This window comes from Pangasianodon hypophthalmus, chromosome 6 (assembly GCF_027358585.1).
Source record: "Pangasianodon hypophthalmus isolate fPanHyp1 chromosome 6, fPanHyp1.pri, whole genome shotgun sequence".
Lineage (NCBI taxonomy): Eukaryota > Metazoa > Chordata > Actinopteri > Siluriformes > Pangasiidae > Pangasianodon > Pangasianodon hypophthalmus.
Window position 1 is genome coordinate 4367292 of NC_069715.1, and position 72089 is coordinate 4439380.

The 72089-nt window shown below is 40.6% G+C and overlaps 3 protein-coding genes across 3 annotated transcripts; all 3 read right to left on the minus strand.

Annotated features, from left to right (window-relative positions):
• Positions 1–758: 758 nt before the first annotated feature.
• Positions 759–6042, minus strand: LOC113534733 (extracellular calcium-sensing receptor-like). Its single transcript, XM_053235015.1, has 6 exons — positions 5828–6042; positions 5431–5719; positions 4526–5317; positions 4128–4355; positions 3820–3943; positions 759–2693 (listed from the first exon to the last, which is right to left on the minus strand). The coding sequence occupies exons 1-6, from the start codon at positions 6040–6042 to the stop codon at positions 1786–1788; spliced, it is 2556 nt and encodes an 851-aa protein (XP_053090990.1). The 3' UTR covers positions 759–1785.
• An 8790-nt stretch (positions 6043–14832) lies between these two features.
• LOC117597527 (extracellular calcium-sensing receptor-like) lies at positions 14833–19031 on the minus strand. The gene is made up of 6 exons (XM_034305024.2): positions 18817–19031; positions 18390–18681; positions 17430–18221; positions 16991–17218; positions 16736–16859; positions 14833–16217 (listed from the first exon to the last, which is right to left on the minus strand). Exons 1-6 carry the CDS (start codon positions 19029–19031, stop codon positions 15310–15312), a joined length of 2559 nt encoding a protein of 852 aa, XP_034160915.1. The 3' UTR covers positions 14833–15309.
• A 20333-nt stretch (positions 19032–39364) lies between these two features.
• On the minus strand, positions 39365–43081 carry LOC117597581 (extracellular calcium-sensing receptor-like). The gene is made up of 6 exons (XM_034305425.2): positions 42867–43081; positions 42440–42731; positions 41483–42274; positions 41044–41271; positions 40789–40912; positions 39365–40272 (listed from the first exon to the last, which is right to left on the minus strand). The coding sequence occupies exons 1-6, from the start codon at positions 43079–43081 to the stop codon at positions 39365–39367; spliced, it is 2559 nt and encodes an 852-aa protein (XP_034161316.2).
• Between the last annotated feature and the right edge of the window lie 29008 nt (positions 43082–72089).

Below are 72089 nucleotides of genomic sequence, written 5' to 3' on the forward strand. Positions count from 1 at the left end.
GAGGTCAGGCACTGATGTTGGGCGAGAAGGCCTGGGAAGAGAGAAGGCATACTTTCTCTCTCACCAGTTATGGCACTCACTGAAAGCACAAAGAAACACAAATAAGTAGACTGTCAGTAATAAGACAGAGGTGAGAATCATCACGCATTACCTGCTGGTTCAACCGACCTCCTCTCTGCAGCTGATGCTCGATCACACCCCCTCTGCCACGAACATAACTTGCGGGGTTGGAGGAGATGAGGGAGGACACAGGTGCATAAGATCAAAGTCAAGTTTATTAGAGCGAATCCAAGAATCATAGACTAAATCCATAGCATGGGTCATATCACAGGCAGATAGGCTCAACAGGGGTACATCAATAATCATAAACATAAGCACAGGCTCAAATCAAAACCAGGAATTCTAGACATGAATGTAAACATAAATGTAAATGGGGAGAACTGGGCAAGAAACAAGGCTTTGAAATGGACCATAACTGAATGAGACTTTGCCCCAAAACCCTGAAACATTAGGGCTTATATAGACAAACTAATCAAGAACAAATACAAAACAAGTAAGATCAATCATGACATATTAGGAAGCTAAACCAATAACAAGACAAGGATGGAAACAAGACATGTAAAACGAAACACACATGGCTATATAAACAATAACATAAAACACGAAAGCCACTCAGCTCACTCTAGAAACCATGACTTGTGCCAAGTGCCGCAGCATCCACTTAGCCCTGTAGCACATGCTGAGAAGGGGTATTTGTAACAAGTGTTTGTTACTGACAGTCTGTGTTTTGCACATAAGTCCAATAATATTTCACTAATCAGGTTCAGACCCAGGAGTCCATTTCTTCCACCCACTCCAAGAAGGCTGGATCGTCCATATGGCTATTTGGTGCATATGCAACAGTTTTATTCTATGAGACTCAATTTTATAGAGGCATCCCTCTTGTCCATGTGGAGCTTGGGACTGGTGAGTGTCCCCACACCCACCTGAGGGCTATCTCCTGTTGGAACTCTGGAACAGGGAAAGACGACTCCTGATGGAGGAGTTTGGTCCTGGAGCCCAGTATTTGAATGTAAAGCTGACTATATACCTATACCTGACTATACCTGCTCCATGGTAAACACAAAAATAAACAAACAAACAAATGTTTTAAAAATCATGGGCCCCAGCTGAAGGTGTATGTATTATTATTATTATTGGTAAACTTTTATTGGTAGCTTGATCATAAAAATTTATCACAGTTCCATTCTGAATTTATGTCCAATTTCTTCATTTCTAAAAGAGATGCCAGCAAACATAATGTAGTGATCAATTAATCAACTGTCCAATTATTCAAAGGTTTGTCTACATATTAAACAATAAAACAACAAAACTGTTTAATTTAAAAATAAATTAGCAATGAAGCATTGCTTGTCTGGGCTGTCAGAAAAGGGTGGAATTTAAAAAGTATTTAGAATTTTTTGCTTAAAATAGCATACATTTGACACATCCTGGTCAGCTTACACATTGTATTTATTTATTTATTTATTTATTTCACATCAGAAACACAAAAAAATATGTTTTTATAATGGATAAGGCAACAATGTTGTTTTAAAATACTAACCACCAGTCACATCAATAGTGTTCTTTTAATAAGAATAATATGTTGTGACAAGCTAAGTGGAAAAAATACCGAATAATCAATTTATGCTGGAAAACATCTATAAAGGGTACCTTAGTATAGGGAAAAACCGAAACAGAAGAGCAAAATGGTCAAAAGGGCCAATGTCTCCAGATACTTTTGAGTTACTTACCTGGGACTTTTACCATAATTTCCTTTTTAGTGTTCTTCTCTGGCTTCAATATGATTATGTAACACTTTGGAAAAAAGATGCAAGATAGCAAACCAAAGCTTGATGCTAAAATGGCAAATATCTCCACAGCTACAGTGAACTTTCCAGGTGAACTGACATAAGCTGGAATAAAAGTGATCCACACTGCACAGAATATGAGCATGCTGAATGTGATGAATTTTGCTTCGTTAAAGTTATCAGGCAATTTTCTAGCCAGGAAAGCCAAAACAAAACATAAAAATGCTAAAATTCCAATATAACCCAGCACAGCCCAGAAACCTATGTTTGAACCCAAATGACATTCCAGAATTACCTTTTCCTTGTAGAGCTTTAGATTTTTGAAGGGGATAGGAGGAGATGTTGTTAACCAAAGGACACAAATAAGGACCTGTATGACAGTAAAGACAAGAACACTGAGCCTTTGTTGTGGCGGCCCAAACCATTTCATGACATTAGTCCCTGGCAGTGTAGCCCTGAAAGCCATTAACACCACTACTGTTTTCCCCAGAACACAGGAGATGCCAAGGACGAAGGTGATCCCAAACGCTGTGTGGCGCAGCATACAGGACCACTCAGAGGGCTGACCAATAAAAGTAAGTGAACAAAGGAAACACAGAGTCAGAGAGAAGAGCAGCAGGAAGCTCAGTTCAGAGTTGTTGGCTTTGACTATTGGGGTATTTTTATATCTAAAGAAAATTATAGTTATTACCATTGTTATAAATGCACCAATAATAGAAACAGCTGTTAGCAAAATTCCCATAGTATCTCCATACGATAGATATTCAATTTCCTTTTGTACACATTTGTCCCTGTGTACATTTGGCCAGTAGTCTTGATAGCAGTTTTCACATGTAATAGCATCTATAGAGTAGGAAAGAAAATAAACAGAAGGAAGGGATGTTAGATACACAGTGGAAATAAAAAAGCACAATACAATACAATATAGAATAATACATTGTGGGGCAGGCCTCCAGCCATACCACATAAAACTCACACTCCTCACACAACTGCCGCCCTGGTGCCAAAAAGACAGTGCCACTTCAGCACCAATGTTTTGGAAGGCAAGATAGCGCATGGCTGCAAGGTGGGGTGGTGAAATAAAGCACGGCTGGTGACTACTGATTACAGCAGCAGCTCTTCACCCTCCGGGAGAAGCCGAAAGAGTATAAAAGGGTGCCGCGAGCGCAGAAAGGTGCACAATTTTTCTCTCCTTAAAAATCCTGACCCATCTCTCTCTCTCCACCTGAGACTGACAACAGAATGGAAGAAACCGCCCTTTATGCACCTCATTGTGAGCCCACAGGGCCGCTACTTCTGGAAAGCCTCCGGCCTCCGCGATGCCGACACATGCCACTGACCCCTCATCTGCCCTTCACCACTCCAAACCCACAGCCCAGAGAAGACCACCAGCCTCACTCCACCTACACCTCCACACCCCCTCACACCACTCTTAGTTAATAAAGAGCCTTTATTTGTTGCACTAATCCTGCCTCTCCTGTGTCTCTGTTCTGCCTGCCTCAGCTGCAAGTTGCTACAACATCCTTTTCAATAAATCTCAGAGTAGAGAAAGGGAATCAAACATCTGTTCCCATATTTAGCAAGTTCTCAGAGGACAAAATCATACATAACTGCTCCAAAATATGGGACCAGATGTTTGATTCCCTGTCTCTAACAGAGACACAAGACAGGCAGGATTAGTGCAACGAATAATTCAATTAATATTGACATGACACTCTATGATGATACTGTCATAAAATGAATATCATTCATAAATGTTGATCCTACCCATCACTGAATGTGGTCTGATAATGCAACTCCCACGTCCTAATATGAGTAATTTTAATCAAAATAACACTTTTCACATGAATATAGGCCATGGAATTTATACTTAAATATCTTAAGCCTTCTAAAATTATTTATTTTGCCAACAGGTAAAAAAAACACTGGATTATGTTTGTTTGTTTATATTGATGGTTTGTGTTTCTACCGGTCATGTTACTGATCTGTCCATCAGCACACTGTATGCAGTCAAAGCAGCAGACAGGCTTTCCTTTCTGTACAGCCTTCCTTGTGCCAGGAGGACAACTCTCACTGCATACAGATACTGGCACCTATGTTCAGGGAAAATGCAATAACAAAACAATAATGATAAAAATAACAGAACAAATGGTCAATAATAATAATAATAATAATAATAATAATAATAATTTTGTTAGCATAAAACATTCAGCAACACATTGTATGTGAAATGCATTTACTGAGACCACAGTGCAATTTATTTTGTCTTTTACTGACCTGTGTGGCATTATTTGCCCACACAATATTGGCCATGTTTATTATTAGATTGTCCTGATCAGGGGAAGAGGAGTCATAAAGTCCGACGGTGATGAATTCAGTTTTCGATTCTGTATTTGCTTGCCAGTTTATAATCTCATATTTTGCAACTGTGTTACCATTTTCATCAAAATAAACTTCTTCACCTTCTTTGGTTTTGAATCGAACCCTTTTGAGGTGTTCTAAAAACTTTAAAACAAAGCAAAATAAAGCAAAGTTTGTAATTCCCTAAAAGGTAAAGTTTTTCCAAATGTTCTGAACAGTTCCTATAACTGGAGGACATTCTAGCTGCTGTTGAATTTGTGCATTATACATGTGCCAAAGCTATGTGAAAATGTTTTTTAAAGGCTGTTACTCACTGTGAGAGGATTAGGCTGCTGCTTTGTAGGACAGGTTTGTTTGCAGCCAAGAAGATTATGTAATGTATGTGCAATGGCATAAACTCCTTTATATACATTGCTGAAAATAGGCATCAGGGACATGTCAGTGAAAATGTTTTCCACCTCAGATAATTTCTCTTCTCCTGTGCACACTGGTACGTCATCTGAATCATTTTGAACTGTATATTTACACTTAAAAAGAGTTTCCCATAACTGAATAAAAATGGCATTGCCTGAAGATTTCAGTGACTTTATATCTAGAATGAAGTCCTTTAGACCTGCTACTGTTGTTTTGGGGATGGCTAGCCCAATAGCTCCTTGCAGCATGTTATACTTATCTAATGTGACGAGTTCTGAATCAAAGATCCAGGCCTCTGTTCCCACCCACTGGTATCCAGTAATATTGTGTTCAAAAAATACATGCAGCAAAATTTCCAGATCCCAGGTGTCAAGGAATCCCACTATCACTCTTGAAGTGGATCTTTTAATTTGCTCAGCAATTCTTATCACTTTTTCTTGTGAGTATGTTCTAAAAAATGGAAGAGAATATTCTATGCATACACCCAACTGTTGTGCCGATTCAGTAAATGCAGCCATCCCGCTGTTACCATAGTCATCATCTCTTCGTATTGCTCCCACCCATGTCCAGCCAAAGTGCTTGACCATCTCTGCAAGTGCTTTGCTCTGATAGTAATCACTGGGAATAGTGCGCAGAAATGAGGGATATTTCCTTTTGTCACTAAGACACTCACAGGTGGCATAGTGACTGATCTAAAAGAAATAACATGGAACAGTACGTAACATTATATGTGACTAATCCAGTGACACTTCTAGAATCTTTTATTTCTAATTGACCCCACTTAAAAATTTGCATAAATTCTTACTAAGGGAATGCTGAAAGGTCCTATAATTTTTGCTATAGCCATAGACACTGATGAGAAGGCTTCTCCTATTATGGCTTGCACCTGGGCTGGCTTTGTGCAGGGCTCATCTGAGGCTGTTACATTTCCATTCATAAGTGCCATGGCCATTCTAATGCCCATTGCTTCAGAACTACATGTGTCATAGATCTTGTACCCCAATGACACTCCAGGCAGTAAAGATGTATTGTTGTTGATTTCCTCTATTGCAAAGATCAAGGACTGTGCAGACTGCAAAGCTGTGAAATCAAGACTTTCAAAAAATTCAGAGAGATAGGCTCTCTTATGTTAATCATGTAACATATGTATTACATAAAACAGTTTAAACAATGTCTTAAATGCTCCTTTTTATGCTGCTTACCTCATGCACTTCAGTGGAGGTGGCATGACCAAATAGGATAAATCTGTGATCTCCCATTTGCTGTGTAATGGGAGAATGCCTCCAATTATGATATCACCATCCTTCAAAAGTTGTGGGTTTGCAGTGGGTCTTCTTAAGGTACAAGCTGTTCCATTAGCTCTTGAAAAATTAACAATAGTCATTACAACATGCAAAAGGGTGAAAATGGACCCCATCTACCTAACCAGCTAAAGAATAGATATAACAGAGTACAGCATTTGTGGCTAGTCTGGATTAACTGACTGAATAATAAGGATTTGTCATATTTATAGAGACAGAAAGACCAATCCACAATGGTTATGCATATGGATTGCAGTCATAGGAGGTGTAACTTTCACATATGATCAGCACTAATTTTCAGAATGGAGTATTTTTCTCTAGCTTTTTATTTCTGTATCATGGTGGCTTTCTAGTTCCTTTTGTGGTTTATGCATATCACATTATAATATTATATAAAACATTTAATAGAAAACATATCTTGGGCATATGTGCACATAGTTTTAATCAAAATGCCAACCAATCAGTCTCATAGAGGACAACACTCAAATGTAGCTAATCTTTTTTTTTTCTTTTCTTTTTACAAGTGGAAATTACTGCGTAATGCCAAAACAAAGACCTTTGTTTGGTCACTGCATATTAATGTCTGTATACATTTGAACCTCTATTCTGCAATGGCCTGGACATGTATTTTCTATCCCCTGGCCCACCCATTTTAGTCTTGCAGGCATCATTTGAACTTGCCAGGCCTAATACTAACCTGAGTCAAACATTTATAAAGTTATTAAGGGAGCATTCTATAGTAGCACCTGATGTCACATTTGGCATTCGCTAGCTAACAGTCAGGTTTTCTTTGGTGGCTGTGATTTGGTCACCATGAATCAGTGGCCACAATGGAGTCTGATGGTGCTAATAGTGTGTGTAAAGTCCAAGTCCTTTATATGCAATATTTTGTGATCAAAAACATTATATATTGTTCAAAGAAGAAACACTTCATTGATGACAAGTGTATGAAATTACTTTTGAATATGCCGGACCTTTCATAATCCAGAGAGGGGCTGGGAAGCAGTACCTTGACTGCTTCACATCTAACAGGGGGGCAGGTCAGTGGCCGATTATATTTTTGGTGCACCCTGGCCGCAAAAAGGGGCTGATACTCAGAGGTGTTCATAGAAATGTTCGAGCAGGGTCTCAGTGAACAATGACCTCGCTACCCAAGACCCGCCAACCACCCTAGAGGCCCTCTACAAATTGGACTTCTGGGTTGGTAACCACCTCACAGAAAGAGAGTGGACCCAGAACCTGGGCTCTTGGAACATTCCACAATCCCAACCCCCTGTCCGTCCGTCATCATAACACCCAGCCACTCGCACTGCGAGTTTGTGAGTCATGTGGAGATGGTTGTGTTGTATCTCACCCAAACCTCCCAATTACGATTGATATTTGGATTTCCCTGGGTGGCACAGCACAACCCTCAAATTGATTGGTCCATCTGCTCCATGGTTGCTTGGGGCCCACAGTGTGGAGGTATTATTAAGCAGGCAGTACTCTGTATCACACGAAGGGTCGCTTGGACCCCCATCTGATCAAGATCTCTCAGGGGTCCCGAGGGAATATTGGGGCCTTCAGGAGGTCTTCAAAAGGCCCAGGTCCTGCCCCTACATAGGGCATATGATTGCACCACCAATCTCCTCCTCGCTGTTTGCCCTGTCTCCTCCTGCTGTGGAGGTTGCTATGGAGGAGTACATTCAAGGCATCTTAGCCATGGGTTTCATCTGCCCATCCACCTCCCCACTGGGGATAGGGTTCTGCTTTGTGGGGAAGAAAGAGGGGAAGCTCTGCCCCCGCATAGACTATTTGAGTCTCAATGCCATAACTATTAAGGACTGCCACCCCCTGCCATAAGACCACTGCATTTGAGGTGCTGCAACAGGTGTTAATTTTGACCAAGCTGGACTTGCACAGTGCCTACAATCTGATACTGCTAAGGTAGGATTCTGCCTTTTGTGTACCATCTACTTGACTCCACTAGATCTAGATTCAGAATCAGCTTTATTGGCCAAGTATGCCTGAGCATACACAGAATTTGTTACCAGTATTAGTGATCCTACAGTGCACACTTATACACTTATACAAACAAAAACCAGACATAGAGTAATACTAAAACCTAGTGACAGCTACCATATGACAGTTTACAGTGCATAAATAAAATAATCAAATGACCACTGACACAGAACACAGTGCAAACATAAGATATTCTTAAAAACCACTCACAAAGAGCAGTTAACACACTGGCACATGACAGTAAAGTGATATTACACTGCAGTGATTGTCCAGTTTTGTTAGAAAACAGTATATATATTGCACAGTAACTAAATATATTGCACATGATATTGGTATTGCACATGGTTAAAAAGGGAATGAATTGACATTTATGGGAGGGTGCTTATAATCTGTGTAGCTGCCGGGAAAAACAATCCTGGTACCTGGACGTCCTTGTGCTGATTAGTCTGTAGCGCCTGCCAGAGGGTAGGAGTTTGAACAGGCTATGTGCAAGGTGTGAGGGGTCCTTTATAATTCTCTCAGCCCATTTCCTGACACAGGAAGTGTACAGTCATGAAGGGAGGGCAGGTTGGTCCTGATGATGTGCTCTGCTGACATTACTACCCTTTGAAGTCTGTGTTTCTACTGTTGGGTAGCAGAGCTGAACCAGACAGTGACTGATGAGCACAGTATGGACTAAATGGTAGCTTTGTAACAATTGGCACAACAACTGCTTGGGCAGGTAAAGCTTTCTCAGCTGGTGGAGAAAGTATATCCTCTGCTGTTATTTCTTGGTGATGGTGGTAATGTTCCTCTCCCACTTCAAGTCACTGCAGATGGCAGTGCCAAGGAACTTGAAGGAATTTGAAGGAATCATCTCCACTGTCTTGACAATGTTTAGCTCCAGGGTATTTCAGTCTCCCTTAAGGTGTGAATTGTGGGCAGGGCTTACTAAGATATATGGAAGGGGTATCCAGTTCATTATTCAGTGTTCTTTAAGTCTTTAATTTTAATTTATTCTTAAATTCTTTATAAATTAATCTTTAATTTATTCTTTACTGGTAAGGTCAGATTCTGACTTTTATGTACTATCTACTTGACTCTGTTTGATCTAGATTCATGCCACTACTATTGTTGATTCTGTAGTCTTGCTTGGAAATGTCTGTTGGTCTATGCTAATTATTATTAACTGAAACTACTCTTGAGAGATCTCTCAAGAGAACTACTCTTAAGAGCTCTCTCAGGAGTAGTTTCAGTCTTCCTTATTGTGTGAGTTGTGGGTAGGGCTTACTAAGATATATTGAAAGTGTATCCACTATGAGTCTGTAGTTGTCAGAAGCACATTCTGCAGTTAGAACAGTTAGAAGCATAAATTTAGTTAGAAAGTGTTAAGTTTGATAGCTTTTGTTACCTCTTCTTGTTCAGTTAGATAGTGTTACCAGTTCCCTCTCAGCCCTACTTAAATTCACTGACCTCACTCCAGCCTGGGCTGTAGACATGTGCCTCAAACTATCTCTGTTGTCACACCTCACAGACGCAGAAGCTCTCATCCACAAACCAGAGAATTTCACAATGAGAAGTCACTACCAAACACTTGAATGTGCTCAAGTAAATATTTTATTCAATCAGTTGCTCACAAGCCTGGGTAGCCACTATTACCTTACCAACCATACCTTACCTCAGAGTGCTACGATGGTTGAGACAGAAGATTGGAGTATATATGGTTATGAATGAATAATTCACAAATTATTCATTTGATATTCATTATTCATTTCAGTTATTTTATTCATTTAGTAAAGAACAAGGAAATCAACATCCTATTGGATGACAGAGCACACTGATTATCATATTGTCCTATTATCATATTTTAACCTTCTGTCTGCCACACCATCATCTTCTTCACATCACCTATCCCCATCTTACCTCATCCATTTCAGTTATCTATTTCAGTTATCTTTTTCTTGCCCTTGCCTGACTGGGCCTGTCTGGGCCTGTCTGGGTTATTTATCCATACAGAGAAGTACTGTCTTGATGGACAACTCCCTAAGATCATAAATTTCTTTTCCCCTTTTTCTTAAGACAGTCTGTTCTATCTCAGATCTGAACTGCTCTGTTCATAGATAGTATATTAGTAATCTTAATCTTGTCTATACCCTCCACACACAAGGGAGGAAATGTCCTGGACTTCAGTCCCCCCTCTCCAGGTACAGACATCAATGCTACTCCATTCCACATATCCAATCATCACTATTTTCCTTCACCATCACCCTCCCTATCCTGCCTTAAATAACCTATCAATATCTCTCTTCCACTTGCCAAAACCTCCACTCTATCTCCCCTTCTCTATAGCTTCCTGCACTCTATCATCCCTTCCAGACCCTGATATTTTTCCTCCCTACCATTGTGGTTAGCCACAGATAATTTCCTCTCCTCACTTTCCTTATCCATGGCTGCCTTCTGCCTTCTATCTTTTAAACCCAGGAAGATTTCTTGCCCTATTTCTTGGCTATTGGATGTGTTGCGCAGCAATCAGAGAGAATTAAGAACAGCTGAGAGAAAGTGGAAGAAATCACAACTCCCTCAGATCTTGTCGCTTACCACACTCTCCTGCCCAAATTCTCATCTGAAGTGTTCTGCTAAGACTGCCTTCTATGAGGAAAACCTGGAAACCTCTGCACAGGATCCTCTCAAGCTCCACAACATCTTTTCTTCATTTCATAACCTGCCAGCCCCTCCTGCTCCATCCTCACATTTTATGATCGGAAGATTGAAAAAATCTGCCAGAACTTCACTCCTATCCCAACTCCTACACTACACATTCAGGATTCTTCTTCTCTTTCGCTGACACACTTTTCCTTACCTAGCAACAGAAGAGATCCTACAATTTATGTTGCCTTGCAATCCTATCATCTGGTGACTGGATCCAATCCCTTCCACAATGTTCCAGACCATCTCACAAGACCTCCTCACCTTCATCAGTACTATCATTAATGGCTCTATAACATCTGGTCATGTACCAACTGCATTCAAGAAAGCAAGGGTTATTCCCATCCTGAAGAAACCCACTCTGGTTCCCTCAGACATCAGCAAATACCAACCAATATCACTTCTCTCTTTTCTTTGTGAAATTCACGAACACACCGTCTATAATCCATTGTAGACCATCTCTCACAGAATGACCTCCAAGATCCTAACCAGTCTGGCTTCAAAGCAGCACATTCCACAGAAACTGCCCTTGTGGAAACCACTGAGAAGCTCCATGCCACTAGATCAGCCTAAGTCCTCTCTACCTTTCACCATCATTTAACAGTCAAGCACAAGACTCTCTTGTCCATTCTCATGAGTCTTGAAATTCATGGCACAGCATGGCAATGGTTTGCTTCCTACCTGGAGTGTTGGTCATGTAAGGTGACATGGAGTGGATCCATATCTGCTCCACACAGACTCTCCACTGGTGTTCCACAAGGCTCAGTACTTGGTACTTGTCTGTTCTCCCTCTATACTCTATCTCTTGGTGAGGCCATATCCTCACATGGGGTTTTCATACCACTGCTGTGCAGATGACACTCAACTCATCCCCTTTTTCCTTCACTCAGACACTCATGTTTCGGCTCAGATCTCAGCATGTCTGGCAGACATCTCTTCATGGATGGCAGCTCATCAGCTGAAACTTAATCCCAGGAAAACTCAACTACTGTTCATGCCAGCTGATTCATGCCAGCTGATGGAAAAACACATAGACCACCAGATGAATTCTCCAATTGTTGTTGGAGAATCACCTGTATGTCTGAGTTCTAAGTCTGAGTTCTATGTCTCTTGTTCCATGCCCTTCTTGGGATTCATCATCTCCAAGGGGACACTGACACAAGATCAAAACAGTCCAGGACTGGCCCTGCCCCACCTCATTCAGACTGGTCCAGCACTTCCTGGAGTTTGCCAACTTCTTCCGGAGGTTTGTCTGAAAATTCAGTGCAGTTGTGGCCCCTCTAATCACACTGACCTGGAAGACTCCAGGATGTTTTCATTGGACCTCTGAGGCTCAGGAGGTATTTGAGGAGCTCAAGAGGAGGCTAACAACGTTCCCAGTCCTCCAATTGCCCGATCCCAAGGAACCATTTGTCATAGAACTTGATGCCTCTGACGTAGGTGTGGGAGCACTACTCTCGCAGCCATCGGGTCCTTATCGCAAGCTCCACCCCTGTGCATTCTATTCACACAGGCTTACCCTGGCGGAACAAAATTATGATATTGAAGCTGGCCATGGTAAAAGGTAGGCATTGGCTAGAGGGGTCTAAGCACCCATTCATACAGACCAGGTTCAAAGTAAGTCTGATGCCCTGTCCTGCCAATGGGTTCTCTCAGATTCAGATCTGGAGCCTAGCCTATAATCCCAGCTCCACTCCACTAGGTTCTAGAGACTGCCATCAGAGAAGCCTTACAGCAGGAGCATGAACCAGAAGGCGGTCTCCTGGGAAAACTATATGCTCCCATCACACCACGCCATCATGTCTTGGAGTGGTGGCATGCATCCCCATTCTCCAGACACCCAGGAGTTACCAGGACCCTTGAGTTTCTTATTTGGCACTTTTGGTGGCTGAATAATGAGGAGGACATCCAGGTTTTTATTGCGGCTTGTCAGGTGTGCACCCAGAATAAGCGTGCCTGCACTAAACCTGTGGGCCTTCTCCATCCCCTCCCTATCCCCAACCTGCCATGGTCCTGCATGTCCCTGGACTTTGTTACAAGTCTTCCTGGGTCCTGGGGCAATACGGTCACTCTTGTTCTTGTCAACAAATTCTCTAAGGCCTGCAAATTTGCAGCCCTATCCAACATCCTTTCTGCCAAGGAGATGACAGAGCTATTAATGCAACATGCTGTCCATGTGCACAGGATGCCTGGCAATCTAGTGTCTGACCAGGTGCCCCAATTCACTAGCCATTATAGGAAGGCCTTCTGCCAGCTCATGGTGGCCCCTGTAAGCTTTTCCTCTGGCTTCCACCACCAATAAAGTGGTCAGACAAAGAGGGTCAATCAAAACCTAGGCCATACTTTTTACTGCCTTGCTTCCAGCAATCCATCCTCATGGGCGAAGCCCCTGGCATGGGTGGAATATGCCCATAACATCCTCTGGCATTCATCATTGGACATGTTGCCATTTGAGTGCCATTTCGGGTTCCCTCCACCCATATTTCTCAAACAAGTGCATGAAGTTGGGATGCTGGCAGCTGAGCAGATCTTCCTATATTGCCAGAGATTATGGCAGAAGGCCTGTGCATCCATAAGGGCTACATCTCTGGAATGTAATAGAGTTGCTGACCTTAATAAGTGGGGAAGTCCCACCTTCTGCCAAGGTCACTGAGTCTGGTTGTCCACCAAAGACTTCCTGCTACACATGGAATTGTGTAAACTGCTTCCGCACTATGTGGGGCCATTTAAGATCCACCGGCACATAAATCTGGTCACTTATATGCTGTGCTTGCTCCATCTATGTGCATCCACCACATATTCCATGTGTCACACTTTAAACTGTTTCTGTGCAGCCAGATGGCACCCCATCCCAATCACCCCCTCCACATCTTATCGAGCCATGGCCTATACAGTCTGGTGACTCCTCAACTCCTGATAGGTCAGAGGTAGGTCCCAGTACTATCCATTAGCACCCAGATGAGGATGGGTTCCCTTTTGAGTCTGGGGGGCTGTCCCTAGCAGGGGGCACTGTAAGAGGCTGTGCTACACCACAAGCAGCCAGCAAAGGGCAGCAGCAGCACACAGTGGGAGTGGCTGTTCTGGAAAACTCAGTTGCCCAGAATCCTCCAGGCTGATTAACCTGGATTTCCTGCACCTACCAGGCAGGATATTTAAGGCCAGCCTATGATGCTGTTCTTCATCAGACCTTTGTAGAGGGATGACCAGTATGGTATGTCAGGTTTTTTTTTAGATTAAACTAAGAAGAAAAAGAAATATAAGAATCAAAAAGAGAAATAGGAGAAACTGAAAAGAAAAAAAAGAAAGAAAGAAGAAGAAAGAACGAATGTTAGAATTAAAGATGTAAGACAGAATTGGAAAGAAGAGAAAACTAAAAGATTTAAAAAATATATGTTTTGGAAGTCTATTCCCTGTTTTAATAAAGAAGAGTTCTTTGTGTGAATACACAATTTTGGTGTCTCCTTTGTTTGTTTTTTCCTCCTATTCCACCCAATGATAAGGGATAGAGCACACTCCTCAAAACATGGAGCTCCCCAGTTTAAGCCCTGTTTGAGGCAGCATAGTCAGTGTGAACTTATCAAACTCATACTCTTCCTGTAACCTTATTATTCACTTCTATAAATTCTGTTTGCCCATTCACTTATCGGCAAGAAGGGGTTTTTATTCTGTGATTGGGTCCACAACTAATTGTCCCATTACACAGGAATGCTGGACTCAGCCACAACATCACTCTGGAATCATCCAGTCAACAGGGCATGCAAGGCAAGGTTAACACTAAGTCATGCACTTCTCCCACCCGTTTGCTGAGGTGATCATCAGGCTATCTTCAATGATGCCCATTTAAGAATAGCATCCTTTATGGGTTAATATGGAGAGGTCTACTTTAAGTATTCCAATACGTTCTTGTAGGCAAGTTAAGAAAAAGGGAAAGAAGTGACGTGGCATTAAGTTATTTATAGCAAATACTATGACACTGTCACTTTGTGACTTTGTTTAAGGCCTCTGCATGTATCTGCATACACATAAGAGGATAACAAAGTGTTAAATACTGCCCCTGATGGTTAGAAGGGGTGAAACAGAACAGAAGAATGTCAACACATATTAAGCAAGAGAAAAGTTGCCACCCCCATATTTAGAAATACGTTTTGCTTAATGTATAATATATTTTGAAATCTAAAATAAGCTACAGTTAGTAGTTTTTTTTTTCTTGCCCTCTTATTTGGTACTGTCTATATCTCCCTCCATGGTCTTTGATTTCCAAATCAGCTTGTGTTACTAGCTGTAGATTTTACACTTGGCCATAATTCAGTGCTGATACAAGAGATATGGGTTTTTATATACATTTGTTTTGTACCCTGGGATTCTGCATATATTCATAATTCACAAGTTTAAATGTATTAAAAATTCATTCATTCATTCATTCATTCATTTATTCATTCAATCAATCTTTTTATGTTAATGGTGCTTGTGCTACATACTTCACAGTATGGGAATTTGTTGGAAAATGATACAAAAGAAACATTTTAAAATGGAATATTATCATTATTAAGGTGGATGCCCTATATCAATGAGCCATTATTACGTGAATAAAAGGTACAGAACAGATCTTAATGTTAAAATATCCAGTGTGTTCAGTTATAGTTACCTAGTTATATGCTTTACATGCCATATTAATGAATAACATTTGGACTGTTAGCTTACTTAACTGGTATTTTCCCCATAATTTGCTTTTTAGTGTTTTTCTCTGGCTTCAGTATAATTATGTAACATTTTGGAAGAAAGATACAGAATAACAAACCAAAGCTTGATGCCAAAATGGCAAATATTTCCACAGCTACAGTAAATTTCCCAGGTGAACTGACATAAGCTGGAATAAAAGTGATCCAAACTGCACAGAATATGAGCATGCTAAACGTAATGAATTTAGCTTCATTAAAATTATCAGGCAACTTCCGAGCCAGAAAAGCCAAAACAAAACATAAAAGAGCCAAAAGTCCTATATAACCCAGCACAGCCCAGAATCCTATGGTTGAGCCCAAATGACATTCCAGAATTATCTTTTCCTTGTAGTGATTTAGGTTTTTGAAGGGGAAAGGAGGAGATATTGTGAGCCAAAGGACACAAATTAGCACCTGTATGAGAGTGAAGGCAAGTACACTAAGTCTCTGTTGTGGAGGCCCAAACCATTTCATGGCATTACTGCCTGGAAGTGTAGCTCTGAAGGCCATTAACACCACTATTGTTTTTCCCAGAACACAGGAAATGCAGAGGACAAAAGTGATCCCAAATGCTGTGTGGCGCAGCATACAAGACCACTCAGAGGGACGTCCAATGAAAGTAAGTGAACAAAGGAAACATAGAGCCAGTGCAAAGAGCAGCAGGAAGCTGAGCTCAGAGTTGTTGGCTTTGACTATTGGAGTGTTTTTATATTTAAGAAATATGATTGCTATTACCATTGTCATAAATGCACCGACAACAGAAATAACTGTGAGCAATATTCCCATAGTTTCCTCATATGATAGATATTCAATTTCTTTCTTGACACATTCGTCCTTCTGTGGATTTGACCAGTAATCTTGCTGACATTGTATACATTCAATAGAATCTGTAATAGAGAAATAAAAAAGAGTAACACAAAGCAAGATTAGATATGCTTGGGGAATAATAAGTAGAATTCAATACTTGTGACAGGTTAATAAAGCTGTGTTGCTGTCTTAAGATTAATCTCTAGTTAATCATCTCTTTAAACCTCTAGATATTAAATAGTGTAGGCTTAGTGTACTTTAAATAGTGTCCACTCCCATTCAAATCACTGTTTCTCTCACCTGTCATTATTTACTAAGCACTCTTTTTTTTTTCAATAAAATTCACCATGTTCATTTAAATGACATAAAACTAAAATTTAAAAGGTATTTTAAATTTTGTTTGCTATTTTAAGTGTTTTGGAAAGAACAAGAATTTGTTAATTTGTATATATTCCAATTCATAAAAGAAATTTGCATAGCTCAAGCATCCTACTAAAAGAATTTTATGTGCATACGCACAAAAAAATTAATTTATTAATTAAATTGACTGCTGCAAGCTTTGTAATGTAACTGTCCCAACATGTAGGTATTTTTGTACCTGTCATATTACTAATCTCTCCTGCAGCACATGGTATGCAGTCAAAGCAGCAGATAGGCTTTCCTTTTTGCACAGCTTTCCTTGTTCTAGGTGGGCAGCTCTCGCTGCATACAGATTGTGGTACCTAGGACCAAGGCAAAAATGTATTTTTTTATTATATAATATTGTATAAATATTAAAAGAATGATAGAAAATAAAAATAAAATACATCTCCCCTCCCCCATAACATGTTCACACATTTTCCCGTATACTCACTTTATCAGTATTTTTTGCCCAAACAATAGAGGTCACGTTTACAGATAAACGACTCTGACCAGGAAAAGAGGAGTCATAAAATCCAACAGTAACAAATTTATGCAGGTGTTCTTTATTTGTTTGCCAGTTTATTATTTCATATTTTCCTGCAGGGTCACCATTTTTATCAAAATAAACACTTTCACCATCTTTGGTCTTGAAATGCACCTTTTTGATATGCTCAAGAAACTAAAAAAATAACAATAATTTAAATAAAACAAAGTTCATGTGTTAATAAAAATTATATACATTTATATGTATTATATATATTTAAAAGTTCTCTACAGTAAAGAATACTGCACTCTCCATAAAGTGCATTATGACCTCTTTCAATTCAGCATGTGTGTGCCAGAGCTAGCGTAAGTGCAAAAACAGTGCCTTAGCACCACTTTTAACTCACAGTGAGAGGATCAGCTTGCTTCTTTGTAGGACAAGTTTGTTTGCAGCCAAGAAGGTCATGTAGGGTATGGCCAATGGCATAAACACCTTTATACACGTTACTGATAATGGGCATCATGGACATATCAGTGAAGGTGTTTTCCACTTCGGACAGATTTTCTTCTCCAGTGCACATTGGTAAGTCCCCCGAATCATTCTGCATTGTATATTTACAATTAAACAGAGCTTCCCAAAATTTTTTAAAAATACCACTGCCTACAGATTTCAGTGGTTTTATATCTAGAATGAAGTCCTCTAGACCAGTTACTGTTGTTTTGGAAATAGCAAGCCCTATGGCTCCTTGCAGTATATTTTGCTTATCCAGTGTGGCCACTACTGGATCACCGATCCAACTTTCAGTTCCCACCCATTGGTATCCAGTGATGTTGTGTTCAGTAAATACATGTACCAAAATCTCCCAATCCCAGTGAGCAAGAAATCCTACTATCACTCGAGAAGTGGAGCTTTTGATTTGCTCTATGATTCTCAGCACTCTTTCTTGTGAGTAGGTTCTAAAAAATGGAAGGGAATATTCTAAGCATATGCCCAACTGTTCTGCAACTTTAGTAAATGTAGCCATCCCATTGTTACCATAGTCATCATCTCTTCTTATTGCTCCCACCCAGGTCCAGCCAAAGTGTTTGACCATCTCTGCCAGGGCCCGGGATTGGTGGTAATCACTGGGAACAGTGCGCAGAAATGAGGGATATTTCTTTTTGTCACTGAGACACTCACAGGTGGCAGAGTGACTGATCTAAAATTATAATATCACAGGCCACTCAGACATTATGTTCATTAATTTTGCACAATACAATGCGCCAAATGTGAGCTGTAACAATGCCCTATCTGCTGTAACTTTTCTTTAATTTCTAAAGTCGTGTTGTAATATTCATATTATTGATAAAATGGCATATATTCTTACTATGGGCATGTTGAAAGGTCCAATACTCTTTGCTATAACTGTGGACACCGATGAGTATGCCTCGCCTATTATGGCTTGCACCTGGGCTGGCTTTGTGCAGACCTGATGTGCAACCGAGTTCTCGTTTCCATTAATAAGTGTCATTGCCATTTTAACTCCCATTGCTGAAGAACTACAGGTGTCATAGATCTTGTAGCCCAGTGAGACTCCAGGAAGTAAAGAGGAACTGTTGTTAATCTCTTCTACTGCAAAGATCAAGGACTGTGTGTATTGAAAGGCTCTGAAATCTAAGCTGATAAAAAAATCAGACAGAGCAGCAAATCTATTATTTTAGTATAAAATAACAGCATCATAATCATTTATCATAATTTATCATAGTAAATATTCAATAAAATGACATAAATGATCCTTTATCAATAATGCTTACCTTGAGCACTTTATTGGAGGTGGCATGACAGAATAGGATGAGTCTGTGAACTCCCAACTACTATAAAATGGAAAAATTCCTCCAACTATGATATCACCATTTTTCCAAAAATGTGGGTATGAAAGCTCTCCTCTCAGGCTACAAGTAGTTTCATTAGCTCTCGAAAAATTGATGATGGCTATTAGCATATGCAAGACAGTAAATATTGACTCCATCTACCTATACTGCTCTAGAGTACAGATGATTAATAAGAGCACATATGTGTGGTCTAACCTGTTAGATAGTTGAACAGGAATGATTTAATGGTATTTATACAAATGGATTGCAAATCCTCTATGGTATAGTTACACACATGAGCCACAATCAAAGGAGGTGTGATGTTTTCTAAAATACATTCCCCCTGCACAACTTACATACCATGAATATCATGTTTTTACCATTTTCTAATACAAATTTCTTAAAAAGAAAAAAAAACAGTACTGAAATCTGGTGATTGTGTTCTTAGTAATGCTCAATCTTTCCATATCCTTTGTTAACCATAATATATTTGCTTTACAAATATAGTACAGTCTCACCGCATGCATTTGCTTTTGACACTGGTATTCTACATACATTGGCTAATTCAGATGTTTAAAGTTTTTAAAAATCTATTAATTAATTCATTCATTCATTCAATCTTTTTTATGTTAATGGTGCTTTTGCTATACCCAACACTCCACAAAAAGATACCAGAGACACATTTTAAAATGGAATATTATCATTATTAAGGTGAATGTCCTATTTCAAAATGTCCTATTTCTTAAGTGTGGGAGAAAACAAAGTACTAAATACATTATTAGGTGAGTAAATGTATAGAACAGATCATAATGTTAAAATGGCCAGTGTGTTAAGTTCTGGTTACATTGTTATTTGCTTTATACAGAGACATATTAATTAATAATATTTGAACTGTTATCTTACTTAATCTGTATTTTTCCCCACAATTTACTGATTAGTGTTCTTTAAAGTAGCTTCATTAAAATAAAAAATACCTAGGGATTTCATATGTCAGTTAAATATATATATATATATATATATATATATATATATATATATATATATATATATATATATATATATATATATATATACTTTAAAAGTTCTCTACAGTAAAGAATACTGCACCTTCTATGAAGTGCATTATGTCTAGTTCTTTCAGTATAGCTTGTGTGTGCCAAGACCAGCCTATGTGCAAAAATGGTCCCTTAGCACCACTTTTAACTTGAAGTGAGAGGATCAGTTTGCTTCTTCTTAGGACAAGTTTGTTTGCAGCCAAAAAGGTCATGTAGTGTATGGCCAATGGCATAAACACCTTTATACACGTTACTGATAATGGGCATCATGGACATATCAGTGAAGGTGTTTTCCACTTCAGACAGATTTTCTTCTCCAAAGTCCCCTGAATCATTCTGAATTGTATATTTACAATTAAACAGAGCTTCCCAAATTTTTAGATCTTGTGTTAGTAAATACATGCACCAAAATCACCTAATCCCAGTGAGCAAGAAATTCCCCTATCTCTTGAGAAGTGGATCTTCTCTTAGGCTTCTACAGATATAACATTTATACCTCTTATTATACTGTGAATAATTGGTTTGAGCCACTTATCCCAATTCCGACCATCCTCAAATATGAACTAATAAGTCATAACTTTAGGAGTTTGATTAAACTGTTGGACCAGCCCATCCTTTGGAGATGGAAAATGCTTGTATGAATCGATTTAATCCAGAATCCTACATACAACAGACAAAGGCAACACTGATATCTGGACGCAGACAATGACAACCATTATTGTCAGCTATGCATGTGAGAATTTGGCCATGTTGAAAGAGGAAACACCTAGAAAGCTTACACGATAAATGGCAGTGCCACCAAAATACATCAGCTGCAACAGGAGCTATGGGCCCTAAAGCAGCAGTACATGCCAGCAAGTGAGGAAGAACGAAGCCACTAGCAAAGCTGTGGAACATCCTAAGGAGGAAGCTCATGAGCAGAGAGGCACAGGAGACAAGGGAAGGCAAGAGATAAGAAGCGGGTATCATTCATTGCCAACCCAGTGTAGGGAAAATTTAGCTCATTTAAATTAAGCTGACGTATTAGCTCATTAGATGTTGACTTAGTTGGGTCTTATAATTATTATGACGTAAAGATTATTAATGTAATCAGTAATATTGATTATATTAGGGAATTTTGTCAAAATAAGTTTGACGAGGTTTCTTATCCACTCTGGCAAGTCATTACAAGTCCCTTGAGGACAACCTTTATAGAGCACGGTACTACAGATCGGGCACACTAGGAACTCAGATGGTGAGCAGGAAATCACAGCACAACATCACCTTGAACATAGACGAGACTTTATTATACTAAGCTACTACAGACACAGGCTAAACTACTACACAAATATCCTAACTACTACACACATATCCTAACTACTACACATGACCAACACACACATATCCTAACTACTACACACATATCCTAACTACTACACATGACCAACACACACACATCCTCAACTACTACACACAACCAACACACACACACATCCTAACTTACCACACACAATCAACACGCACACAGACATACACATTCATACACATTCATACATGTGGGTATGTGACATGAGAAGAACCAGTGATAATAACCAGAGAGTTGAGTTCTGAAGCATATGCATGACCATTTTACTAGACCCTGACCTGAGTGAGCCATCATTCTGTATCAGCATTAGTCGATGAAAAAGGGTTTTAGGTTTACTGCACCAGCTTGAATGAAGTTGGGAGGTATCAATACTTGCTTTGCTTGGGTGATGAGTGGAAGGAGTTGGTGTTGGTCAGCAGGTTCTAGTCAGATCGGAGTTGGAGGATGTTAGAGGAGTTATGGATCGTCGCCGGAGAGGGAGGCTGGAGTCTGAACGGCTGGGAGAAAAGTTGACTCAGCCGAAATTCGAGGTTGCCAGTCTTGGGATCTTCTGAGGCAGGTTCTCTTGCTGTTCCAGCTCTGTTCGGGTTCCAGCTGTTTTCTTGCTTGGGCATGTGGTTTTTATGTTAGTTTAGATGAGCCGGCCTCTTGAGGTCTTCAACCAACCGCAGGCCGGTTTGGAGATGATTGGAGAGTGGCTTGGCTGGCCCTCCAGCTAATTTGCAAGCGACCCCTCCCGGGCTGCCTCCTTTTTAATGTCCATGTAATGTGGTCTTATTTACCTTTAATGTTTATAATACATGTATGATATGAGGTACTGAGAATTGCAAATCATCAACAGCTTCAGCACATGAAGACAAGCATGCAGATACCACACATGACATACATTAGCCATGGCCATTAGCTACTGGGTATAATGGCGTGTTTACAGAAAGAAACAGACTTAATATTATACAATTCCATTAATAGTGGGGTTGTAATATAATGCTGGTTAGAGTACATGATTTGGAGGTAACACTGGACTTCCCACCATGTGAGAAGTCGCCGTGGCTGAAGTGTAAGTTAACTCTTGCCCTCTGGTTTAATACAGGTTGTGGGAATGCATATTCCCCATACAGATTTAACACAAACTGAGCGATTATATTGAAATAAAATAAGGCAGATGCAGAGAAAGAAAAAGACATTCCAAGAAGTGGAGGAGTCTCAGGTCTGGGGCCCTTTTGCTGATTCAGTTGGGAACAAAAAGGTCACTTGAAGCTGAGTAGGGTTTAGTGTAATAAATCTCAACCAGTTCCCTAATCCAAACAAAAGGCATCTGTTAAGGGTGGTCAATCCAAGGTTAGTCCCACGGAGGAGTAATTTACACCATCTTTTCGGGGTTTCTTGCATTCCGATGACCGTTATCATCCCTTAATGTTTAATGACCTGTCGTTTAATCTAGACAGGCCGGAGCCATCTTAGGTCCGTTGGGTGTGAAGGAATGTCTTTGTCCTCTGTGTGGTTGTAGAGACAGTTAGTTTCCTTAATTTGATAGTCTCGATTCCTACACCAGCAAGAGAGCAGGATCTTGGCCATAATAAAGACCTTATAATCCTTCACAAACCTCCAGTTTGCCATGAAGGAACCCAGCTGGAAAGGGGTCCAGGAAGTTGTAAAGGCAAGATTTGCCTCAGCCCCAGGTCCCAGTGCAGTACCATACATTGTGTACAAACAATGCCTGGAACTCCTTCTGCAACTATGGAAGATTTTGAGAATGATTTGGTGGAGGGGGAGAGTTGCCGACCAGTGGAAGTGTGCTGAGGGTGTTTGGATCCCCAAGAAAGAGAACTCTAAGAACAGTGATCAGTTTAGGAACATCTTGCTGCTCAGCAAAGAAGGCAAGATATTTTTCAGCATCTTGTCCCAGTGTCTGACAGAGTTCTAAAGAACAAATACATTGACACCTCAGTGCAGAAGGGCAGGATCTCTGGGACATCTGGTTGCTCACATACAGGGGTAGTCACACAGAGAGAAGGTACGAGAAGGCAGATTGGACCAGGTTGTGTTGTTCCTGGACCTCACCAATGCCTATGGATAAATGCCACACAAACTGGTCGAAGTAGCTCTCCAAAGATACCATGTGCCCAGTAAGATCAAGGACTTCATCATCTCAGTCATCCCTTTTGCTGCATCGTCTCAGTCATCCCTTTTGTCCTCACCATGAATATCTATATGGGAATAGCATGGGACATATCAGTGAAATATAGAAAATATAAAAATATCCCCTGATGAAGATCTGTGTGTGTCAGCCACCAATAACAGCATTTATGGACAACCTGACTGTCACCACAACATCACTCCCTGGCAGTAGGTGGATCTTTCATTGCTTCGAGAAGTTCATCTCCTGGGCAAGTTTTAAACCAACAGAGTCAAGGTTCCTCATGCTGAAAAAAAGGTAAAGTAGTTCCAATTCACTTTGTCTGCAACCACCATCCCGATGCTGAAAGAACTGCCAGTCAAAAGCCGGGAGAATCTCTTTGACTGTAGCCTGAAAAATGCTGCTGCCACACACAAAACCAGGAGATCAGGAACCAGGAGTTTTGTGGCCCCATCAATGCTATGAATATGGCATCAAGCTTCAACAGATTCATTGACTTTTTATCGCTTTTGGATGATGGTACAGTGAGGAAGAGTTCACCTTTTCCTCAGAAGAAGAGCGCCGATGATGACTGGTTGCATTTTGAAGAGCGACTTGATCCAGCGGATCATAATCTCTGATAAGTAAGTAATTTAGTCTTACTCAAAATAGTTGGAGTGTTATTTTTAGATATGTACATATTTTCTTAGGTGGGCTATTTTCCAACTATATTGCCAGACTGAAATCATCCAGTATTTCGAGTGTAATATGTTGTGAAGTATATATGCATGTATTGCACTACAAAAATCATGTTGTTTTTTGTTATATTGCAATATTAGTGCTAATATATATATATATATATATATATATATATATATATATATATATATATATATATATATATATATATTAGTTAACCAGGAACTATTTCCAGGAATGGCACAAAGGTGTGTGACCGTGTGCACAAAAATGTGCCTTTGACTCTCTTTTTTATATTTATATCTCTTTATTTATAATTTGATTATATTGTGCATTATGTTATAAATAAACTACAAACAAAAACATTCTTTCTTTTATTCTCCTCAAATTCTTTCTTTTAGTTTCCACAGTGGCATTCCACCTTAATAGACTCATTAAGGGGTGGGTCAATATCTCCCTAGGTATGACAGACATCAATATTCATGGCCATTGACAATCCCTCGCATACAGCCTTTCTAAAACAAAAATTGTCACACAAAAGTTAAATCAATGCATTGTTTTATGTGAATGAATGAATAGAATGGTTTTCACATCATTTTGTAACAAAGACTCTGGTCTGCATAATCCAGCACTCAAGTAGTATGTGTTTTATGGCCTTATCTCTATTTTTTTTTTTAAGTTTAAACTTGATTTTCTCAGAAATACAAACATGTACATATAGGTTGCTTACATATTATTGTAGCAGAAATTGTGCTGAATATAGTGTAATCAGAATTTTGCCATTAATATGCAATAAGTAACTGAAATAAGAACAAATGTCAGGGCATGTCAAAACATCTGCAGGATCCAAAAAATGCCTCAAACTCCTAAGGGTTAAGGCTGTAAATTATAAGCACAGAGACACAAGGCACTTGCCTTCAAAAATCAGACAAGACTTTATTAGACTTTTCTAAAACACAGAAACTAACCTAACACATAAACACATGCACACACACACACACACACACACACACAAAGGTCAAACAGGGAAGGGTTTTGAACAGAGAATGAATGAACTCCAGAGTTTCTAAGACTATATGCTATTTCTCAGACCATGACCTGAACGAACCATCAACTTATCATTTTAACCTTAGTTTCATTTAGAAGGGCTTTAAACTTTATATTATAAACACCAGTTCAGCAAGGTACTGTACTTGCGTTTGCATTGTCCCTAATGGGGATTTGTCAGCTGTCTGGTCGGCTTTTGGAGTGACGTCTTGGAAGAGCAATCAGGATGGTGAATGGAGTGAGGCATGCACCCTAGGCAAAGGAGCCCTGATGACAGAAAAGGTGTTTCCCGGTGGTGCAAAGGCAGGAGTTGGAGGCTTTGCACGAACCAGTCTGGATGCAGAGCCTCGGAGTGAGTGTCATCTTCTCGTGATGTTGCGGGGCGAAAACCTCTGGAGCTCTTGGAAGAATTTGCGGAAGATGTTGATTGAAGAGAACTCTGAGTTGTTAATGGATGAGGACTCATTGTTTCCTTGAGAGTTTTCACTTTTTCCAGCTGGGCTGACCCCAAAGGGCTTCCTCCAATCAGCAGGATCTTGGGGAAGGGTGTAAACTGCATTCTCCTCCTCTGACACTAATTAGATATGTGCTTTTTCTAACTTTCCACAAGGTAAAGTTAGAACTTTGGTCATGAATTTTGTAACATGGACATAATACATTGTACTAAAATTCATTTTATTCCAGCCCTTAGGAAATGAAATAATGATTACACACATACCAAACATCACTTGTTGTTACTGATACACTCATCAATACTATGTTACTTGTTAAATGATCAAAAGCATGATAATGAACTGGTGGCTATAGGCATGATACATATAAGGAATGACATTAAAAAGGCAACAAGTTTTTCAAACCATAGTGAATCATTTTAAGAGTCATTGTCCTTTCAGGAGATGTAATGTACCGTGATGCATTTATTAAAGTTGGGCTCTATGGAATGTGTGATTGGTGGTGAGAACAGGGTGATAATTGTGTTCCTGAGGGAAAGAACAAAGGGTCTCAGTCCCGAGGGCCAGCCTGTGTTGATTCTTTCTTGAGGCCTCCCTGGGTGTGTCACCCCCCCTTTTGGCCTTAGGTTATCAAATTTATGGCTGAGGGTCCTTGGATGTTATCCTGTGAACCAGCCATCCGTTCTTGGCCAATGGCCTAAATCAATAAGTTTGACAGGGTTCCTCTTGGTTGAGATGGCTCATCCTCTGGTTAGGGATGTTCTAATGTTTGCTCTGTTGTTTACAAGATAGCTGAAATTAGGCAGGTGGTAATTAACTCTGCTCCTCAGCGTCTGTGATTGAGGATTTATTGTTTTATGGTTTTCTTGCTGCCTGTTCACTTAAAATTCAACATCAACCCCCCCCCACACACTTGTGATCCTACGATTAGTCGGCTTTTGTCTCTTTCTTTTTCTCTAGGTTGTTTGGCCTACTAAAAGAAAAGAGGAAAGCAAGAGAAAGGAATGATTATGAAATGACAGTGATCGCAGAAGGAAGGAAGAAAAATAACTCTTGATAATAACAATGGGGTTTCCCTATAATGATTTGAGTGTACTTCTATACAGTAGTGCAAGTTGATTTAAATATGTCTAGGTTTATCTGACGTGGGATGCTCTACCTCTCAGCAAAACATGTTTCCTATGGTGGTTGGTTTAAATATATGCTAGTGTGGTGTAGTGTATGGGCAGTCTGAGCCGTGTCAGTCTGTTTTAGCTCCCCCCTTTTTCTTGTCTGTTGGACCCAGGTGTATCTTGATCTGGTTTCAGTGGGCCTACTTGAGAATCAGCTTGTTGCATCCTTGGGAGTTGGTCCAGTGAGGCAGTTCTGTCATGTTCTCATGTTTCTTGGAGGATTCATTTCTTTTGAGGAATTCCTTCAGTAGCTGGATCAGTTCTTGTAAGTAAGCTGGAGGGTGTAGTGTCTTGTTCTCGTGCACACTCACTGCTGTGTCTGTATGAGTAGTGCCGAGATGGGTTTCTTGAGAAGTGTGGATGATCCCGTGAATCTGGCATAGTCATTGCACGGGGTGTCCTCCAGTGCCAGGCTTGGATCTTGGGTAATCAAGACTATAGATGTTTTGTCACCTTTTCTTGAGGCCATCTTCTGTTTGTTATAGGCCTTCTGGGTTAGGTCCTGTAGCTGTTGGATTGTCATTGTGTGAGTGCAGGCCATGACACCTAGGTGATGGCTTATTTCTTAGGAAGAGGGTTTTGAAATTCATATTGTCTTCCAGTTCAGGTTAGTTATGTGCCCCAAAGTAGGCTCATTGGAGCCGGTTGTACTAGGCTTGTGGATTCTCTTCCTGACCCTGTTTGGTTTCTGGGGCGGCTAACAGTCCAGGTTCAGACTTTGGGTCTGCAAACTCCTTAATCAGTGCTTGACAGAGTAGATGATAGTCCCACTTGACGTGAACAGGCTGTCTGTCAAGGAAACTTCACACCTCAGGACTGGATGTCATTTTGAGCAGATTGAGTCTGTCGTGTGAGGCCTCATTTCCAAGTGAAAGTTGATGTCTTGTAGGTAGGCCTGAACACACTTTCAATTTCATCCCTGGACTTCTCCAGATGGCCTTCCAGGGTCCAACCTTGAGTTTGGTGTTCTTCACTTTGACTTCAGACTTGGCTTTCTCCAGTAGCTACTTGGTATATTGAAATTTGTCTACTATGGGCAGTCTTCGCTTCCTCCTTTTCCTTTTGTGTACCTGCCAGGGTTTCTTTGCAAAGTTCTTTCCTTATCTCTTGCTCCACTTCATCTGACCTTTTGAGTTGGTCCTTGGCTTTCTCTTCCAGCTTGTCTATGAGTCTTTGGGCACGTCACCTCCTTTTGCAGGTGGGTGGCATGCTTTTCGCTTAGTTTCAGCTGGGCTATAAGGATGTGGCTTAGGGACCCGGTGATTTTTGCTAGCTCCTGGTCACCGTAGCTCTGTCTTTGATTGTGTATCAGGAGTCTTCTTAGAATTATAATTATTATTAGTAATAATAATAATTTGAAGGCCTTGCTCAGCCATGGTCAAAAGAGGAAAGCAAGAGAAAGCCAATGCTCAGCCATATCTCTAAGTCTTCCCAGTGGGTGATGGGATTTGTGGTCTGAGGCAAGTTGGCACGCTGGGGCGAGACAGACTGACACAGATCTGTGCAGGGGTTAAAACCCTACGTGTAGTGGGTCAGCTAAGTGTTGTTTCAGTGATTGTGAACCTCTTGTGGAGTGTGTTGATGACTTGTGGTCTTACTGAGGGAGAATAACTAGTGGGGTGGATTCTTTCTTCCTGCAACACAAGTCAAAACAAACAAATTAAAGAAGAAAACCTTTTTGGCTAACGGTTTTAGCATTGACTTCGATGTAAACATTACTGCTTCAGATTAGCTTAGCTACACCTGAGAGTTTGTTCACAATATGGCAACATCAGCGCACTGCGCATGCGCAATTCAGAGTTGCCCCAGAAGAGTCTCCTAGGACCTCCAGGCCTGATCGTTGTTATGGCAACCAACAAAAACAGTAGTTCGCTAATACACTGCTTGCAGAACACAGTTTAAATACTTTCACATGAAATATCAGTGCATTTCAATGCTATGCAAATAAACACCACTTGTAGCCCACTTTAACGTGTGGCGCTTAAAGTGAGACACATACTTATCTATGCTACAGGTACACTGAAACTAGTACAACAGCAATAATCCAATAACTGCAATCTCGGCGGATCTTAAATTTCCGTGCCACCTTCTCTGGACACACAAACACAACAGGTCTTCTTCCCTGCTGGTTACACAAATTTATTCAAACTTTATTTGATCAAGTTTTAAAACAAAACTTCACATTCAAAACACACTCGGACACTGACTCAGTAGTCACGTTTACATGGACAGTTTTTGTTTCAATCGGAATGAAATCAATCAGATTGATTAATCAGATGGCAGGGTTTACAAGAACGCTGAATAAAGTAATCGGGATGATATGTGCGTTTACATGACAGAATCAGATTTGATCTTCTGACATGCGCACAGTGCACGAATACACATTTCCAACATGCAGATACTAGCAGCCACTCTCTTGCCATTGCTTCTTTTTTCATTTTAAAAAGCAGACTAAACATTTCCCTATTTCAGCTGCTAATTAGAAGCCGACGAGCGCGTGATGTTTTGAGCGGTACTGCGTGTATTTATCAAGCAATTAAAATGCCCCTTCCCGAGCCCAGAACAAGGTGTCTGTGGGTGAGGGTCCAAAGCAAGGACTGGTGGGACAACGTCGTCTTGCACCACTTCACAGACAAGGAGTGGAAGGAGAATTTTAGGATGAAACGACAGTCATTTATGACATGATGCTCAATGGTGAAGGGGTACATGGCACCTGGTGAGGCTACGGTCAGAGCCCCAATACCGCTGACAGCCATGCGTCATACGTCGTTATGTGATTTGTATGTCATTGCACATGCGCAGAACTATCTGGTTTCATTTTCAATCCGATGAAGTGTTTACATCTCCTCTTCACCGGATTAGAAAAGGTTTAAACCACCCCTTACGATCCAAATGAAATTTGAATCGGTTTTGGCCAATTCATTCCGATTGACATGTTTACATGTGTTTACTTTTTAAATCTGATTGTGCTTCTAGTCCAATTACGATCGGATTATTAGTGTCCAAGTAAACGCAGCTAGTGTTACACTGAGAGACATATCTTTCAAAACTACTCTGCAAGCAGATACAAAAGGACAAGCATAAGTTCGCTACTCTAGTGATTAACCCTGGGGAGTAAAATAGCTATCTGAATGGCATTGGAACACGTAATGCAATCAACTTAGCTATAACATAAGGCCTTCTAGGAAGAAATATAGGAACACATTCAATTCTATCCCTGCCACGCTGAGAGGAGATTTCTTCATCCCGACAGGGCTGACTTTAATTCTCATTTACTGCAGGTTAAACACTAGGGAAGCAAACCGAGTTATCACTTTCCATCTATTCACACAGCAATTCGGCACAAATGCATATGTCACACTTTAACACATCAGATTTGTCTTTTCTGTTTCTGATCCATTATCCACAGTAATAGAAGAGACACACACCTATGACTTGGTAGGTGCTTAGAATTTAGATTAAACTGCAGATCTTGTTACTGTGCCCTTAATATAGTGTTTTCACTATATTTAGGATATTATTGCTGGTGGACACAGAGGTAATATCCTATGCACAATTAATAAATACACTAATTTTAACTTATCACTGGATGAATATTTGATAAGCTATTAAAATATTAAGTTTGCAAAATTTCCCCTTTTGAGCTGATCTGCTAACTTCCTATATATTTTGGTGGAGAATGTGGGAAGCATAATCTAAGTAGCTAATTTCCTACAGATTTTATGATGAATGTGGGCAGCTTAACCTAAACAGCTAATTTCCTACTCAAGAAATAGATACACATGGCAAGAACATGAACACAACACTGGTTAAGTGACAAACAACGGGACTAAAAAAGACAAAGCTCTGCACCTCCTTGTTCTGCGTTACCATGACAGATACGCCCCCTTTAACATGTGGCACCCGAAACAAACAGGCAGCCAATCTCTTAAAAACCTCTGGAGATGTTGCTTCATATGGCAATGGTGACCCATTTCAAGATGGTTTTCTTGAGACCTTCATATTCCAGCTGGTTCACAATAGGTAGATGCAGGACCATGAGTTGGGTTTCTCATGAAACAGGTAAAGGACTAAAGGACACAAACTGCCCACTGTGACTCTGGCCAGCCCCATACCACTGCTGCATGCTTGAAGAGCTCCAAATATGCCTCTGGTTCATCCTGCAGGCCATTTTCATCAGAGTGACTCAAGGGCTGGGAAGGCCAGCTGCATCTGGAGTACTGCCTAGTTGTACCTAGCCCATGGAGCACCCATGAGTCCTCCCCCTGCATTTGTAACAGGGCCTCAGTACATTATTCCTGTTTTTGAGCTCCAGGCTTTTCAGCTCAGGTTGTGCCACCATAAAAAAATCTATAAGCATGATATGCAGTTCACAGGGGTTCCTGGACAACCAAGCAAAATGTCTCCTTGCTGATGGGGGCCCTTAGGCCCGAGGAGGTCCATGGGGAACAATACAGTTAGCGGAGCAGGCAGGAGATGAAGGTGGCAACATGGAGGCAGAGCGATGTCCTCAGCGAAGCAGGGAGGTGGACCGACATCCTCAACCGAGCATGGAGGTGGAGTGACGTCCTCAGCAGAGCAGGCATGTGGAGTGGCGTCCGAAGCAGAGCTGGGTGGCAGAATGACATCCGAAGTAGACCCGGGTGGCATAGTAACATCGAAGCAGAGCGGGGTGGTGTAGCATGTCCGATGTGGAGCAGGGAAATGGAGTTATGCATATAGCAAAGCTGTGAGCTGTATCGATGTCCTCTGCAGGGCAGAGGGACAGAGGGACTTCCTCAGCCGACTTCCGAGCAATGATGCAGATCCTCAGTTGGGTAGGGAGGGAAGGAGATGGTTCCACGCTGGTCGGGAGCCCGCTATTCAAAATATTTTCTCAGGGGTTGCATGGCTTTAACACATTCCAACGTGGCACTGACTCATTCTCTCTTTCCCTGTAGTTCCCACATCAGGCGGTTCTTTTCCAGGAGATCTTGTAGGCCCTTGAAAAAATCTGCTGCATCCATAGTTGGGTTTTGCTTTCTACCATGGACTGATAGTGGAGACAGATGCAAGTGCAGATTGGTATCTATTAGAGTCAAACATATGAAAACAAAGACTCTGAACATGAAACAAAACAAATAACTAGATATGCATGGCACGAACATGAACACAGCATGGGCTAAATGACATACAATGCGACTACAAAAGACAAAAGCTATGAGATTGAGACAATGAAATTATGCTACCATGACATTATTGTGCTTTAAGTCAGGGGTGTCAAACTAATTTTAGAGAACATTATACATTACATTCAGTCCAAGTGGGCCAGACCGCAGAAATTGTGTACTAGGCCAAAAACACATCTACCTCATAAATATTTTATTTTTTAAATAATTTATCTGAAATTCAGAAAGCAAATTAAAATTGTTATAGTTAAATAGATTTACTAATAATGAAAGCAGATTAGCTAGTTAGGTCACATTAGCTAACTAGTAACTTTGTTTTTAGTAAGTTAGCCACAGCTCATTTTAATTTGATCACATTTCATATATTTCAGTGTTTTGATGTTAGTGTTGTTTTGTACTCAACAATAAGGGTGTATAATTTAAAGTGGACCATTTGCTGTTGCTCACACTTTAATATTAGAATAGCTGTCAGAGGAGCTAACTAAGTTAGCTCAAGTGAGCAACAGCTTGCTTGTATTATATTTCACATCATTTCTAAAATTTAAAAAGTGTAGCTAGCTAGGTAATGTTTCTTTTCCACATTTATGTAGCCCAGCTAGGGTTATTATTAAGTACAGCAACATTTATGTACTTAGTATTAAAGTAAGATTTATATGATTCAAATAGTATCATAAGAGTGTCTGTCTTTTTTTTCCAGCAGGAAAGGATGCTAGTGTTTATTAGGCAATTTTTCTATTATTATTTTTTTTTTTTTAGTTTTTTTAATTGCCATAAAAAACATACAAAAATCAATGCCAGGGGTGAGTACAATTGAGAATACAATTACTGGTTATAAAATCAGAAAAATATAATAAGAATGACATATTGAAACAGTTTTAAGGGCTTTGTAATTGTTGGATGTAAGAAGAGTGTCCAGGTAGGTTTTAATGTCCTTACAGAAAACAGGAAAGGGCTTAGCACCTTGAAACTTACATTTTGTAAAAAGAATTTTGCAAGAACAGTAAATAAATTTATCAAAAAATATTTGTCTTTGTCTTCTTTAGTTATGACAGCCAAATAAAGTTATGACAGCCAAATAAAACATCTTTATATAACAAAGAGAAACTATGTGAGGAAAAAGCATGTACAAAAATACAGAAATCCTTCCAAAATAAATTAGTAAATGTACATTCCCAAAAAAGATGAGACATAGATTCATCTTCAGCCCCACAAAAGGAGCATAAAGAATCAATATCTGGAAACATTTTTTTCATATACAGCTTAACAGGATAGAAAAGATGAAGTAATTTATAAGAAACATCTTTTACCTTATTAGTTAGTAAATATTTAGATGACTAAGTCCACACTTTCTTCCATGGAATGTTTTCGTATAGGCCATTCCAGTGAGACATAATGTATGGTAGAGAAGTTATCTCAGCCTGAAACAGTTGTCTAATTCTTTTGTTCCGACAAGAGGTAGATAAAAAACAAAGCTTCCCAATCACTGTATCAAAAGGATGAATCATCGACAAAGAAAACTGGGATCTAGCAGAGCCCTTGAGAAGAGTTATGGCCCCACACGGAATGGCATCCATTACAATGGCGAACTCTTGAGGAGTGCCAGGAATATTATATTTACTCTGAATAAGAATATAAGTAACCATCAGAATTTATTAACTGAGAAACTAGAATAATATTATTATTGACCCAATTTGGGAAAAACAAAGATTTACTTTTATAAAGAATATCACCATTATTCCAAATAAAATAACTGTGAGGACTAAAATTATGTTTATAAATCAGATGCCACGCCAAAAGCACTTGTTTATGAAAATTCGATATTTTAAGGGGCAATTTAGTGATATTGTAATTACATAACAATACGAAAGGGAGACCTCCCACCTTAGAGAAAACCTATTAGGAAGAATATTTCACAAATGAATGATTCATGAAATGAATCATAATTTGTTAAATACTGCTTTAACCAATTTATCTTAAAGTATTATTTACTTTATTTGCAATATCTAAAAAATTTAAGCCACCACATTCATACTTATTTATAACAACAGATTTTTTTGACATAATGTCTCCTATGTTTCCACAGAAAGTCAAATAACATTCTATCAATGTCAGCACATACAGGTTTATCTATGTATAAAGAGAGAGCGGGGTAAGTCATTCTTGAAATACCCTCAGCTTTAGCAATGAGGGTTCAGCCTCTTAGCAGTAAATCTTTCTGTAACCATGAATTGAATTTCCTTTTAGCTTTTCCAATAACTGGGTGAAAGTTTAATCTGCATCTGACTTTATCTTCCTTACATATAGATACACCAAGATACAGTAGGTCACCTGTGATTTAACTGGGATACTGTAAAGAGAAGGAGAAGAACAAGTTTTAATAGCTAACAGTTCACATTTATCAAGAATCAGCTTTAAACCAGAAGCTTTAGAAAAAAACTTAATGTGTTCGATAGCAACTGAAATTTGTGATTTGTCTTTAAGAAACAAAGTAGTGTCATCGGCTAGCTGACTGATAAGTATATACTTATTAGCGACAGTAAAACCCTGCAGATGACTACTTGAAAGGAAAGAGGAAAGAAGTTATGCAGCTATAAGAAATAAATAAGGTGAGACAGGGCAACCCTGACGAACTCCTCTTGACAACTGAAATCTAGGAGAGGTACCCCTTTTAAGATTGATAGAGAATTTGGCATTATTGTAGAGAGTTCGTATAAATTTACGGAATGGATCACCAAATCCAAGCTTTTTGAGAGATAAAAAAATAAATTCGTGATTGAGAGAGTCAAACGCTTTGTAGAAATCTAAAAAGAGAATAAAACTGTCATCATTAACTAACTCAGAATAATCTAACAAATCTAAAAAAAGTTGGATATTATTAGCTATGTGTCTTTTTTGGCATGAATCCTGATTGAGTCTCGTCAATAACAGAGTTTAAAACACTCTTAAGTCTTTTAGCTAGAATCCAAGCTAATATTTTATAATCGTTGTTGAGCAGACAGATAGGCCGCCAATTATCTATCAGAGAAGTATCTTTTTTGGGTTTAGGTATTAGAGTTAGTAGCCCTTGTGTTAAACTTGGAGGCAGATTTTCTGACTGAATACTCTCCAAAAACATCTCTAGCAGGAATGGTGCCAATTCTTCCGCAAAACATTTGTAAAATTCAGCCGTTAGGCCATCCGTGCGGGGAGACTTGTTATTTTTAAGGCCTTCAATACCGTCAATTATTTCAGTAATATTTATAGTTTTATCACAGGCAAACTGCTCATCTCCAGATATTAGATTAACCCCCTTTAAAGACTGAAAGAAAAGAGAAGCAGATTCTTTGCAATAATTATACTTATAGAGTTCTGAATAGAAGTTACTACAGAAAGAAGCAATTTTCTTAGGATAATCTGTCAAAGTACCATTAACTTGCAAAGAATCAATAGTAAGATTCCTAAAATTATGTTTTTACATTCTAAAAAAATAAGCAGAGCTTTGTTCTCCTTGTTCTAACCATTTCCTCCTAGAATGAATGTAGAAGCCTTCAGCTTTGAACTTATAAATACTATCTAATTTAGATTGAAGGTCTGCAAATTCTGTTAAATCAGTTTCTCTTGGTTCGTCCTGAATTTTTCTCTGAAGCGTTATAATCTTTGAAATTACCTTTTCCTCTTCATACCTTCACTGTTTTGCCAAATTGCTGCTGAAATGCCTAACACACAATCCTATTTCATATTTTAGTAACTCCCAGTTAAAACTAAATTTTTTGCCAGATGAAGCTTTGGCCCAATAGTATCGAATCAAAAAGGAAATTCTTTTTTTCAATTCATCATGCTTAAGCAGAGAGGAGTTCATTTTCCAATAGGCAGCTCTAAAACTAGTATTTGAGTGTCCTGTGGATAAATGAATAGAGAGGAAAATAATGTGGTGGTCTGTTAACGGTGAGGGATGGATACTAACTGAAACATTCTAGTTTTTAAATGAGTGTGGTACAAGCCAATAATCTAAACAAGAAAGTCTTGATTGATTCTTGTTACTCCATGTGTAAGATTTAACATTTGGAAACTTCTCCCTCCAGATATCAATTAAATCGAACTTCTCCATGAACATTTTCATCAATTTTGAATTAGAGGAAGCAGACTGTCTGGGAGGAAATCTATCAAGATAGGAGCGATATTAAAATCTCCACCAATACAAATCAAAGCATCTGGAAGTGTATTAGACCATAACAAAAATTTTTTCTCCTATCTCTTCAAACAGCAAATCGTTTTGTCGGGAGGTATTATACCGATAAACATTAATCAATAATATAAAAACATTATTAACACAAATTACCAATAAAAGAAAATGCCCCTTAGGATCAATATAGCTCTGTATGACCGAATCAGCAAAATGGTTTTTCATTATCATTACACCAGCAGAATGCTCGGAACCATCAGCCATCCAAACCTCATTGCCCCATTGGTTTTTCCAAAAGGTAGTGTCATTGAAAACAGAATGAGACTCCTGAAAAAAACAAAAATCAGTTTTAAAAGATTTAGCATACAGAAACAGTGCTTTGCGCTGGGCATTTTGACATAGCTCCCTGGCATTGAGAGAAATGATTGAAATAGACATAAACAAAAAACAGAACAAAAATAAAAGAACAAACTTCGTAGAACCCTCTAAAGATGAAAGTGCATCAGTAGCTGACTAACAAAGTCAAATGAATCCAGTCTTCGGCATAAATGCAGTCACAGTCAGTCACTCAGTCCTTTCTTATACAAAGTGAGAAGTTTCATCCACTTAATCAAACAGGTTTACTGTGCTAAGGTGGAAAGATTTCAGATCCATCAACGAAGGCACGGGCTCCCACGAAGTGAGCCCTCTTCCCCTCCTTTCGAGCCTTTTCAACAGCGGGCCAAAGCAGCCGTCTTCTTTGCCGGTCAGGCGCAATGAGATCCTCTGTGAAACGAAGTTGATTGGTACGAAGAAACTCAGACGTCCTCGCTGCTTTCCACACTCCATCGCCACTTGTGAAGAAAATTGAATAATGATGGGTCGAGGTCATGAACTATTTTAGAGCCTCCTTCCAATATGGTGAACCGTGTCGATTTTGTCTGCTAGGCTGTGATCTCCCTCAGGGAGCGTAGCTTCACAGATACGGATTGAATCCGCTCTCACATCTTCTCGTTCCTTCTCAATTACACCTTGCAAACGTAGATTCCATCGACGGGAATATCTTTCCAGGTCAATGAGACGTTGTTCACAGAATCCCATCTTCTTCTCTTCAGTGTTCAATCTTGTCTCAAATTGACTGACTTTGCCTTTAATGTCATTTATTTCGGCACATACAAAGTCCACTGTTTTTTTTAAGCCTTCAATTTTTAAGGCATTTTCACTCACCATTTTCTCTATGGTGTCAGAGCAGGTGTTAATTAGCTGAGAGAGCGTTGAAATAACAGAGGAGATGTCATCATCTGCCTTGCCCTTTTTGGATGGAGGTTTACCTGGGCTATCTGGAAGCGGCGTTTTGGCCCCGGACAGAGTTTCCCCCGTAGATGCATGACTATGAAAGTCCATCTTATCAGAATGCTGCGAAATACGCGACATATCTCTCCTTGTCATATTTCGAATCTCAGGATAGGCAGAAAGGTAGATGAGGAAAATTCTAAGGTAAATTGAAAGAATGATATTTATGCCGTTATAATGGTTTGTCAGCAGAGCTCAGCAAAAGTCAAGTTAGCAGGACGCCATCTTGGACTCCCCCCATAACAGTGTCTGTATGCTCAGTTGATAATCTTATCTAGGATTTTGCTTTTTTTCTTTCTTTTCATGAAAGGAGGGTTATACCTAGGTACTGCCCCTTTAAGAGTTACGGTAAACTATAGAGTTTGTTTGAAATGCACTCCCTCAAAACGTGCGTTTTGCCCGCGTGTTTATTCTTTCATTTGTGATTGGTTATTATTTAACTTACTCCCGCCCTTGTGGATGGGATGTAAATTCTGATTGGAGAGAGGGGGAGTGAGAAAAACAAATGACAGTCGATCGGAAAGAGAGATCAGTGTTGCTCGTGATTTAAGCCATAAAAAGTGTACATATCCATAAATCCGTGTGGTAAATTTAAATTTTATATATAAGAAGTGTTGTAGAAACATTCTGTGATTTTGTTTCTTTTTTTCTCTGTAGGTTATAAGAGTGTATAAAGATCTTTTCACGAAGCTTCATTTATTCTTCTATGATCGAGAGCGAGAAATAACTGCGATTGCCAAACAGGCGTCTCATTTTTAAAAATTTTATTTCGAGGAAGAGTACTACTGACCTGGATCATAGAATCAGACAGCACTCTAAATGACCCTGAGGCTTAGAGTTCCTCTGGCGTCGCGCTAGAGGATAGCGCTGCCATTTTTCTGACTGCAGTGGGAGACCAAAGTATGGTTTGCCGTTGCCTAGGAGTACTAATTTGTGGGCCTCATTTGCCTAAAAAAAAAGGGGGCATTCAGGTGATCTGTTTAATTTGCTTTGCTCTTTAGAGCGAAGAGGCTATTTGCCATTTGTATTCAAGGCCCCCACGCTCACAAGCGACGTTACAGGCCTGCAACAGGCTGGGGGGTGTGAGAGTGTGTGTGGGCACATGCGTGTTATATTGAGTGTTATAACTGATTCATTGCCTTTTAAGTACTTCAGTAAATGAAGTTTGGGTGTTTCATATTGTTGGTATTGAAACAAAATAAGTGCATTTTGAGACACTGAACTTCTTCATTGCACAGCCTACTGCCTACGTATTTCTGCTAAAATCTCTGTGGCTACGCGAGCTTCCGGTATAGCCTAGTCTTCTCCGATAGTAAACTGTGGTAGTAGTAAACTCTTTGTCATATTTCGATTAACTAGCGTTCACAATTAATAATGTTATTTTATATATATTGTTGACTATAGTAACATAGCATTTCAGTATATTATATTAAAACATAACTGTAAAACCCCAGTGTGTGAGGGTGTGGAGGAAGACTCGGGAGGCAAGAGGAGCTTTAGCCGAGCTATGGGCCCGTGTTATAGTCAGTGATTTTCAGCGCACTTTCAAAAACTTAGCAAAAAACCACTAATCAAGAGAATAAGGTCCGTTTCGGACAATGGGATTCTGCATATATTCATAATTCAGAAGTTTAAATGTATTAAAAATTCATTCATTCATTCATTCATTCATTTATTCATTCAATCAATCTTTTTATGTTAATGGTGCATGTGCTACATACTTCACAGTATGGGAATTTGTTGGAAAATGATACAAAAGAAACATTTTAAAATGGAATATTATCATTATTAAGGTGGATGCCCTATATCAATAAGCCATTATTACGTGAATAAAAGGTACAGAACAGATCTTAATGTTAAAATATCCAGTGTGTTCAGTTATAGTTACCTAGTTATATGCTTTACACTGTGCCATATTAATGAATAACATTTGGACTGTTAGCTTACTTAACTGGTATTTTCCCCATAATTTGCTTTTTAGTGTTCTTCTCTGGCTTCAGTATAATTATGTAACATTTTGGAAGAAAGATACAGAATAACAAACCAAAGCTTGATGCCAAAATGGCAAATATTTCCACAGCTACAGTAAATTTCCCAGGTGAACTGACATAAGCTGGAATAAAAGTGATCCAAACTGCACAGAATATGAGCATGCTAAACGTAATGAATTTAGCTTCATTAAAATTATCAGGCAACTTCCGAGCCAGAAAAGCCAAAACAAAACATAAAAGAGCCAAAAGTCCTATATAACCCAGAACAGCCCAGAATCCTATGGTTGAGCCCAAATGACATTCCAGAATTATCTTTTCCTTGTAGTGATTTAGGTTTTTGAAGGGGAAAGGAGGAGATATTGTGAGCCAAAGGACACAAATTAGCACCTGTATGAGAGTGAAGGCAAGTACACTAAGTCTCTGTTGTGGAGGCCCAAACCATTTCATGACATTACTGCCTGGAAGTGTAGCTCTGAAGGCCATTAACACCACTATTGTTTTTCCCAGAACACAGGAAATGCAGAGGACAAAAGTGATCCCAAATGCTGTGTGGCGCAGCATACAAGACCACTCAGAGGGACGTCCAATGAAAGTAAGTGAACAAAGGAAACATAGAGCCAGTGCAAAGAGCAGCAGGAAGCTGAGCTCAGAGTTGTTGGCTTTGACTATTGGAGTGTTTTTATATTTAAGAAATATGATTGCTATTACCATTGTCATAAATGCACCAACAACAGAAATAACTGTGAGCAATATTCCCATAGTTTCCTCATATGATAGATATTCAATTTCTTTCTTGACACATTCGTCCTTCTGTGGATTTGACCAGTAATCTTGCTGACATTGTTTACATTCAATAGAATCTGTAATAGAGAAATAAAAAAGAGTAACACAAAGCAAGATTAGATATGCTTGGGGAATAATAAGTAGAATTCAATACTTGTGACAGGTTAATAAAGCTGTGTTGCTGTCTTAAGATTAATCTCTAGTTAGCCATCTCTTGAAACCTCTAGATATTAAATAGTGTAGGCTTAGTGTACTTTAAATAGTGTCCACTCCCATTCAAATCACTGTTTCACTCACCTGTCATTATTTACTAAGCACTCTTTTTTTTCAATAAAATTCACCATGTTCATTTAAATGACATAAAACTAAAATTTAAAAGGTATTTTAAATTTTGTTTGCTATTTTAAGTGTTTTGGAAAGAACAAGAATTTGTTAATTTGTATATATTCCAATTTATAAAAGAAATTTGCATAGCTCAAGCATCATACTAAAAGAATTTTATGTGCGTACGCACAAAAAAATTAGTTTATTAATTAAATTGACTGCTGCAAGCTTTGTAATGTAACTTTCCCAACATCTAGGTATTTTTGTACCTGTCATATTACTAATCTCTCCTGCAGCACATGGTATGCAGTCAAAGCAGCAGATAGGCTTTCCTTTTTGCACAGCTTTCCTTGTTCCAGGTGGGCAGCTCTCGCTGCATACAGATTGTGGTACCTAGGACCAAGGCAAAAATGTATTTTTTTATTATATAATATTGTATAAATATTAAAAGAATGATAGAAAATGAAAAATAAATGCATCTCCCCTCTCCCATAACATGTTCACACATTTTCCCTTATACTCACTTTATCAGTATTTTTTGCCCAAACAATAGAGGTCAAGTTTACAGATAAACGACTCTGACCAGGAAAAGAGGAGTCATAAAATCCAACAGTAACAAATTTATGCAGGTGCTCTTTATTTGTTTGCCAGTTTATTATTTCATATTTTCCTGCAGGGTCACCATTTTTATCAAAATAAACACTTTCACCATCTTTGGTCTTGAAATGCACCTTTTTGATGTGCTCAAGAAACTAAAAAAATAACAATAATTAAAATAAAACAAAGTTCATATGTTAATAAAAATTATATACATTTATATGTATTATATATACTTAAAAGTTCTCTACAGTAAAGAATACTGCACTCTCCATAAAGTGCATTATGACCTCTTTCAATTCAGCATGTGTGTGCCAGAGCTAGCGTAAGTGCAAAAACAGTGCCTTAGCACCACTTTTAACTCACAGTGAGAGGATCAGCTTGCTTCTTTGTAGGACAAGTTTGTTTGCAGCCAAGAAGGTCATGTAGGGTATGGCCAATGGCATAAACACCTTTATACACGTTACTGATAATGGGCATCATGGACATATCAGTGAAGGTGTTTTCCACTTCAGACAGATTCTCTTCTCCAGTGCACATTGGTAAGTCCCCCGAATCATTCTGCACTGTATATTTACAATTAAACAGAGCTTCCCAAAATTTTGTAAAAATACCACTGCCTATAGATTTCAGTGGTTTTATATCTAGAATGAAGTTTTCTAGACCAGTTACTGTTGTTTTGGAAATAGCAAGCCCTATGGCTCCTTGCAGTATATTTTGCTTATCCAGTGTGGCCACTACTGGATCACCGATCCAACCTTCAGTTCCCACCCATTGGTATCCAGTGATGTTGTGTTCAGTAAATACATGTACCAAAATCTCCCAATCCCAGTGAGCAAGAAATCCTACTATCACTCGAGAAGTGGAGCTTTTGATTTGCTCTACGATTCTCAGCACTCTTTCTTGTGAGTAGGTTCTAAAAAATGGAAGGGAATATTCTAAGCATATGCCCAACTGTTCTGCAACTTTAGTAAATGTAGCCATCCCATTGTTACCATAGTCATCATCTCTTCTTATTGCTCCCACCCAGGTCCAGCCAAAGTGTTTGACCATCTCTGCCAGGGCCCGGGATTGGTGGTAATCACTGGGAACAGTGCGCAGAAATGAGGGATATTTCTTTTTGTCACTGAGACACTCACAGGTGGAATAGTGACTGATCTAAAATTATAATATCACAGGCTCAGACATTATGTTCATTAATTTTGCACAATACAATGTGCCAAATGTGAGCTGTAACAGTGCCCTATCTGCTGTAACTTTTCTTTAATTTCTAAAGTGGTGTTGTAATATTCATATTATTGATAAAATGGCATATATTCTTACTATGGGCATGTTGAAAGGTCCAATACTCTTTGCTATAGCTGTGGACACCGATGAGTATGCCTCGCCTATTATGGCTTGCACCTGGGCTGGCTTTGTGCAGACCTGATGTGCAAGCGAGTTCTCGTTTCCATTAATAAGTGTCATTGCCATTTTAACTCCCATTGCTGAAGAACTACAGGTGTCATAGATCTTGTAGCCCAGTGAGACTCCAGGAAGTAAAGAGGAACTGTTGTTAATCTCTTCTACGGCAAAGATCAAGGACTGTGTGTATTGAAAGGCTCTGAAATCTAAGCTGATAAAAAAATCAGACAGAGCAGCAAATCTATTATTTTAGTATAAAATAACAGCATCATAATCATTTATCATAATTTATCATAGTAAATATTCAATAAAATGACATAAATGATCCTTTATCAATAATGCTTACCTTGAGCACTTTATTGGAGGTGGCATGACAGAATAGGACGAGTCTGTGAACTCCCAACTACTATAAAATGGAAAAATTCCTCCAACTATGATATCACCATTTTTCCAAAAATGTGGGTATGAAAGCTCTCCTCTCAGGCTACAAGTAGTTTCATTAGCTCTCGAAAAATTGATGATGGCTATTAGCATATGCAAGACAGTAAATATTGACTCCATCTACCTATACTGCTCTAGAGTACAGATGATTAATAAGAGCACATATGTGTGGTCTAACCTGTTAGATAGTTGAACAGGAATGATTTAATGGTATTTATACAAATGGATTGCAAATCCTCTATGGTATAGTTACACACATGAGCCACAATCAAAGGAGGGCTGATGTCTTCTAAAATACATTCCCCCTGCACAACTTACATACCATGAATATCATGTTTTTACCATTTTCTAATACAAATTTCTTAAAAAGAAAAAAAAACTGGTGATTGTGTTCTTAGTAATGCTCAATCTTTCCATATCCTTTGTTAACCATAATATATTTGCTTTTTAAATATAGTCCAGTCTCAGCGCATGCATTAGCTTTTGACACTGGTATTCTACATACATTGGCTAATTCAGATGTTTAAAGTTTTTAAAAATCTATTAATTAATTCATTCATTCATTCAATCTTTTTTATGTTAATGGTGCTTTTGCTATTCCCAACACTCCACAAAAAGATACCAGAGAAACATTTTAAAATGGAATATTATCATTATTAAGGTGAATGTCCTATTTCAAAGAACCACAGGGTTTCTTAAGTGTGGGAGAAAACAAAGTACTAAATACATTATTAGGTGAGTAAATGTATAGAACAGATCATAATGTTAAAATGGCCAGTGTGTTAAGTTCTGGTTACATTGTTATTTGCTTTATACAGAGACATATTAATTAAGAATATTTGAACTGTTGTCTTACTTAATCTGTATTTTTCCCCACAGTTTACTGATTAGTGTTCTTTAAAGTAGCTTCATTAAAATAAAAAATATCTAGGGATTTCATATGTCAGTTATATATATATATATATATATATATATATATATATATATATATATATATATATATATATATATATACACTTTAAAAGTTCTCTACATTAAAGAATACTGCACCTTCTATGAAGTGCATTATGTCTAGTTCTTTCAGTATAGCTTGTGTGTGCCAAGACTAGTCTATGTGCAAAAATGGTCCCTTAGCACCACTTTTAACTTGAAGTGAGAGGATCAGTTTGCTTCTTCGTAGGACAAGTTTGTTTGCAGCCAAAAAGGTCATGTAGGGTATGGCCAATGGCATAAACACCTTTATACACGTTACTGATAATGGGCATCATGGACATATCAGTGAAGGTGTTTTCCACTTCAGACAGATTTTCTTCTCCAAAGTCCCCCGAATCATTCTGCATTGTATATTTACAATTAAACAGAGCTTCCCAAAATTTTAGATCTTGTGTTAGTAAATACATACACCAAAATCACCTAATCCCAGTGAGCAAGAAATTCCCCTATCTCTTGAGAAGTGGAGCTTCTCTTAGGCTTCTACAGATATAACATTTATACCTCTTATTATACTGTGAATAATTGGTTTGAGCCACTTATCAGAATTCCGACCATCCTCAAATATGAACTAATAAGTCATAACTTTAGGAGTTTGATTAAACTGTTGGACCAGCCCATCCTTTGGAGATGGAAAATGCTTGTATGAATCGATTTAATCCAGAATCCTACATACAACAGACAAAGGCAACACTGATATCTGGACGCAGACAATGACAACCATTATTGTCAGCTATGCATGTGAGAATTTGGCCATGTTGAAAGAGGAAACACCTAGAAAGCTTACACGATAAATGGCAGTGCCACCAAAATACATCAGCTGCAACAGGAGCTATGGGCCCTAAAGCAGCAGTACATGCCAGCAAGTGAGGAAGAACGAAGCCACTAGCAAAGCTGTGGAACATCCTAAGGAGGAAGCTCATGAGCAGAGAGGCACAGGAGACAAGGGAAGGCAAGAGATAAGAAGCGGGTATCATTCATTGCCAACCCAGCAAGAGAGCAGGATCTTGGCCATAATAAAGATCTTATAATCCTTCACAAACCTCCAATTTGCCATGAAGGAACCCAGCTGGAAAGGGGTCCAGGAAGTTGTAAAGGCAAGATTTGCCTCAGCCCCAGGTCCCAGTGCAGTACCATACATTGTGTACAAACAATGCCTGGAACTCCTTCTGCAACTATGGAAGATTTTGTGAATGATTTGGTGGAGGGGGAGAGTTGCCGACCAGTGGAGGTGTGCTGAGGGTGTTTGGATCCCCAAGGAAGAGAACTCTAAGAACAGTGATCAGTTTAGGAACATCTTGCTGCTCAGCATAGAAGGCAAGCTATTTTTCAGCATCTTGTCCCAGTGTCTGACAGAGTTCTAAAGAACAAATACATTGACACCTCAGTGCAGAAGGGCAGGATCTCTGGGACACCTGGTTGCTCACATACAGGGGTAGTCACACAGAGAGAAGGTATGAGAAGGCAGATTGGACCAGGTTGTGTTGTTCCTGGACCTCACCAATGCCTATGGATAAATGCCACACAAACTGGTTGAAGTAGCTCTCCAAAGATACCATGTGCCCAGTAAGATCAAGGACTTCATCCTGGATTATTATAGCAATTACAGGATGAGAGTTACTTTTTGGTCTCTAACATCAAACTGGCACAGACTCAAGAAGAGCATTATAGCATGCTGCATCATCTCAGTCATCCCTTTTGTCCTCACCATGAATATCTATATGGGAATACCATGGGACATATCAGTGAAATATAGAGGTCCCCTGATGAAGATCTGTGTGTGTCAGCCACAGATCAGACAGCATTTATGGACAACCTGACTGTCACCACAACATCACTCCCTGGCAGTAGGTGGATCTTTCATTGCTTCGAGAAGTTCATCTCCTGGGCAAGTTTTAAACCAACAGAGTCAAGGTTCCTCATGCTGAAAAAAGGTAAAGTAGTTCCACTTCACTTTGTCTGCAACCACCATCCCGATGCTGAAAGAACTGCCAGTCAAAAGCCGGGAGAATCTCTTTGACTGTAGCCTGAAAAATGCTGCTGCCATACACAAAACCAGGAGATCAGGAACCAGGAGTTTTGTGGCCCCATCAATGCTTCAACAGATTCATTGACTTTTTATCACTTTTGGATGATGGTACAGTGAGGAAGAGTTCACCTTTTCCTCAGAAGAAGAGCGCAACTCCGATGATGACTGGTTGCATTTTGAAGAGTGACTTGATCCAGCGGATCATAATCTCTGATAAGTAAGTAATTTAGTCTTACTTAAAATAGTTGGAGTGTTATTTTTAGATATGTACATATTTTCTTAGTTGGGCTATTTTCCAACTATATTGCCAGACTGAAATCATCCAGTATTTCAAGTGTAATATGTTGTGAAGTATATATGCATGTATGGCACTACAAAAATCATGTTGTTTTTTGTTATGAGGGCAATATTAGTGCTAATATACATATATATATATATATATATATATATATATATATATATATATATATATATATATATATATATATATATATATATATATAGTTAACCAGGAACTATTTCCAGGAATGGCACAAAGGTCTGTGACCGTGTGCTCAAAAATGTGCCTTTGACTCTCTTTTTTTATATTTATATCTCTTTATTTATATTTTGATTATATTGTGCATTGTCTCTTTCTTTTTCTCTAGGTTGTTTGGCCTACTAAAAGAAAAGAGGAAAGCAAGAGAAAGGAATGATAATGACAGTGATCGCAGAAGGAAGGAAGAAACATAACTCTTGATAATAACAATGGGGTTTCCCTATAATGATTTGAGTGTACTTCTATACAGTAGTGCAAGTTGATTTAATTATGTCTAGGTTTATCTGACATGGGATGCTCTACCTCTCAGGAAAACATGTTTCCTATGGTGGTTGGTTTAAATATATGCTAGTGTGGTGTAGTGTGTGGGCAGTCTGAGCCGTGTCAGTCTGTTTTAGCTCCCCCTTTTTCTTGTCTATTGAACCCAGGTGTATCTTGATCTGGTTTCAGTGGGCCTACTTGAGAATCAGCTTGTTGCATCCTTGGCTGGGATGAGAGCTTGTCCACAATCTCATGGGAGTTGGTCCAGTGAGGCAGTTCTGTCATGTTCTCATGTTTCTTGGAGGATTCATTTCTTTTGAGGAATTCCTTCAGTAGCTGGATCAGTTCTTGTAAGTAAGCTGGGGGGTGTAGTGTCTTGTTCTCGTGCATACTCACTGCTGTGTCTGTCTGAGTAGTGCCGAGATGGGTTTCTTGAGAAGTGTGGATGATCCCGTGAATCTGGCATAGTCATTGCACGGGGTGTCTTCCAGTGCCAGGCTTGGATCTTGGGTAATCAAGACTATAGATGTTTTGTCACCTTTTCTTGAGGCCATCTTCTGTTTGTTACAGGCCTTCTGGGTTAGGTCCTGTAGCTGTTGGATTGTCATTGTGTGAGTGCAGGCCATGACACCTAGGTGATGGCTTATTTCTTAGGAAGAGGGTTTTGAAATTCATATTGTCTTCCAGTTCAGGTTAGTTATGTGCCCCAAAGTAGGCTCATCCTGATCCTGTTTGGTTTCTGGGGTGGCTAACAGTCCAGGTTCAGACTCTGGGTCTGCAAACTCCTTAATCAGTGCTTGACAGAGTAGATGATAGTCCCACTTGACGTGAACAGGCTGTCTGTCAAGGAAACTTCACACCTCAGGACTGGATGTCATTTTGAGCAGATTGAGTCTGTCTCTGTCGGTCGTGTGAGGCCTCATTTCCAAGTGAAAGTTGATGTCTTGTAGGTAGGCCTGAACACACTTTCAATTTCATCCCTGGACTTCTCCAGATGGCCTTCCAGGGCCTTGAGTTTGGTGTTCTTCACTTTGACTTCAGACTTGGCTTTCTCCAGTAGCTACTTGGTATATTGAAATTTGTCTGCTAGGTCCTATGGGCAGTCTTTGCTTCCTCCTTTTCATTTTGTGTACCTGCCAGGGATTCTTTGCAAAGTTCTTTCCTTATCTCTTGCTCCACTTCATCTGACCTTTTGAATTGGTCCTTGGCTTTCTCTTCCAGCTTGTCTATGAGTCTTTGGGCACGTCACCTCCTTTTGCAGGTGGGTGACATGCTTCTCGCTTAGTTTCAGCTGGGCTATAAGGATGTGGCTTAGGGACCCGGTGATTTTTGCTAGCTCCTGGTCACCGTAGCTCTGTCTTTGATTGTGTATCAGGAGTCTTCTTAGAATTACAATTATTATTAGTAATAATAATAATTTGAAGACCTTGCTCAGCCATGGTCAAAAGAGTAAAGCAAGAGAAAGCCAATGCTCAGCCATATCTCTAAGTCTTCCCAGTGGGTGATGGGGTCTGTGGTCTGAGGCAAGTTGGCACGCTGGGGCGAGACAGACTGACACAGTTCTGTGCAGGGGTTAAAAGCCTACGTGTAGTGGGTCAGCTAAATGTTGTTTCAGTGATTGTGAACCTCTTGTGGAGTGTGTTGATGACTTGTGGTCTTACTGAGGGAGAATAACTAGTGGGGTGGATTCTTTCTTCCTGCAACACAAGTTAAAACAAACAAATTAAAGAAGAAAACCTTTGTGGCTAACGGTTTTAGCATTGACCGATGTAAACAGTACTGCTTCGGATTAGCTTAGCTACACCTGAGAGTTTGTTCACAATATGGCAACATCAGCGCACTGCGCATGCGCAATTCAGAGTTGCCCCAGAAGAGTCTCCTAGGACCTCCAGGCCTGATCGTTGTTATGGCAACCAACAAAAACAGTAGTTCGCTAATACACTGCTTGTGGAACACAGTTTAAATACTTTCACATGAAATATCAGTGCATTTCAAAGCTATGCAAATAAACACCACTTGTAGCCCACTTTAACGTGTGGCGCTTAAAGTGAGACACATACTTATCTATGCTACAGGTACACTGAAACTAGTACAACAGCAATAATCCAATAACTGCGATCTTGGCGGATCTTAAATTTCCGTGCCACCTTCTCTGGACACACAAACACAACAGGTCTTCTTCCCTGCTGGTTACACAAATTTATTCATACTTTATTTGATCAAGTTTTAAAACAAAACTTCACATTCAAAACACACTCGGACACTGACACAGTAGCCACGTTTACATGAACAGTTTTTGTTTCAATCGGAATGAAATCAATCAGATTGATTAATCCGATCGCATTATTTACAAGAACGCTGAATAAAGTAATCGGGATGATATGCGCATATACATGACAGAATCAGGATGAAACGACAGTCATTTATGACATGATGCTCAATGGTGGAGGGGTACATGGCACCTGGTGAGGCTACGGTCAGAGCCCTAATACCGCTGACAGCCGTGCGTCATACGTCGTTACGTGATTTATACGTCATTGCACATGCGCAGAACTATCTGGTTTCATTTTCAATCCGATGAAGTGTTTACATCTCCTCTTCACCGGATTAGAAAAGGTTTAAACCACCCCTTACGATCCAAATGAAATTTGAATCGGTTTTGGCCAATTCATTCCGATTGACATGTTTACATGTGTTTACTTTTTAAATCTGATTGTGCTTCTAGTCCAATTACGATCGGATTATTAGTGTCCAAGTAAACGCAGCTAGTGTTACACTGAGAGACATATCTTTCAAAACTACTCTGCAAGCAGATACAAAAGGACAAGCATAAGTTCGCTACTCTAGTGATTAACCCTGGGGAGTAAAATAGCTATCTGAATGGCATTGGAACACGTAATGCCATCAACTTAGCTATAACATAAGGCCTTCTAGGAAGAAATATAGGAACACATTCAATTCTATTCCTGCCACGCTGAGAGGAGATTTCTTCATCCCGACAGGGCTGACTTTAATTCTCATTTACTGCAGGTTAAACACTAGGGAAGCAAACCGAGTTATCACTTTCCATCTATTCTGAATAACCAATGGATGGGCGAGACGTCACGGGCGGGGTGACGTAGCGACCCGGAAGCATAAAAGCCCGAGCGGCAAAGCCGCGCTAGCCTTCTGTCATTCGGCAAGCGTTCTGTGTGATATTGTCTGTCTATTGTTTGTCTTTCTGTGTTGTCTGCGGCATGCCTAAGGCCAAGAACAAAACGAAACTTAAACGGGGCGAGAGCGGACAGCATTTTAGGCTGTGTGTTCCTCCCTGCCTGCGTTATATTATCGGCAGGAATACACACAGTCTTTGCGTTGTCTGCTTGGGAGCAGAGCACGCAGAGTCGGCTCTCGAGGGAGCCGGCTGCTCGCATTGCAAGCGTTTGCCGAGACAGAGCGACGGTTGCGCTCGTGGGGCTCGCAGATGGATCTGGCGGAGGGAATGGACGAACGAGTCCCTTTCTCCTTCCTCACCCTCCAGGTCCACTGTCCGCTCTCTGGGTTCGGAAGCCCGCTCTGCGGTTTCTCCCCCCTGGGGAGCGGGCCCGGCGCTCCGCCCATCTTCCTCTGAGGAGGTTGACGTGGAGGGCACCGACTCTGATTTGCCGCAGTCTCCTCGATATGAGGAGCTGCTGGAGGTGGTTTCGCGGGCTGTTGCTAAACTTAGCATTGACTGGCCCGCTGAAACGCGGGTTGAACCGCAGGGGTCTAAGCTAGATGAGCGCTTCCTGCGCAGTAAACCGCCACCTCCCCGCCAGAGCCTGCCTTTTTTCCCCGACCTCCTCACCGAGGTGTCGAGGTCATGGAGGAGGCCTTTTTCGGCCCGTTTATTCAGTACCGCCTCCTCTTACTTTGCTAACGTGGCAGGGCTGGACCATACTGGCTACAGGGCGATGCCCAGGGTTGAACAGACGCTAGCTAGCTATCTGTCCCCTGGTGCAGCTTCGTCCCTAAAGGCTCTGGAGCTGCCCACCAAGCCGCTGTGGACCACCTCAGCGCTGGTGGGCAAGGCGTACACGGCAGCGGGTCAGGCTGGTGCGTGTCTGCACGCCATGGCGGTGTTACAGGTGTACCAGGCCGACCTGCTGAAGGAGCTGGATGGGCACGGGGAGATGCCGTCTGAGCTCGTGACGGAGCTCAGGCGGGCCGTGGACGCCCTGCTGGCACCCTCTGGTCTGTTCGGCGGCGCTGTTAGCTTCGTCGTCGACAGGTACCAGCAGACTCGTACGCAGGCGGCATCGTTCCAGCGGTTTCTCCCTCTCCCAGCCCCCTCTGTGTACTGCCTCCTGTCACAGGGAGGCACAGAAGCCTGGTCCCTCTGACACGAAGACGGATCTGAGGACCGTTCTTTTGGCGAGGAGGGCCGCGGCTAAGAAGCCCTGACGCCTTGGGCCCAGGGCTTCTGAGGGCGGGCCCCTCTGGGGCAGGATGGTGTACACCTCATTATACGGTGCCCCTCTCGCCTCAGTGCCCTCGGGAGGTCGGTCTGCCAACCCTGCCACCTATGGTACTTCAGGGCGCATCGGTCTCCGGTGAGCGTTTCTCCCAGTTCTCGCCCGGGAACGTAGTGGGTCTGGGAGGCTTGCGGCCTCTTTGGAAGCCTTCGAAGCAGCTAGTTCGGTCGTTCCCTGTCGGTTCGCCGCTTCAGGGCACCAAGCTAGCCGCTCTCGCTGTACCAGAGGTCAGTCTCGAGAGGCTGATCCCCTTAGTGAGCTATTTGGCAGCGTGGAAACTTCTGCCGAATGTGTCTCAATGGGTCCTGCGTACTGTAGAGAGAGGCTACCGAATTCAGTTCGGCTCTCCTCCATCTCACTTTTCCGGGGTTCTTCCCACTCTGGTGGGTCCTGAGCAGGCTCTGGTAATGGAACAGGAAGTACACACTCTCCTGAGGAAGGAGGCCATCGAGGTGGTCCCTCCTCGCGACAGAGAGTACGGGCTCTACAGCCGGTACTTCATTGTTCCCAAGAAGGGTGGAGGGCTGCGTCCCATTTTGGACTTGCGGCAGTTGAACCTCTCAGTCGCACAACTGAAGTTCAGGATGCTCCCGGTAACACAGGTCGTGTCTCAGATCAGCTCCGAGGACTGGTTTGTCACGATCGATTTAAGAGATGCATATTTCCATATCTCCATCCTTCCTCAACACAGGAAGTTCCTGAGGTTTTGGGCGCGAAGCTTACCAATATCGGGTTCTTCCGTTCGGCCTAGCACTCTCACCCCGCACCTTCATGAAGTGTGTGGATGCTGCTCTGGCTCCTATGCAACTCCGGGGCATCCGCATACTGAATTATATCGACGACTGGTTGATATTAGCTCGATCGGAGCGGATGGCGGTTCGGCATCGAGATGTCATTCTCGCCCATATGAAGGAGCTGGGGTTAAGACTAAAGACTAAATGCCGAGAAGTGTGCTTTCTCCAGCTCAGAGAATGACTTATTCAATTTCAATTCAATTCAATTTTATTTGTATAGCGCTTTTAACAATGGACATTGTCACAAAGCAGCTTTACAGAAATAAATGGATTCACAAAAATATATTGTAAATATTTAAATTCATCACTGTGAATTTATCCCTGTGAATTTATCCCTAATGAGCAAGCCAGTGGCGACGGTGGCAAGGAAAAACTCCCCGAGATGATATGAGGAAGAAACCTTGAGAGGAACCAGGCTCAAAAGGGAACCCATCCTCATCTGGGTGCAACGGATAGTGCAATTATAAATAAATCCCTTCTATTGTGTACTATATGGACAAATAGTGCAATTGTGCAACCAATAAATTCATCACAGTATTTGCAAGAGGTCCGGCTGGTTAAAATCTATCCACTGTCCACTGATGGAGTCCTGAGTACGAAGCTGCTCGTGGCAACTGCAGCCCCAAAGCCACTACAGCAATCGCAGTCCCAAGCCATTACAGTACAGCTCCCCATATGTGATCCCCAAGCCATCTCCACAGCCCCCAGGTGGCACCATCCCCAGCAATCCAAACAGTTCTTCAGGCAGTCCATATGGGGCCACCCCCAGCAGCAGCGAGCGAACTCAACCGATGAGAACTCCAACCAGAAGTAGGGCATCAGGATGGGTCAGGCAGCGAGGAGGAGCAGAAGGGGTCAGGATCACTGGCATCACTGGCATCTCAGAAGTAGCATGTGTAGCTCGACAGAGAGTGAGGGAGAGAGAGAGATGGAGAGAAAGGAAGAGATTGTTAGGTGAGCTTTTGTCCTCTAATGGTTAAGCACGATGTACTTTGCATGCAGAGTGCAAGCAGGGACTCCGGCAAGACTAGCTATGACAGCATAACTGAAAGGGAGAGCCAGAAGCTAACACAGACATGAGGGCACCCTGGGACATAAGGCAGCCAGCCACTCCACCGTCGACAAACCTGAGTGAACGTGTGAGAGTGGGGGGGCGACAGCATCCAAACATCCCATTTCACCACAACACTCTATGCCTGTGAAACCCTCCAGACCTGCCCCTGTACCTAAGAAAACTATTCACAAAAGGCTTGACTAAACAAATATGTTTTCAGCCTAGACTTAAACACTGAGACTGTGTCTGAGCCCCGAACACTAAGTGGAAGGCTGTTCCATAACTGTGGGGCTTTGTATGAGAAAGCTCTACCCCCAGCTGTAGCCCGCATTATTCGAGGTACCAACAAATAGCCTGCATCTTTTGATCTGAGTAGGCGTGACGGATCATAAAAGACCAAAAGTTCGCTCAGGTACTGTGGCGCGAGACCATTTAGTGCTTTATAGGTCAATAGTAGTATTTTATAATCAATACGAAATTTGATTGGGAGCCAATGCAGTGTGGATAAGATAGGGGTGATGTGGTCATATCTTCTGGTTCTAGTAAGGACTCTCGCTGCTGCATTCTGGACTAACTGGAGCTTGTTTATGCATCTACTGGAACATCCAGACAGTAAGGCATTACAATAATCCAACCTAGAGGTAACAAAAGCATGAACTAATTTTTCTGCATCGTGTAGTGACAATATATTTCTTATTTTAGCAATATTTCTGAGATGAAAGAAAGCAATCCTAGTTATATTATGTACATGAGCTTCAAAAGAAAGACTAGAGTCGATAATCACACCAAGGTCTTTTACTGCTGCACATGATGAAACAGAAAGGTCATCCAGAGTTATTATGTAATCAGAAAGCTTACTTCTAGCTGCATGTGGTCCTAGTACAAGTACTTCTGTCTTGTCAGAATTAAGTAAGAGAAAGTTAATAAGCATCCAGTTTCTAATGTCTTTTACACATTCCTCAACTTTATTAAGCTGGTGTCTGTCATCTGGCTTTGCTGAAACATACAACTGTGTGTCATCAGCGTAACAGTGGAAGCTAATACCATGCTTACGAATAATTTTGCCCAGAGGTAGCATATATAAAGAAAAGAGCAGTGGGCCTAAAACAGAGCCTTGCGGAACACCAAACTTTACCTTAGCATGAGAAGAGAAGTCACCATTTACGTTTACAAACTGATAACGATCAGTCAAATAAGACCTGAGCCAGGAAAGGGCTGTTCCCTTAATGCCTACTACATTTTCTAGTCTATTGAGGAGAATAGCATGATCAATGGTATCAAAAGCTGCACTAAGGTCAAGCAGCACCAGCAAGGAGACACAACCCTGATCAGAGGCCAGTAGTAAGTCATTTACAACTTTTACCAGTGCTGTCTCTGTGCTATGATGAGGCCTAAATCCTGACTGATACATTTCATGAATGTTATTCCTATGTAAGTATGAGCATAGCTGCTGTGCTACAACCTTTTCAAGGACCTTGGAAATAAAGGGGAGGTTTGATATTGGCCTGTAGTTGGACAGTTGACAGGGATTGAGGTCAGGTTTTTTAATCAGGGGCTTGATAACTGCTAATTTAAAAGATTTAGGTACATAGCCAATGCTAAGGGAAGAATTGATTATCTTTAAAAGAGGTTTGATTGTTTCAGGAATTATCTGTTTGAGGAAACATGTAGGTAAAGGATCTAGCATACAGGTTGATGATTTTGATGATGAAATTAGTGAAATTAGTTCAGTCTCTTCAAGGGGACTAAAGCGTTCTGGGCGTGGTGTGGGATTCGACCGTGATGCAGGCACGCCTGTCTCCTGCTTGGATTGAGTCGATCCTCACAGCAGTCGCGAGAGTGAGAGAAGGCCGGTCACTCACTGTGAAGCAGTTTCAGAGACTGCTGGGTCTGTTGGCAGCTGTGTCCAACGTAATACCTTTTGGCCTGCTGTACATGAGACCCCTACAGTGGTGGCTCAAGACCAGGGGGTTCTCCCTGAGTGGAAACCCGCTCCGCATGATCAAGGTCACGCAGCGGTGCCTACGTGCCTTAGACATGTGGAGGGAACCTGGGTTCTTGTCTCAGGGCCCGGTGCTGGGAGCTCCTTGTCGCCGCGTAACGCTAGCGACGGATGCATCTCTCGCTGGATGGGGAGCGGTCATGAGTGGCCGCTTTGCCCGTGGTCTGTGAGCAGCCACCATCTCACTTGGCACATCAACTGCCTGGAGTTGCTGGCTGTGTTTCTAGCACTGAAACACTTTCTCCCGGACCTAAGAGGTCGCCACGTGTTGGTGTGCACCGGCAACACGGCAGTGGTCTCTTGCGCTCCCGATCCTTGTGTGGTCCCATGGGAAACTCTTCTCGCTGAGAGCAGTTTATATCCCTGGCCGTCTCAATATGGGAGCAGACACCCTGTCGAGGCAGGGGCCGATGCCCAGGGAATGGAGGCTCCACCCCGAGGTAGTGGAGCAGATATGGCGTATGTTCGGCCGAGCTCAGGTGGATCTATTTGTGACTCAGGAGACGTCGCACTGTCCCCTCTGGTTCTCTCTGACTCATCCAGCTCCCCTAGGACTGAATGCTATGGTACAGACGTGGCCGAGGCCGCGTCTGTACGCCTTTCCCCCGGTCGCTCTGCTCCTGGGAGTTCTGGAGAGAGTGCGCCGGGACGGGGTCCGCTTGCTGCTAGTAGCCCCGTTCTGGCCGGGCCGAGTATGGTTCTCGGACCTGATTTCCCTTCTCGGCGGCTCTCCATGGTAGATTCCCGTCAGGAGGGACCTCCTCTCACAGGTGGGGGGCGACATCCTTCACCCCCGCCCGGAGTTGTGGAAGCTGTGGGTGTGGCCTCTGAGGGGGCACAACTCAGAGCTTCCGGTCTCTCAGCCGAGATTGTTGAGACCATCCTCCAGTCCAGAGCTCCCTCAACGAGGAAACTGTACGCCCTGAAGTGGAAACTTTTCACTTCCTGGTGCGGAGACCGCCGGCTCGACCCTGTTCACTGCCCAGTTGGTACAGTGCTGGAGTTCCTGCAGGCCCGTCTCTCCGCAGGGCTGACCCACTCCACCCTGAAGGTCTACGTGGCGGCTATTGCGGCCTGCCACGCCCGCCTCGGTGGTCAGTCAGTGGGCAGGCATCCCCTGGTTACACGTTTCCTCCGTGGTGCGCTGAGGCTCAGACCTCCAGTGCGATCTCGGGTCCCTCCTTGGGACCTGGCCGTGGTTTTAGAGGCTCTCTGTAAACCCCCCTTCGAGCCCATAGAGGAGATTTTGGACCGTCTTTTGACGTTGAAAACTGCCTTTCTCTTGGCGATTTCCTCTCTTAGGAGAGTGGGGGATCTTCAGGCCCTCTCTGTGGCCCCTTCTTACTTGGACTTTGCGCCCGGTCTGGCCAAAGCGTTCTTGTACCCCCGAGCGGGGTACGTACCTAAAGTTCCCTCCTCAGCACCACGGCTGGTCGTGCTGCAGGCCTTCTGTCCTCCTCCCTTTCGGGAGCCCGACCATCGGAAGCTTAACTGTACGTGTCCAGTGCGAGCACTGGAGGCGTACGTCCACAGAGCTGCCCTGTGGAGGAGGGCGGACCAATTGCTTGTATGCTTTGGTCCTCCGAAGAGGGGTCTTCCTGCTACCAAGCAGACCCTCAGCTGGTGGATTGTGGAGGCCATTTCCCTGGCTTATGAGTCTTCTGGTCTCCCCTCACCCTTGGGGGCCAAGGCTCACTCTACCCGAGGTGTGGCGGCCTCGAAGGCCTTTCTCGCAGGTGTGTCCATGAAGGACATCTGCAACGCGGGGGGTTGGTCCACGCCCCTGACGTTTGCCAGGTTCTATGTCCTGGATATGCGAGCCACTCCCGACTCTTCTGTCCCTTTGCCTTGAGCTGTGCCCTTTCCACACTAGGCAGGTAAGTCTGGCGGCATGGGCATACTCGTTCCCATAGCGTTTCGACGCAGCTTGAGTTCCTGAAAGGGAATGTCTCCAGGTTACGCATGTAACCATGGTTCCCCGAGGGAACGAGACGCTGCGTCTCAGTGCCACACTTCCGGCATCCCTCCCGCGCTTGCCTCATTTCTCAGAAGCTAGCGCGGCGTTTGCCGCTCGGACTTTTATGCTTCCGGGTCGCTACGTCACCCCGCCCGTGACATCTCGTCCATCCATTGGACTGATTACACGTTATTCAGAGCGCGGTCACGCTGAAGGCGTTCCCATAGCGTTTCGACGCAGCGTCTCGTTCCCTCGGGGAACCATGGTTACATGCGTAACCTGGAGACATTTTCACTATATTTAGGATATTATTGCTGGTGGACACAGAGGTAATATCCTATGCACAATTAATAAATACACTAATTTTAACTTATCACTGGATGAATATTTGATCAGCTATTAAAATATTAAGTTTGCAAAATTTCCCCTTTTGAGCTGATCTGCTAACTTTCTATATATTTTGGTGGAGAATGTGGGAAGCATAATCTAAGTAGCTAATTTCCTACAGATTTTATGGAGAATGTGGGCAGCTTAACCTAAACAGCTAATTTCCTACTCAAGAACTAGATACACATGGCAAGAACATGAACACAACACTGGTTAAGTGACATACAACGGGACTAAAAAAGACAAAGCTCTGCTCCTTGTTCTGCGTTACCGTGACAGATCTGCCCCCTTTAACATGTGGCACCCAAAACAAACAGGCAACCAATCTCTTAAAAACCTCTGGAGATGTTGCTTCATATGGCAATGGTGACCCATTTCAAGATGGTTTTCTTGAGACCTTCATATTCCAGCTGGTTCACAATAGGTAGATGCAGGACCATGAGTTGGGTTTCTCATGAAACAGGTAAAGGACTAAAGGACACAAACTGCCCACTGTGACTCTGGCCAGCCCCATACCACTGCTGCATGCTTGAAGAGCTCCAAATATGCCTCTGGTTCATCCTGCAGGCCATTTTCATCAGAGTGACTCAAGGGCTGGGAAGGCCAGCTGCATCTGGAGTACTGCCTAGTTGTACCTAGCCCATGGAGCACCCATGAGTCCTCCCCCTGCATTTGTAACAGGGCCTCAGTACATTATTCCTGTTTTTGAGCTCCAGGCTTTTCAGCTCAGGTTGTGCCACCATAAAAAAATCTATAAGCACGATATGCAGTTCACAGGGGTTCCTGGACAACCAAGCAAAATGTCTCCTTGCTGATGGGGGCCCTTAGGCCCGAGGAGGTCCATGGGGAACAATACAGTTAGCGGAGCAGGCAGGAGATGAAGGTGGCAACATGGAGGCAGAGCGATGTCCTCAGCGAAGCAGGGAGGTGGACCGACATCCTCAATCGAGCATGGAGGTGGAGTGACGTCCTCAGCAGAGCAGGAAGGTGGAGCGATGTCCTCAGCAAAGCAGGCAGGTGGAGTGGCGTCCAAAGCAGAGCTGGGTGGCAGAATGACATCCGAAGTAGACCCGGGTGGCGTAGTAACATCGAAGCAGAGCGGGGTGGTGTAGCAATGTCCGATGTGGAGCAGGGAAATGGAGTTATGCATATAGCAAAGCTGTGAGCTGTATCGATGTCCTCTGCAGGGCAGAGGCACAGAGGGACTTTCTCAGCCGACTTCCGAGCAATGATGCAGATCCGCAGTTGGGTAGGGAGGGAAGGAGATGGTTCCACCCTGGTCGGGAGCCCGCTCTTCAAAATATTTTCTCAGGGGGTGCATGGCTTTAACACATTCCAACGTGGCACTGACTCGTTCTCTCTTTCCCTGTAGTTCCCACATCAGGCGGTTCTTTTTCAGGAGATCTTGTTGGCCCTTGAAAATATCTGCTGCATCCGTAGTTGGGTTTTGCTTTCTACCAAGGACTGATAGCGGAGACAGATGCAAGTGCAGATTGGTGTCTATTAGAGTCAAACATATGAAAACAAAGACTCTGAACATGAAACAAAAAACTAGATATGCAAGGCACGAACATGAACACAGCATGGGCTAAATGACATACAATGTGACTACAAAAGACAAAAACTATGAGATTGAGACAATGAAATTATGCTACCATGACATTATTGTGCTTTAAGTCAGGGGTGTCAAACTAATTTTAGGGAACATTATACATTACATTCAGTCCAATGTCAAGTGGGCCAGACCGCAAAAATTGTGTACTAGGCCAATAACACATCTACCTCATAAATATTTTATTTTTTAAATAATTTATCTGAAATTCAGAATGTGCAAAATGAACAAAACTCACCTAAAAACATTAGATTGTCAGACCTCAAAAAATGCAAGATATTCACACACACATAAGTGCATTTAATTTTCATCTTCTAACTGAATGTTTTAATCACATCTGAACACTGCAGTCTTATTTAATCTGACTAATTTTTGGCTCACTGAGCAATGTCAGCGGCTAAAATAAGAAAAGCTAACTTACCTAGCTAACCGATTTAACATTGTTCTGTAAGGTCATTTATCAATGGATGTCATACTAAAAGGGATGCTAGTGAATACAGTAACCTAGATTTATAAGTTTAGTTTACCTTAGAGCTGCTGTTACTCAGCTATGACTATAGTCTTCCACAGAGGTTAATCCAGCCTCAGGAATGAAATAAAATAGCACCACCCCCCAGATGTTCCCAAAACAGGACTCTCAGTTAATGCACACTTGATATTTACATTATATTCTGTACAGATTTAATCTAAAACACATTTAAAAGGGAACATCATAGTCCAAATGTAGGTTTCTTGAGCCATGCATTGAGCATTCTGCTTGGGGTAATATTACTCGAATCAATCTGACCAAAACATCTAAGGTTTGGCAGCGACTAATCATCTTACTCATTAGCTACTGATAAAAAAAAAATAAATGCCAAAATGAAGTTTCCAAAGCATAACCAATTTAAACTGCTGATCTGAATTGAGTTGAAAGCAAATTAAAATTGTTATAGTTAAATGGATTTACTAATAATGAAAGAAGATTAGCTAGTTAGGTCACTTTAGCTAACTAGTAACTTTGTTTTTAGTAAGTTAGCCACAGCTCATTTTAATTTGATCACATTTCATATATTTCGGTGTTTTGATGTTAGTGTTGTTTTGTACTCAACAATAAGGGTATATAATTTAAAGTGGACCATTTGCTGTTGCTCACACTTTAATATTAGAATAGCTGTCAGAGGAGCTAACTAAGTTAGCTCAAGTGAGCAACAGCTTGCTTGTATTATATTTCACATCATTTCTAAAATTTAAAACGTGTAGCTAGCTAGGTAATGTTTCTTTTCCACATTTATGTAGCCCAGCTAGGGTTATTATTAAGTACAGCAACATTTATGTACTTAGTATGGGATTATTTCTAAGATTTATATGATTCAAATAGTATCATAAGAGTGTCTTTTTTTTCCCAGCAGGAAAGGATGCTAGTGTTTATTAGGCAATTTCTTTTTATTATTATTTTTTTTTTTTAGTTTTTATTTGCCATAAAGAACGTACAAAAATCAATGCCAGGGGTGAGTACAATTGAGAATACAATTACTGGCTACAAAATCAGAAAAATATAATGAGAATGACATATTGAAACAGTTTTAAGGGCTTTGTAATTGTTGGATGTAAGAAGAGTGTCCAGGTAGGATTTAATGTCCTTACAGAAAACAGGAAAGGGCTTAGCACCTTGAAACTTACATTTTGTAAAAAGAATTTTGCAAGAACAGTAAATAAATTTATCAAAAAGTATTTGTCTTTGTCTTCTTTAGTAAAGTTATGACAGCCAAATAAAACATCTTTATATAACAAAGAGAAACTATGTGAGGAAAAAGCATGTACAAAAATACAGAAATCCTTCCAAAATAAATTAGTAAATGTACATTCCCAAAAAAGATGAGACATAGATTCATCTTCAGCCCCACAAAAGGAGCATAAAGAATCAATATCTGGAAACATTTTTTTCATATACAGCTTAACAGGATAGAAAAGATGAAGTAATTTATAAGAAACATCTTTTACCTTATTAGTTAGTAAATATTTAGATGACTAAGTCCACACTTTCTTCCATGGAATGTTTTCGTATAGGCCATTCCAGTGAGACATAATGTATGGTAGAGAAGTTATCTCAGCCTGAAACAGTTGTCTAATTCTTTTGTTCCGAGAAGAGGTAGATAAAAAACAAAGCTTCCCAATCACTGTATCAAAAGGATGAATCATCGACAAAGAAAACTGGGATCTAGCAGAGCCCTTGAGAAGAGTTATGGCCCCACACGGAATGGCATCCATTACAATGGCGAACTCTCGAGGAGTGACAGGAATATTATATTTATTCAGAAACTCTGAATAAGAATATAAGTAACCATCAGAATTTATTAACTGAGAAACTAGAATAATATTATTATTGACCCAATTTGGGAAAAACAAAGATTTACTTTTATAAAGAATATCACCATTATTCCAAATAAAATAACTGTGAGGACTAAAATTATGTTTATAAATCAGATGCCAAAAGCACTTGTTTATGAAAATTCGATATTTTAAGGGGCAATTTAGTGATATTGTAATTACATAACAATACGAAAGGGAGACCTCCCACCTTAGAGAAAACATATTAGGAAGAATATTCCACGAATGAATGATTCATGAAATGAATCAGAATTTGTTAAATACTGCTTTAAGTATTAAGTATTATTTACTTTATTTGCAATATCTAAAAAATTTAAGCCACCACATTCATATTTATTTATAACAACAGATTTTTTTGACATAATGTCTCCTATGTTTCCACAGAAAGTCAAATAACATTCTATCAATGTCAGCACATACAGGTTTATCTATGTATAAAGAGAGAGTGGGGTAAGTCATTCTTGAAATACCCTCAGCTTTAGCAATGAGGGTTCAGCCTCTTAGCAGTAAATCTTTCTGTAACCATGAATTGAATTTCCTTTTAGCTTTTCCAATAACTGGGTGAAAGTTTAATCTGCATCTGACTTTATCTTCCTTACATATAGATACACCAAGATAGGTCACCTGTGATTTAACTGGGATACTGTAAAGAGAAGGAGAAGAACAAGTTTTAATAGCTAACAGTTCACATTTATCAAGATTCAGCTTTAAACCAGAAGCTTTAGAAAAAAACTTAATGTGTTCGATAGCAACTGAAATTTGTGATTTGTCTTTAAGAAACAAAGTAGTGTCATCGGCTAGCTGACTAATAAGTATATACTTATTAGCGACAGTAATACCCTGCAGATGACTACTTGAAAGGAAAGAGGAAAGAAGTTATGCAGCTATAAGAAATAAATAAGGTGAGACAGGGCAACCCTGATGAACTCCTCTTGACAACTGAAATCTAGGAGAGGTACCCCTTTTAAGATTGATAGAGAACATGGCGTTATTGTAGAGAGTTCTTATAAATTTACAGAATGGATCACCAAATCCAAGCTTTCTGAGAGATAAAAAAATAAATTCGTGATTGAGAGAGTCAAACGCTTTGTAGAAATCTAAAAAGAGAATAAAACTGTCATCATTAACTAACTCAGAATAATCTAACAAATCTAAAACAAGTCGGATATTATTAGCTATGTGTCTTTTTGGCATGAATCCTGATTGAGTCTCGTCAATAACAGTGTTTAAAACAATCTTAAGACTTTTAGCTAGAATCCAAGCTAATATTTTATAATCGTTGTTGAGCAGACAGATAGGCCGCCAATTATCTATCAGAGAAGTATCTTTTTTGGGTTTAGGTATTAGAGTTAGTAGCCCTTGTGTTAAACTTGGAGGCAGATTTTCTGACTGAATACTCTCCAAAAACATCTCTAGCAGGAATGGTGCCAATTCTTCCGCAAAACATTTGTAAAATTCAGCCGTTAGGCCATCCGTGCGGGGAGACTTGTTATTTTTAAGGCCTTCAATACCGTCAATTATTTCAGTAATATTTATAGTTTTATCACAGGCAAACTGCTCATCTCCAGATATTAGATTAACCCCCTTTAAAGACTGAAAGAAAAGAGAAGCAGATTCTTTGCAATAATTATACTTATAGAGTTCTGAATAGAAGTTACTACAGAAAGAGGCAATTTCCTTAGGATAATCTGTCAAAGTACCATTAACTTGCAAAGAATCAATAGTAAGATTCCTAAAATTATGTTTTTACATTCTAAAAAAATAAGCAGAGCTTTGTTCTCCTTGTTCTAACCATTTCCTCCTAGAATGAACGTAGAAGCCTTCAGCTTTGTACTTATAAATACTATCTAATTTAGATTGAAGGTCTGCAAATTCTGTTAAATCAGTTTCTCTTGGTTCTTCCTGAATTTTTCTCTGAAGCGTTATAATCTTTGAAATTACCTTTTCCTCTTCATACCTTCTCTGTTTTGCCAAATTGCTGCTGAAATGCCTAACACACAATCCTATTTCATATTTTAGTAACTCCCAGTTAAAACTAACTTTTTTTGCCAGATGAAGCTTTGCCTCAATAGTATCGAATCAAAAAGGAAATTCTTTTTTTCAATTCATCATGCTTAAGCAGAGAGGAGTTCATTTTCCAATAGGCAGCTCTAAAACTAGTATTTGAGTGTCCTGTGGATAAAGGAATAGAGAGGAAAATAATGTGGTGGTCTGTTAACGGTGAGGGATGGATACTAACTGAAACATTCTAGTTTTTAAATGAGTGTGGTACAAGCCAATAATCTAAACAAGAAAGTCTTGGTTGATTCTTGTTACTCCATGTGTAAGATTTAACATTTGGAAACTTCTCCCTCCAGATATCAATTAAATCGAACTTCTCCATGAACATTTTCATCAATTTTGAATTAGAGGAAGCAGACTGTCTGGGAGGAAATCTATCAAGATAGGAGCGATATTAAAATCTCCACCAATACAAATCAAAGCATCTGGAAGTGTATTAGACCATAACAAAAATTTTTTCTCCTATCTCTTCAAACAGCAAATCGTTTTGTCGGGAGGTATTATACCGATAAACATTAATCAATAATATAAAAACATTATTAACACAAATTACCAATAAAAGAAAATGCCCCTTAGGATCAATATAGCTCTGTATGACCGAATCAGCAAAATGGTTTTTCATTATCATTACACCAGCAGAATGCTCGGAACCATCAGCCATCCAAACCTCATTGCCCCATTGGTTTTTCCAAAAGGTAGTGTCATTGAAAACAGAATGAGACTCCTGAAAAAAACAAAAATCAGTTTTAAAAGATTTAGCATACAGAAACAGTGCTTTGCGCTTTACATTATCACGTAGCCCCCTGGCATTGAGAGAAATGATTGAAATAGACATAAACAAAAAACAGAACAATAATAAAAGAACAAACTTCATAGAACCCTCTAAAGATGAAAGTGCATCAGTAGCTGACTAACAAAGTCAAATGAATCCTGTCTTCGGCATAAATGCAGTCACAGTCAGTCACTCAGTCCTTTCTTATACAAAGTGAGAAGTTTCATCCACTTAATCAAACAGGTTTACTGTGCTAAGGTGGAAAGATTTCAGATCCATCAACGAAGGCACGGGCTCCCACGAAGTGAGCCCTCTTCCCCTCCTTTCGAGCCTTTTCAACAGCGGGCCAAAGCAGCCGTCTTCTTTGCCGGTCAGGCGCAATGAGATCCTCCGTGAAACGAAGTTGATTGGTACGAAGAAACTCCGACGTCCTCGCTGCTTTCCACACTCCGTCGCCACTTGTGAAGAAAATTGAATAATGATGGGTCGAGGTTGTGAACTATTTTAGAGCCTCCTTCCAATACAGTGAACCGTGTCGATTTTGTCTGCTAGGCTGTGATCTCCCTCAGGGAACATAGCTTCACAGATACGGATTGAATCCGCTCTCACATCTTCTCGTTCCTTCTCAATTACACCTTGCAAACGTAGATTCCATCGACGGGAATATCTTTCCAGGTCAATGAGACATTGTTCACAGAATCCCATCTTCTTCTCTTCAGTGTTCAATCTCGTCTCAAATTGACTGACTTTGCCTTTAATGTCATTTATTTCGGCACATACAAAGTCCACTGTTTTTTTCAAGCCTTCAATTTTCAAGGCATTAACAGAGGAGATGTCATCATCTGCCTTGCCCTTTTTGGATGGAGGTTTACCTGGGCTATCTGGAAGCGGCGTTTTGGCCCCGGACATGCATGACTTTCCCCCGTAGATGCATGACTATGAAAGTCCATCTTATCAGAATGCTGCGAAATACGCGACATATCTCTCCTTCACATATTTCGAATCTCAGGATAGGCAGAAAGGTAGATGAGGAAAATTCTACGCAAAGGTAAATTGAAAGAATGATATTTATGCCGTTATAAAGGTTTGTCAGCAGAGCTCAGCAAAAGTCAGGTTAGCAGGACGCCATCTTGGACTCCCCCCATAACAGTGTCTGTATGCTCAGTTGATAATCTTATCTAGGATTTTGCTTTTTTTCTTTCTTTTCATGAAAGAAGGGTTATACCTAGGTACTGCCCCATTAAGAGTTACGGTAAACTATAGAGTTTGTTTGAAATGCACTCCCTCAAAACGTGCGTTTTGCCCGCGTGTTTATTCTTTCATTTGTGATTGGTTATTATTTAACTTACTCCCGCCTTTGTGGATGGGATGTAAATTCTGATTGAAGAGAGGGGGAGTGAGAAAAACAAATGACAGCCGATCGGAAAGAGAGATCAGTGTTGCTCGTGATTTAAGCCATAAAAAGTGTACATATCCATAAATCCGTGTGGTAAATTTAAATTTTATATATAAGAAGTGTTGTAGAAACATTCTGTGATTTTGTTTCTTTTTTTCCTCTGTAGGTTATAAGAGTGTATAAAGATCTTTTCACAAAGCTTTGTTTATTCTTCTATGATTGAGATTGAGAAATAACTGCGATTGCCAAACAGGCGTCTCATTTTTTAAAAATTTATTTCGAGGAAGAGTACTACTGACCTGGATCATAGAATCAGACAGCACTCTAAATGACCCTGAGGCTTAGAGTTCCTCTGGCGTCGCGCTAGAGGATCGCGCTGCCATTTTTCTGACTGCAGTGGGAGACCAAAGTATGGTTTGCCGTTGCCTAGGAGTACTAATTTGTGGGCCTCATTTGCCTAAAAAAAAAAAAAAGGGGGCGTTCAGGTGATCTGTTTAATTTGCTTTGCTCTTTAGAGCGAAGAGGCTATTTGCCATTTGTATTCAAGGCCCCCACGCTCACAAGCGACGTTACAGGCCTGCAACAGGCCGGGGTGTGAGAGTGTGTGTGGGCACATGAGTGTTATATTGAGTGTTATAACTGATTCATTGCCTTCTAAGTACTTCAGTAAATGAAGTTTGGGTGTTTCATACTGTTGGTATTGAAACAAAATAAGTGCATTTTGAGACACTGAACTTCTTCATTGCTCAGCCTACTGCCTACGTATTTCTGCTAAAATCTCTGTGGCTATGCGAGCTTCCGGTATAGCCTAGTCTTCTCCGATAGTAAACTGTGGTAGTAGTAAACTCTGTCATATTTCGATTAACTAGCGTTCACAACTAATAATGTTATTTTATATATATTGTTGACTATAGTAACATAGCATTTCAGTATATTATATTAAAACATAACTGTAAAACCCCAGTGTGTGAGGGTGTGGAGGAAGACTCCGGAGGCAAGAGGAGCTTCAGCCGAGCTATGGGCCCGTGTTATAGTCAATGATTTTCAGCGCACTTTCAAAAACTTAGCAAAAAAGCACAAATCAAGAGAATAAGGTCCGTCATAGACTTGCAGCTTTCACTCTGCCAAGTTCACAGTTCAAGTTCACACTCCGTGGCGTGTGTGTGTGTTTATAGCAGGCTCCGCCGGCTAAGCCTCTCTCTCTCATTATGGCTGTCCCTGAAAGCACAAGAAGACACAAATAAGTAGACTCCTGGTAAGGACACAGGTGAGAAACATCATGTGTTACCTACCGGTTCGACCCGCCTCCTCTCCGTCCACAGCCGATGCTCGACCACACACCCGCCCCTAAGATAACGTTTTTAGTAATGAGTTCCATAAGCTTAAAATACCTTCAGTGTCAAGGTGCATAATCTCAGTATTGCTGTGTCCCATTCTGTGACACATCCTCAAGGTTTAAGTCTGTGCTTCGTTTCCATAATTTCACTTTGGACGACAAAAAGTGGATGCACAATGTTTGGAATGAGGATTTTAACATCACTCCTAATACAAGAGTCTGCAGGTGTTACTAAGTGTGATGATTTTATTGAGCCATCGACTCCCACAGGAACAATAACTTCATTCTTCAGTTCTCCAGTTTTGTCTTCCTACTCTGAGACTATGTGGCTTCTCAGACTTTCTCATAGATCTGAAGCAAGTCTCCCTCACGCTGATCTTTCCTGCCACCTGATCCTTATCAGAAACTGAAAAAATGCACAAAATTAGTGACATTTATAGTCCTAAAGAATCATACTTACTGTACTAACATAATAACAGTAGTGAAACTGTAAAAACAGAATATAACAGACAATCGCTTCCAGTGCAGCACCAGAAGTTGTGGTGGCCACTGAGACTAAATGCGGAAGTGACCGTGCATAGAATCCATTCAGACTGTTTTTAATGATAATACCAGTGGTATTTCCGTGCCATTTAATGTGAAATTCTCTTTATTGTTTAGGATTTATTTCATTTTATGGGACTGTGAAGTTTTGAATATGTACTAGTAGGAAAACCAATTGTTAATTTCCTTGAACTGAAGTTATTCTTCAATTGGTTAATAGCAAAGTATCATAGGAATTTCAATGCAGGAGGGGGTATACATTTAATTTGTGTTACAGTAAACAAATGGGGTAAAGGGGGGAATATTATCAAGTCGAGAGACACATAGTTAGAACCCGGTGCTCTGCCCATTGAAGGTTACGGGGAGGGGTGCTACATTTATATAATAGTGGAGTAAATGTATTTAAAATTTAAACAACTTACCTAGACCTCAGCAGCTCCAATTTCCCACTTCAGTTTGTCTCTTCAGCTGAATTGGCGCCTAAGGTTACTTAAGATATACTTCATGTGCTAGGAGTAATTTTTGTTTTTTAAAAAGTTTGTAATCAGAAACACAATAAGGTTCCTCATCTTCTGACTAAAAAAAAAAACAAAAAAAGGATGGTTTAATTAAAGACAGTTTCCCACATTCACAAGTTGACAGTATATAGCTTTGTTTTTTTTGGTTTTGATTTTTAATGGTCTGTATTTTTGGACTAAAGGGGCAGGCCACCTAGTGTGTGAGCAGGCTGCTAAGTAACGCTCACATTCTGTGTATGTAGGTACAGAATGATTGAGCATATTGGTTGTCTCCTAAGCACAAATTAATTTTGTGTAATCTCTATTGTGACTGTGTCCTGAATCCACTACAGGTACATGAATAGATGATTCAAGGTGGCGATGTGTTAGCCGCATCTGCCACAAACGCGCAGATTTCATGCGAGCAGATCCTTAACAGACTCATAGACTCATGAACCGAACACGCACTGGATCTGGGCTTAATCTGCTAAACGGAGTTGATTGTTAGAATGTGCTGAAAGAAAAGTGGATCCAGATCAGAGTTGTCTGCTGTCTGAGAATCTGGCTCGAAGTCACACCGAAGGAGTAAAATGACTGCAACTTTTATGCGGATTTGGTATATGTATATATCATATATATCTAGATTCATGAACTGAATCTGCAGTGGAGCCGGTCCAAATTCACTAAACGGAGGTGACTGTCATGCGGATCTGCCAGAGGAAATATGGATCTGGATCTGCTATTTGAGTTGTCTGTTATCTGGGTCTGATTTATTAAACTGCATGGGGAAGGTTTCTGGTATTCCATCTCTTTCTAAAATAACAAGAGCATATATCAGGGCTGGCCCTTGGCATAGGCGACATAGGCTGTTGCATTTTTTTTTTTTTGGGACATGCTGGACGTGCGCCCTCTCATGACGACTGTTCACTTATGAACCCATATATTGGGCAAAATTAATTGTGCCAATTAACATCCTTTCAGTAATGATTAAATTAAATGGTTAGTGATACAGGATTATACACTACAAATAGTTGGATCCTCATCATATGTTAAAAAAATGAGTGAAAAAAGAACATAATTATCTGGTGCACAAGACAGGAAGTTGTGCAAAGAAGAACAGCAGAAAAAAGAGGAATATAGAGGTAAGAATCACAAGTTAACAACTGTTCATGTCAGCCATTGATGTTCATTTACTATTTTGATATTGCTTATTTAGAACCTCTTAACTGGCACAGACACTGTGAGACATTTTTTGTTTGTTTTATTTAAGTTTAGTGCAAATTAAATGCACTAAATATGCACAAATATTTTCTTTCAAATAAACCTAAGCTTGTATAATGTTGTTTTAATTTCAGTATTGCTGCTTGCTTTCAATTCACCAAAAAATCCTAAGTGTTTTCTTTTAAAAGAGACAATGATTAGGCCTGTAGTCTAAATCTAAAATTTTGCCTAGGGTGCCAACAGAGCCCTGGCATATATGTAGGCTTTTCTTTAGCCAAACACAAGTGTATACACTCATTTGTTTTCTGCTTGTTCTCTGCCACTGCCCCTCCCGTTCTGAGCGATGACAATGCCCCCACTGCCATGTTTTCTTCTCATTATTTTTGAAGGCATCTTTCCTTTACAGAATTTCTTTACATGTTCCTTTTACACAGTACTACATATTCCATAACCAAGATTGCCAGTTCTAATTCTGCAGGAGAACTGTAGATGTTTCACCAGCCACTGTGGCACAACCTCAGACTCGCTGGTGCAAACCCAGACCTAAGCTTGACCAGCTTAATCTTCTCTGCCGGGTGCCTTCCACAAGTACCTGCCCAAATGTGCTGCACAAGAGGGCCTGTAATTAACTGTCATTCAAAGTTCTCTTCTTTTTATGAAAGTGTAGCCTCAACTTTCAGGATTCCTGCATCTTTCACTTTGATTTATTCAACGTTTATTCTCCTCCTTCACTCCAAATCGACCCCTTATGAAAGGCCAGCCGGCTCCCAGCATCACTCCACTGTAGCTACTTTACAAAAAAAGAAAAAAAAAATCTCTAAGGGCAGCAACTTGTGGTTTCTCCACTGGCCCTCAATGCATCTGGGTGTGAGAATTACAGATATTCATTATTCAAAATCTAGAGAAGCATTAGCAGTATATATTCAATGTTTACTGGAAAAATGAACTGCCATTTTCATCCCATGCTTTTTAACATACTTTCTCTTGCCAAAATTGTTTGAGTACACAACTTTCAGTTTTTTTTTTATCAGGATTTCATGGGCCAAAAAAAGCAAAAATATATATCTGGATAATTGGGTTCCCTGTGGGACAATCTGCAACCTTGCGGTTCAGACTGAACTGGAGCAATTGCAGATTGGTCCCAAACCAGTCAACCCATGTAAAGGGCTTAGCCCTCATCAAATTTGTCTCGATCTCACTTGGCTCACTGTGGCCAAGATAATTTTTGTAGTGGCTTGTCCAACAATAGTTGTGCCAAGTGTGAAACAGACACACTCCAGTACTCCTGCAGTGGCTAAAGACAGACTTCCTCCACAAGTGTGATCAGGGTTTCCAGTGACACAGTTGGAAGACAGATGAAGACCTGTGGAGTGTGACACCACTAAGGTAGGAGCTGCATCTTGAGTTGACATAGCAATGTGTAGAATTGATGATAGTCAACGTAATTCATTTACATTTACACCCTCACTGGCTTGCAAGACTGTACTTTTTTACATTCTACAAGCAGGGCCACCCTGTCCACTGTTTAGCAGTCTAGGCTTTCTGACTCAGATGGGAAGCATAGTCAGACCCTGACCGCCTGAAAATGAGATAATGGCTTCTGGAACCTTCTCAGCTGGTTTGTTCATGCACTACTTTAAATGCTTGTGCACCCACTACACAGAAGCGGTATGCTGGCAAATGGAAAGTATTAGTGAGTGGAAGAGCATTTCTGGTGTTTCAGGAAATACAGTATGAGAATAATCTCAGATTAAACAATCATTTGCTTTTATTGACACATTTCATACATTACAGGGTGACAACATTACAGTCATAGGAAAAAGAAAGTATACCCTCCTTCAATTCTCTGTTTTTATTCATCAGGGCCTAAATAACAATTGTATGATACTCACCAACTTCTATAAAAAACAAACAAACAAATAACCTCAGGTGACAATAACAACAAAACACAACATATTTCAACATGTACTTATTTTTCCTAAAAAGTAAATCAACATTCAGAGACCCGCTGGGAAAAATAAGTACACTCTTCCTACTTCCACAATCATTAGAGAAATTAGCAGCCAGGTGTTGCTAATGAAATGCACAAGATTAATTTATCATCAAGAAGTGTTACAACCTCTATAAAGGCAGAACATTTGGCAGTTTGGGGTTCTGGAGCACTCAGGTGTGTGTGTCTACATCATGCCAAGAAGAAAGGACATCAGCCATGCCCTCAGAGAAGCAACTGTTGCATCTTATCAATCTGGGAAGGGTTATAAGGCCACCTCCAAACACTTTGAAATTGTTACTACAGTGAGAAGGATTATTTACAAATGGAGAGCCTTCAACACAGTTGCAAATCTTCCCAGGAGTAGGAGTCCCAACAAATTCAGTCCAAGGTCAGACCATTTAATGCTCAAAGATATAAAGAAAAGCCCAAGAACTACATCATGAGACCTACATGCCTCTGTAAGCACATTGTTTATGATCATGACAGCACAATCAGAAAAAGACTGAAAAGGCTTTCATGAAAAAGGCTTTCATGGAACGGTGGCTAGGAACGGTAGCTAGAAAAGCCCATCCTTTTCAAAAAGAATATGGCAGCATGACTTAGATTTGCAAAAGTGCCTCTGAACAAACCACAAAACTTCTGGAACAATATCCTTTAGACTGATGAGACAAAGGTGGAGATGGTTAGTCATCATGCACAGCACCATGTTTGGTGAAAACTAAACACAGCCTATCACCACAAACACCTGATGCCAGTTGTCAAGCATGGTTGGTGGAGGGGTGATGATTTGGCGCTGTTTTGCTGCCACAGAACCTGGGAAAC

Bases quoted from the DNA above. Each gene is read 5' to 3' on its own strand.
- LOC117597527 (XM_034305024.2), bottom strand. From the start codon at position 19,031: ATGGAGTCAATATTTACTGTCTTGCATATGCTAATAGCCATCATCAAT. The intron at 18,222-18,389 runs GTAAGAATATAT...TTATAATTTTAG, and splicing joins GACCTTTCAACATGCCCATA to ATCAGTCACTCTGCCACCTG. The intron at 16,218-16,735 runs GTACAAAAATAC...TCTCTATTACAG, and splicing joins AGAGATTAGTAATATGACAG to ATTCTATTGAATGTATACAA.
- LOC117597581 (XM_034305425.2), bottom strand. From the start codon at position 43,081: ATGGAGTCAATATTTACTGTCTTGCATATGCTAATAGCCATCATCAAT. The intron at 42,275-42,439 runs GTAAGAATATAT...TTATAATTTTAG, and splicing joins GACCTTTCAACATGCCCATA to ATCAGTCACTATTCCACCTG. The intron at 40,913-41,043 runs GTGAGTATAAGG...CCTTGGTCCTAG, and splicing joins GGGCAAAAAATACTGATAAA to GTACCACAATCTGTATGCAG.
- LOC113534733 (XM_053235015.1), bottom strand. From the start codon at position 6,042: ATGGGGTCCATTTTCACCCTTTTGCATGTTGTAATGACTATTGTTAAT. The intron at 5,720-5,827 runs GTAAGCAGCATA...ATTTTTTGAAAG, and splicing joins CCTCCACTGAAGTGCATGAG to TCTTGATTTCACAGCTTTGC. The intron at 2,694-3,819 runs GTAGAAACACAA...CCTACTCTATAG, and splicing joins ACAGATCAGTAACATGACCG to ATGCTATTACATGTGAAAAC.